Source organism: Nelusetta ayraudi, unplaced genomic scaffold (assembly GCF_046127955.1).
Source record: "Nelusetta ayraudi isolate G7.1 ecotype Tasmania unplaced genomic scaffold, CSIRO-AGI_Nayr_v1 ptg000181l, whole genome shotgun sequence".
Classification (NCBI taxonomy): Eukaryota; Metazoa; Chordata; class Actinopteri; order Tetraodontiformes; family Monacanthidae; genus Nelusetta; species Nelusetta ayraudi.
In genome coordinates, this window is record NW_027466230.1 from 396,891 (window position 1) to 466,667 (window position 69,777).

Consider the following 69,777-nt stretch of genomic DNA (forward strand, 5'->3'; position numbering starts at 1 on the left):
TTCTTGACTCAAAAACACAGCGGCAAATGCTCGCTAGAGAACTTTTAAACAAAAATCACACACACACGTACACACACACACACACACACACACACACACACACACACACACACACACACACACGCACAGACGAAACCATGCACCGCATGCATGTCACACAGAGTGGAAGGCAGCGAGTGGTGGGTGCCTGCGTGTTTGGCACTCATCCGCGCGCGTCATCCAGTCACCTAACCAGATTGTTCCGTCAGCCGGAAATATCCGCATCACTCAATGGAGTATAATTATTGATTACCTCCCCCCCTCTGCTCCCTCCACCACCGACTCCACCACCTCTCCACCCTCCTCCCCACTACACACGCACTCCCTTCCCCCTCCCGCCTCCTCCCACAGTGTCTCTCTCACGCGCTCTCCTCTTTCCTGAAGTACTGCAGCCGGGGGGAGGACCGCATTGGAAACACAAAAACACCGCTGTGCGCTCTGATGCAAGGGGGGGAAAAAAACACAGAAAAAAAAAAAAACAACCGCACCCCAGGTTAACAAAATTTCGCTCTTCCCATCACAGAAGAATTCCAACGACATGGGTTGCCGTCCACTCTTCTCGCCATAAATGACGGTAAGAAGCAGCGGTTACTTTTCCTCCCCCTCCCCGACAAACGTGCTGACTGTGCAACGAATCCGAGTTAGGAAACCCCAGTCTCGGCCAAGAAAGTGCTCAGTGACGAGTCGCGTTGAAAGTCTGGTATTGTGTCGACCTGTTCACACAAAAAGAGGATTCGGGCTAGAAAACGCGGGGACGCTGTTTATTGACAGGCTTGATTGTGGTTTTGGAATAGTTGCAGTGCTTTGTGCATATGTGAATTTTTCTTATGGTTGCACCGAGACCCCGTGCCCTCGAATGCAGAAGAGGGAATTAGTCGTGAATATTTACAAAATACAAAGTAAGTGCCTCATGTGATTAGGAATGTGGTGAAATACCCCATTTCTATTGCATTCTGGATTTAGTTTTTATTCAGTAACTACAGGTGACTTCTTTGGATATAGACATTTTATCCTCATCAGAAAAAAAAAAAAAAAAAAAAAAACTCAGCCAGCTCTTTCAGAAGATTATTAGAGTATTTCTGGGCTGTGTAGTTACTAAAGATAAGTGGCTAGCTTTTATAATTTCAAGAAAATCCACAATTCATCAAGTATTATTCTCAAACTAATATTCTCTGTACCGAAGCAGTCCTTTGAGTTGTATTCTGCGCATTGTGCATGCTGTAGTGCCACGGAGGCACCTGCCCCGGGGTAAAGCACTCTGCACTGCCGCCTAAAAGAGGAGAGGATGCGGGAGCAGGCTACTGACTCATCCATGAATTGCACCTCGAGAGGCAGTGAGCGATTGACAGGCGCACAGTCGCTGAACTGGAAATCCGTGGCAAAGCGCTTTGTTTGCACTTGGAGGGCTGCTGTACGAGTCCTGCTGGCTGAACACCAAAGGTGTGCAATGCTGGGAGAAAAAAAAAAAAAAAAAAAAGCATTTGATGGGGTTAAGTGATTGCAGCATTGATTTAATCATGATGTGGTTTGTTTTTTCCCTGTTGGGTTAACCTGGATTACTCTTGCAATGTACTCTTAAAGAACCCTTATTTTATTCAATAACAACTTTCTCTATGCTTGCATCGTACTACAGTTTTTTTTTTTGCAAATAGCTCCACAAAAGCTTTTTTTTTTAAAGTCCCATTCTCTGTTTCAAATGAAAGAGAGAAGAAACAAAGCCTTCATTTCTGTCATTATAAAGCAGATACGAGAGCATCACAAAGAATTCTCGACATATTTTGTCATCTCAGCACAGCTACGTGGGGAAGTAGTGAATTGGCAGAGCTGTCTCATTGCTGTGTCATCCTCACATTTAAATAAGAGCCCAACTTTGACTGGGACAGCCCGTTTTTCGGTGGCTAGTTGTCACAACTTTTTTTTTTTTTTTTTTTTTTTTAATTTCGAGTGTAACCAGCTCATGATCGTCGTGTGAAATAGAGCCGAGAAATCGAGAAATCGTAAAACAGAAAACACAAGCGTAAGTGACAGATCAGAGTCGCTGCATCATTGGCCTATAAAGAGTGGACTCTGCAGTGGGGGTGGGGACATGGCGTTTTTCGTATCCATTAGCACAGCGTTGTCATTAGTACGGACTCGTCAAATGAAGAGCTTTCCCCTCATGTGATTCCAATGAAAGGATTCATTTTAAATTTCAAACATTACACATTTAAAATAGTGCTAAATAGTGCTTCCTGTCTCAATATCCACATTATTTCCATCTTCTTAAAAGACGTATATGATATGGATATGACACTCCATCCAGCACGCATTCAGGTTTTCAGATTCTTAAATTAGTTAAATATTAACATCATCAGAGGGGAATCCCATTTTTGTTCACTCTGTCTCGACGCTCTTTCGCCCTGCCTCCGTTTCTTATGTAATTAATTTTTCTTGCCATACCCAGACCTCTCCACCTCTCGTCCTCTCTCTGTCCCTCCACGAAGTCAGTAATGGCATCAGTGTTGGATGAAATCTCCTAACTCAAGAGCGTCCTGGGCTGGCTGCTCTTCTGCCTTCCAGATGAGGTCACGGCTCACCGTTTTTGATGGGATTACATGCGGCTCTGTCCACTTAGAGATTGGACCTGCTCCCTCTGATGCTAATAGAAGAAACCCGCAGTCAAGACGCCGCGCGTGTCTTTGAAATGGCAGTGACAGTGACAAGTGGAACCTGACAGAGGAGGGAGACATTTGTGCTTCGTATAGGCCGTAAAGAGACGTTGATGGGGGATGTGCACTGGACATGAGTGCGAACACGAGCAGAAAACTTCCCCTTCTTTTTGGACTGCTTTAGGGAAATTACTGGGCCGTGTTTATTGTAATTTTTTTTTATTGCTTCATCAATAGTGAATTATTAATAATTTATCTGAAAAGCCTTTAGTATATTGTTAATGTTTTACTGCAAAGCACCATGCAGCCATAAAAGTCACTATTGACTTTCCTTCAAGTTCTGATGAAAAAAATGATGGAGTTTGTCCTCACCAGCTGTCATGAATTCTTTTACACTACTTATTTACCAACCAACATACTAATCCAACTCCTTTTGAACGGAAGGCAACAATAACTGGAAATAAGTTGCATTTGTGATCTATGTTGTTTGGTGTGTTCTGTCACATTTCACTTATTCTTAGTGTCTTTGAGGCACTGCCAAAGGGGAGTGGGTAAAATATTACCCTCTTCAAGTTATGGTGCCAAAATAGAATTTGATCAATTTTCCAAATTGCACCTTGAAATTGCATCAGTTGTTCAAAGGCTTGTGCAGGGCTGAAGGAAGGAAGAGGTATTATTTATTATAGAGACTGGAGCAACACACTGGTTACAGAAAGGTTTTGATTTCTAATTTTGGAAGATGGTTTAATTTTGGACAGTGCAGCTTCTTCTGAGAGGGTTGAGTGTATTTCCGCATTATCAGAAGAAATGCAGATAAAAATGCAGCTCATGTCATTTATAAAACACTACATACTTGAAGATGATAGAGTGCAATTATGTACTCCCACTAGAGAGTGCTTTATCTTTTTATAATAGAACATATCTATGTTTTAAATACACCCAAATTCTGAAAGGGCTGGTTTTGACTATTACGAACCAGATGCACGATGGGAAAAATGGGCTGAGGTACCACGCAACAAAACATAACAAACAGTCAGTAAAACACAGATGAGTTTGTCCAGGGCTGCATGGTGCTACCTACTTTACTGTCCATGAATGTTCCCTTTGCGGGAGCTGTCTGTGCTGTCGGGGTCTTGACAGCTGCGGTCAGGTGGGGTTGGTCGTTTGTTTGCTTGAGTGTCCTCGGAGCTTCATCACCACTGACAGGGGGCCTCACAATACACTCCATTGATTCCCTGACAGGCAGGATCATCTCTTCTTGACGTGATGGGCACGTGTGCACGCTTGCTTTTAAGCAAAAATGATAGGATGACAGCTGTGATTGACCTGATCTGGAAACAGTAAGGTCGTCGAAAACTGCTGGTGTCCGACATGTCAAGACTCCACTCATCCAGGGATTCATTTCGTATTCGACTAATGTTAAGTTTAAAAAATGACAAGAAGATATTATATAATCTGTGTTCAAAAACAAAGAATACAAATCCTGTAATCCTTTAAGGAGGAAAAATGCAAAAACCATCAAACTGGTCACACCATGACCTCGAGGGGTCAGCCAGTACAATTGGACAAGAGAAACAAAGGTCATCTTTAGGCACCATGGGTGTCAATGGAGGTGTTAAAAATGTATCACTCGTGTGCAAAACACATAAGAAGTCGCTGATAAGAAGTCGCTAGATGAACCAAAAGGGATTAGCAGAGTCACCTTGAATCAGCAGTGTCGTTTTGCCCAGTAAAATTGCATTATGGGAGCAGGAGCTGGCCCTGTGATTTGTGTCCTCCTGACAAGGCTTCAGCGTTCATTAAAGGCTGTCGTGAGCAGCTCAGACACACAGGAACCACACACACACACACACACACACACACACACACACACACACACACGCAGGCACACGCAGGCACACTCACACACACACACACACACACACACACACACACACACACACACACACACACACACACACACACACGCAGGCACACTCACACTCACACACACACTGGACAGCTCTGACCACACACACACACACACACACTCTCACACACAAACACACACCCTGGACAGTGCCAGGCCATCTCCACCCTTTACCAGAAATGAGCACGTACAACAAGATCCCTTTATTTGAATTCAAAAGAAAGCGCTCAGTTTTCTAAAAACTAGTGTTTGTACCAATTTGCAATGAAAAACCATTGATTAGATAAGCCAGAGAAGGCCTGTGGCGACAGTGTGATGATAAGGTGTGATTCACAGTTTGCACTCTGGTGTGAAATCGTGTTTTATAGTGTGCACTTCTCTGCCGAGGTATCCCCTCCCACGAACGGCACTGGACAGGATTGGAAAGGGCTTCCCCATCCATTTGGACACGCTTAGACACCCACACACAGACCCACGCACGCACGTGTGCAGACACACGTCTTTGTGAGGTCATGCTATGACCTCGGTTCTACCCATTCTTTTGCACAGCCTACGCCAAGCCCTTAAAATAATCCTAAACTTACCCACAACAGGATTTAACCAGCGTCAACCCAAGCCTCAATTTCATTGCAGGAGAAAGCAGGTATATAAGATAGATGAATAAATGCTCAAAACAGTCTGTGGTTTTCTCTCTGGTTTTTACGTAGAGTAATCACCAAAAGCGTCAGGTGACGCACCAAAAAGCTGTTGTGCACTGTGTTATTTTGCGCACTGCAACCACTTGTCCTTCTCGTCTCCTTCCCTTGCACCGATTAAATATGACAGTGCTGTTCTGGTTGAATCGTCACTTCCATTAAAACGAACCAGCTCTTTATTGGGGGCAAATTGATTTTTGGCGGAGTCTCGTTTTATTAGCTTCTGTTTCACTGAGTGGATCGTGAGTCAGCAGATTCGGCATCACTGTTAACAAAAAAAAAAACCTTGTCCCTTCCAAACTGAATTCCCATTCACAAAACACAGAGAAGGAAGAGCGTCTGTGAGCACCATGCATTGTTTTTTGTGCCAGAGCTTTTAAATGTACAACCCTCCAAACGGTTAAGGGCCGAGAGAGAAATGTCAGGAAATATGAAAGAGCTTGTTCGCTGTCAGTGTAGTGTCACCTGTTAGTCTGGAATGGCCTCAGTTCCAGGCGCTGTGTAATGAACATCTCCTCCTCTTTGTCTCTTTCCTCTGTGATCTCTCTCCCCTTTCTTTCCTTCCTCCTCTTTGTTTTGTCTGCCCTTTTATTTTTTTCAATTCCATCCCCTTCCTCCACCTCTCTCACAGCCCGGCCGATGATTACCACCGCCATTGCGGTCTCTCTCCTGCGGTGACTGTGAACTCAAGAGCTTTCTACCCACAAGACCCATTCCAAGGTCCATCCTCCGACCTCCCAACTGCCTCTCACTATCATCTGGACACCACCCTCCCCCCACTACCCTGCCTTGAAGACCTGCAGGTGGAGACAGAATGGAGGACACTTACAATAACAGGACTTCCCTGGTCAAGGGGGCCAAGGGCGTGGTCAAGGAAGCCAAGCGGCACGCTACCAAGAAAGTCAACAAGGTGGTGGACCGCGCCTCGGATGAATACTCATCCCATCGCAGCTACAGCCGCTTCCAGGACGAGGAGGAAGAAGATGAAGAGTTCTACCGCAACCCGCCGAGGCAGGGCGAAGACTACAATGACAACGAGGAGGGCTCCAGCGACGCCACCGAGGGCCACGACGACGAGGACGAGATCTACGAGGGCGAGTATCAGGGGATCCCTGGGGACGGGAAGCACAAGGAAGCCCAGGTGGGGCTGGGTCCCCTGGTGTCGGACGCCACCAAGCACCGCAAGGTGCTGGAGGAGGAGCGGCAGGCCGATGAGGAGGAGCTGGCCCAGCAGTACGAGCTGATCCTCCAGGAGTGTGGCCACGGGAGGTTCCAATGGCAGCTCTTCCTGGTGCTCGGTCTGGCGCTCATGTCAGACGGGGTGGAAGTGTTCGTGGTGGGCTTTGTGCTGCCCAGCGCGGAGACGGACATGTGCGTGCCCGACTCCAGCTCGGGATGGCTCGGTAAGAGATGCTGTGTGTGTGTGTGTGTGTGTGTGTGTGTGTGTGTGTTTGATTGGTGGAGCGCCTGTGCATGTGCTTCCAGGAACATTAATGAGGATTTTGATGGATGACAGCTCTCATTTATTTATTTGTTTTTGATCTAGTAGACTATAAACTGCCGTAGTTTTAAAACAGTCCGTATTGCATTCTTGCAAATGTAGAATCGATTTAGTAGAATTTGAATAATACACCACTTCTAAACACGACTCGTGAAATCCCAAACATCTGGTATCCTCTCGCAACGTTTTTTTGTTTATTTGAAATCAGTCCATAACAAATTATCAACTGTGCAGAGCATAAAGACTGAACGACTCTACAGTAGTTACCCCACTGTGCTTCTGAAACGTTTCATATATCCAGTCTACATCTTTCCTTACTCTGCATTTAGGGATGAAGCATTTTGAAAGTGTCATGGTTGATGTTGCCAGTTTTGCTTGGCAGATTTTTTTCACAAACAGATGATCTGCTGGCTCCCACTACTACTGGTCCAACAAAGAGAAACTATCCAGTGAGCAGCAGTTTTGTGGAGGAAAAAGCCTTGCTGATATCAGGGGGTCAGAGGTCCTTCATTTGAAATGATGGTGATGCTCCCGTTGTGGTTTGCCCACCTGGACTTTGACATTAATTTACAACGCACCTGCTTTCACATGAGCCACTTTGGCTGAGCTCGGTGGGTTCACGCAGGTGTTTTCAATGACTCCAATCAAGCTCCCAGTCCGTTCTACTTAAAGAGTTTGAATGCTGCTCTTGTGCCAAAGGTCTGACAAACAGTTCCACTCGATGAGCTTGTAGCAGCAGCACAAATGTGCATTTTGAATCCTCTATTACAACAATATATGCACACTTTTGTTGTGCACCTACAGAGTGCCTAAAGGTGCCTCTTTTTGTGCGTTCCACTCGCACATCCTGCTTGTGTTTCCTGTGGATGAGGTGTTTCCTCTTTTCTGGCCTCCGTGTCAAGATTATAGACAGGGGTTGAGTATTCCCTGTGTGCTCTGCGTGTCGAGAAAGAGTCCCTGCAGTTTCAGTGGCTGCAGGTGTGTAATCCATCACAGCAGAGTTGTGTACAGGGGGCTGACTCACTGTGTCAGTAAGAGTGGCAAGGACATTACTCAGGCACACAGACTGTAAATGGGGAGTGCAACAGTTAGAAATGATATCTGGCAAGCGACAATCTGGGTAAAATGGGCACAAGAGTGTGTGTTTATGGGTTCTTTTTGTTCAAGGGTAAAAAGTGATGATTTTGAGTTTCAATGGCCTCATTTAGTTATCTAGCACAGCAAGCATCACATTATTCTTGAATTGAAGAGGCCACAAGAAACATTTGGAATGTGGGGGCCCTTCTAAGAAATGAGAGAAGAGAGGAAATCTTCTGTGTTTCACATTTATTTACTATATTAGAACACCGGTTATTTTTCTGCCAGTTTAACCAGGGGGCCCAACAGTCCAAGACTTTCTGTTTACACAGGGCGTGACATCATCTGCGCATCACCACGCTGCGGCGAGTGGTGCTGCACTGCGGCATTTCACTAAACTCTTGCCAAAGCCACTCAGTAATAAAGTAGAAACACCTTTTCCAATGGCAAAAGCCCTCAGTGCCTTTCCTGCAACGTTCACTTCACTATAGTGTCTTCAGCTTCAACTTGGATGCTCAGTTGCGTCCTTGGGTTTCTTCTCATACTCGTTATGTACTGGGCAATTATCAAGTGATCCAATTTTAAACACATTGCCGACCACAGACACACAGACAAAAAAAAATAATATCAAATTCAGAGCGTAGAACATTATACTGCACCTGTTTGTCCATGCACACAAAAGCTCACTGACCAAACCTGACTTTCGCAGAGGATAGTCAACTTTTTCAGCTGGCCGGCTGTGTTGCACTATGTAAATTTAAATGTAAACGAAATGATTGAAAATATTAAGGCGAACAGATGCTGTCAAAAGCAAGACTGTAAAAGTACTTGACATCTGGTTGCTGCTCCGTCCCAGAATCCTTTTTCTCACTGGCTATTGTGGGACTTCTGTCAAAGCCTGAGTGGTGAAAATCAAATATGTTGCGCATTTGTAATTTGGAGGGTCAAACTTGTTGGTGGCTAGTAGAAAAACCTTGACTGTGGCTAAATTATTCCTAATTAATTTAGAACAAGTTAATGGTTTCTGTGTCTTTCTATGTGGCCCTGCGATGAACTGGCGACTTGTCCAGGGTGTAGCCCTGCCTTCGCCCAATGACAGCTGAGATAGGGTCCAGTGAAGCGTGCAGGAGAATTAACTGTTAACTAAACTATACTTAGCAGAAGGCGTCAGAATTTAAATTATTAAAGTCATTAAAATCCAGCTGCTGTAAAAGCAAAGAAAATATGTTTACAGAGTTGCACTGAATACTGTTGGAATGTTTTCGTACTGGGAGGACAAACACTAGAGTTTATGTGTTATTACAACAAGATAAAGAAAGATAAAGATAAAATAGCCGGTCGTTATTCCTGTCACATCCTCACATATGTTTTGCACGATGCACCTTCACTTTTCTGTCTCTTTTCACGCATCCATGTAAACTCTCTCCTGCCTCTGTAGTGGAAGTCCTGCGGGCGTTCATGCTCTACGCTCCGCTTCCTCTTGTTCGTGACTCCATCCCTCGCCGCTCTCCCTCCATTCTGTGTGTGCCTCTCATTTCTTTAGCCATCCTCTCCCATTCTCCTCTCCTTTCTTCTGCTGATTGCCCCGAGGTCCCTCCCTGTTAAGGTGAACATGATTGGTGCATATGTGAGCGCGTGCGTCGCCGTGCACGCACATCTGGGCACAGCCTTCATGATTGCTGTGACCTTGTTGATATCCATTTTGAGTTTTCCACAGTGATTGCACTTAATTACAGTAAACAAATAAGGTGAAGTGATGTTTTACAGGCGCTGTGGCAATAATTGAACCTTTAGCGCACCTGGTTAAAAATTACACAAGCCACTTTTATCTGGGATAAAATTTAATGTGCCTTCTTTTCTGTGTATTTCGTGGCAGTTTTGGACAATGGCACTTGACAATTGGTGACAGCTATTTGTGATTTGAAAAATCTGCTGGTGGACACAAGGGAGAGATTTCAATAAAAACCACAGTTTCTTAGTTTGCCCATGTTCAGAGGTGGCAACAGAATTCACATTCTCTACTGAAGTAAAAGTACAGATACGATTAGTTCCTTCGTCAAGTTTCACTGAGTAACCAGGCAGATGTCAAGCTTGTGCAGTGTACCAAAGTGGCAAATGAAGCAAAAAGTGTCGGCGATCTGATCGTCAAAGCAACCAGAAAGGATATATTACCATTGGATCACATGGAGAATAACTTGTAAACAATAACATTGAGATTAATGATGTTCTGAGTTGGAGATAAGATTAAAACCTTATGCAACATCTCTGGATGTAGTTAGGACACTGGCTATACTGACTGTTAATGGTCATTGCATCAGAGCGTATAAAGGAAACTAAAACCATTAAATTTAAATCAAGTGGTTCCAGATTCAAGAGTAATAGTAAGTGCTTTAAGAAAATTGGACTGTAGCGCATCTATGGACACTTTAACTGATTCTACTGGTTTTTTCCAGATGGGGTGTCTTTTTTGATACTTAACCAATTTTTTTTGAAATTGGAAATAGAATTTTGCGTTCTTCAAACATCCATGGTTTTCAATATAGCCATGGAGCTAGTTTCACCTGAGTTGCACTCCCATCACGGTTGCATTGCACAGCTCCGTTAACTGCATCAGTGTCAGAGACAGAGGCGAGCTGGGCCGACTGAGCCCGCTGCCTAATGGAACAATGCAGAGTGAAGCTCAGAGGACTCTGAAGAAGACGGATTACCGAAAAAGGCAGATCGCATTACTGAACTCTGTCATATTCCAATTTTACATGGGTTTAAGAATGAGGCGTCACTATTAAGGTTGGAGGTGAAATGCTGTCAAGCTATGTGGACAAACTGCCAGGCACAGTGTGTGTGTGTGTGTGTGTGTGTGAGGATGGCAGGTGGTGGAGTGAAGTTGGTTGTGGTGACAGAGCCGCTAGTTAAAGGCTAAGCCATCATCGGCAGACACAACAAACAATGGGAACGCATCACCCTATCATCACTTCATTTGCCCTTCCGACCGGATCAACTCAGCTCCTCTCATTTTCATCTAGCTTCCTCTTCCACGCTCGACCACCTCAGTGGCCTCTTTTTCACCCCATGACTCAATCTCTCGTCTCTTCCACCAGCCCTTTTACAATTTATTTTTTTTTTGTTACTCTGGATTCTGCCTGTCCCGGCTTCACTTCCTGTCTTGTCTCTCGCTCGATCTCTACAGTAGCCCGCTTCCTCCTCTCACCATTGTTTTCGCCATGTCTGAGGGAGCCAGCTGGCAGCCTGTGTGGGTCTGCGTGGAGCTTGGGCGGTTGAGCATGGCTGAACTGCGGTAACATCGCGGCGTCACTGCAGAAGAACACACAAGTCGAGTAGCAGGGCTCCACAACGCGTGAGGGAGACACACACAGACACGCCCGTTCTTTCATGTGTGTGTTAGAGAGAAAGCTGGACATGTGAGACTGAATGAGGGCTGAATGTGTGCATGCTTGCCCGCATATATAGAGCAAACCTGCTGCCACCAGCAATATCTGCGGCACCAATGAGCACACCGTGTCGAACGGACTCCCTTATCAGGGTTCATGGCCTCGCTATATTTCATGCTTACTTATGAACACACTATAATAAAGATTGTGTCATTACTGACGCCGAGTGAGTCATTTTTAAATCCTGCACTCGCAGCCCTTACTGGGGTTACTTTCACATGGGTTTTATTGAAACCCTGCCCACACTTTTTATGGCTTAAAGATGACAAAAGGCTTCAATCTCTCTTTTTTTTCCTGCGGAGGTGGCAGCAGAAGGAGGCATGAATCCGATCAAACTGACACGATGTAGTACAAATGTGATTACACGGCGCTCTGTGTGCAAGGAGCTGATGACGGAGGAGCAAAGAGGGAACTAAGGCAAACAAACGAGCGGCGAGTGTGGAGCAGAGGGGAGAGGAATGGGGTGAAGAAAGGAGGATGGGGAGGGAAGGAAAAAAAAAAACTAGGACTAGGACTGGAAAGGATGTTAGCAATGAGAAAGAGAAGGAAGGGAGCAAGAGACCAGGAAGAGTCCTGATCATATCGCATGAACGATGATGATGAATACAAAACAACGTGGAGGTGGCTGCTGCTCCATGATGAGCGTCATGACGGTCGTAATGAATAAAAGGGTGACAGGTGTTTTGTGCGGCGCCGAAAACAGTTTGTGCCACGAGGAGCGAGAAGCATCAAAGCATGAAATCAGAGAAGAGGCTGTGATGCAGCTCAGCGCTCCCACGGCTCTCGGGGGGAGAGGGGGGGGGGGGGGCTCCTCGCCATGTGACAGGGCAGAAAACACCGAAGCAGGGCCTCCCCCATCTCCCCACGCCGCCCTCTCATCCGTTCACACAATCCTGCAATTACACCACACTCCTGATGAACCCTATGTCTCCTATGTCACCTCCACCCTCACCGCTTCTACGGCTGCTCATCACACGTTTCGCACTGCTGCTGTTTTTACACACTTGTATTTTCTGTTTGGTGTTCAGGTTCATTACAACACTGTTACACCAAATCCGATAAAACATTTCTTCTGATGGATCTCCAAATTAACGTTTGTATTTCATACTTCTGTGGCATCTATTCCAATAATATTGTGAACACACATTCTGCAAAACAGTGTTTGTTTTTTGTGGTTTGTGGATTTAGTACTTCTATAATAAGGCAGATGCTGGTCCAATAATTAAATTAGTCCTGGTAAAAGATTCTACTGTTTAGCTCCACAGAATCAATGACCGGCATCGCCGGATCTGTGAGGTTTCATCAATTACACAGTTTGTTTGAAGCTCTTGCGGTCCAGCCATATGTTCTCCAATATGGTCGACTAACTGACTGCAGCACGAGTATCAGTCAAATGAAAAACTGAGAGATCTTACGGTTGAGTTACCTTTTTTAATTTGCAGTGGATGACCAAGTGGAGAAGGTGGTTATTGTCTCCTGAGATCACAGGGGCTAATGACCGATTCCTGCAAATAGGACGAAAAAGGACCTGTGGGTTTTTGACAAAATTAAGTAAGTAAGTAAACAACTACCTAATGAATCAATGGACAGCATTTGAATGTGCTGCTTTATGTTAGTGTACGCTATCTATAATGGCATGACCATCCTTAACATAAAACCTGCCCTTGCACAGAACAGGAGTGCTTCAACAACACAGCTTCAAGGTTGGACGTGTTGTGCATTCTGAGGTGTTATTTTTTAGACCTTGGTTGTAACTAGAGGTTTTTTCTTTTTTTTGGCACCATTCTTTATAAAACCCAGACATGGTTGTGACGTTGTGCAAATCCCAGTGGATCAGCAGTTTTGTGAAATAGTCAGACCAAGCCCGTCTGGCACCAACTACCGTGACTGGTTCAGAGTCACTTAAATCCTTTCTCCCTCATTCTGATGATCACTTTGAACTTCTGCAAGTTGTCTTTGTCACGTCTACGTGTGTAAATGCACACCAGTTGCTGGCATGTGATTGGCCTTGCTAATCATTTTCACGATGTTGCATTGCCTTTGTGCTCAGCATTATTCTACCAGGAGATCCCTTTGCTGCTGTTCACACCTAGATTCAAAGATTGGAAACAACTTCTCAGAAGAGTTGGTTTTGCCACTGGGATAGTTTTTCCTCCAAGGTTTTGCTGCAGTGCAGTCATGGCCCGGGTATAGTCCAAACATTACAGGAAGTGGGATTGTATAACACACTGATTAGTCAGTGGTGGGAGACTCATTATCAAAAAGGGAAGAAATCTCTCCAGAGGCCAGCGATTCATTTGAAATACACGCTATAATTTTCGAAAATGACAGGTTAATGCCGGCAAAATCTGGATTGGTCTGTTGGTGATGACACACACCTCATAAGGTCTGGTGACGCCTGGGCTATTTTTAAATTTTATTACCCCTTAGTACGCCGGTCCTCCTTCTTTTCTTGGAACAGCACTTAAAACATCATGCCTGAAATATCGAGAAATGACTTAAACGTCAATAGATTGATGATGTCATTGACGCCCCATTTATTTTCGTTCTGTGCCTTTTAGAGGGATATTAGAGATTGCGGCACCAAACGCCTTCACTTTGTCAGAAGTACTTTTGGGAATTTAAAAATGCCCTGCACCACCTAACAGTTGCTGTTTGTGTGTAAAGTTGAAACCTGCTACAGAATGTGTGGGCCTCTGGTTGTTTAGACGCACAGATGACAATTAAATGGGAGGCCAGTGGGTGTTTGCCCAGAATGCTCACTATCTAGCATTTCCTTAATGAAGCAAATATGAACAGTTCATAGACTGAAGACCCCTGTTAAATTTCGAAGTGGATCTGTTGAAGCTTCAGGCGAGTATCTAGACAGCTGCCAAACATGACTGATTGCCTGGTTCTGACCCTCGCAGCGAGAGCGAGACAGATATCTGCTCACAGTAGAGGAGAGCGGACCTGACTGCAGACATCACAGAAGGAAAAGGCATTTTGCAATTGGAGTGCACAAATGATCTTACTATGAGATACTCTTTGTTTTGGCTTACTTTTAAGAACACAAGTAACACATGGAAACCAGGTGTCTGTATCTTTAAATATTACCGTTTGGATGTCAAAACGGTAATATATTTTATTAATGAAAGCAATCTCAGTATCACCCAAGACTCCTCCTGGCAATCTGTGCGAGAAATCGATGCTATTTTGTTGGGAGCATTGATCACATTTGTGATGGAACATGAAACTACTTCACCGTTTCCATCATCTCCTTATTGATCCTAGAACCATTTTAGACTTTTACACACTACAGTTACCCATCAGCGTCGGTGTAGTAATAATCAGCATTTTACAACATGGTCCATTAGCACGTGTGCGCCATGACTTCTAGAATTGGCAGACCCAAATGCAGAGTCAGACACAGAGAGACAGCTGAAGACTGTTTAATATCATAAACAAGCTCAGGGAAGGCAAGGTGGCTGGGGGCTTAGCAGGGCTGAATGCAGGTCAGTGGGCAGTACGGTTGGCTTGCAAGTGAAATATGATGACGGAGGAGGAACCGATTAGCCCAAAAATGCACAAGGCAGAATAAAAAAAAACACCAAAAAACCCCAAACCCTAAATCCATAAGAAAGCTGACTCAGAGTGTCTACCAATATTAGGGAGACTAACAATGTGGCGCTGAAGAGCCAGCCAGGTTCAAAAACTGGGAGGCTTGATTAGTTAATGGCAGACAGGTGCGTTAGGCCAGTGATAACGAGGCAATGAGGAACAGGTGAGCTACTCTAATCAACTGGCGCCAGTTCTCTACACAAGAACTGACTGGACAAACACAAAACACAAAACAGACTGAACTAAACTCAACAAAAGATGGGACATGACATTGTTACGTTCTGGTCAAAAGCCATTTCAATTTTTGGCAGCATTTTCGAATTTTGAATGTTAGCGTCGCAGTGCTGTGAAAATGCTATAGCTGTGCCGTGCGTGACTTCAGGAATATGTGAATGCCTTTTTTTTTATTTTTATTTTTTTTATAATGTGACATTTAGATGAATGATGCATAATTTTACAGCACAACAATCACAGCAGTCTTCACAACATTATATATCTTTTTCAAAAAAAAGAAGAAAAAAAACTTTATCACTGATGACTGTTCACTGTTGGGAGAGGCAAACAAGCTATTCTACTCCACATTTTACCACCTCCACACATTTAAGGGATGTGAATTTTAAAACCCTCTGTAGGTGAGAGCAGTAATATTTTTTAAAACAAAGACAATGAAAGAATTAAAGTGTGCAGAAGATAGAAGCAAATAAACCTGAGATAAAGGAAGAAAAATAATATTCATTTTGTTAAAATTTGTCTTTTAAGGAAGGCTTAGTTCATGTGAACCAGCCAAAAAGTACTACCTTTAAGTGATGACCGAAAGCATAATTAGCATTGCAGCATCTGGTAGCTCACAAGTTTTCTTGACAGATCCTCAAAGTTTCCCTCCTTGCAGCATTTATCAAAAACAACTTTCTAAACATACTGCTACTGCATACAGCTGTCTCTCAAATGAACAATATGCCAATTACTAAGCTACTGGTAACCTCAGATGTACACATGCGCAAACTGTCTATAAACTCTGTGCTTGCAGGCAGTGTTGTTTACCTGGGGATGATGGTTGGAGCGTTCTTCTGGGGAGGGATGTCAGACAAGGTGGGCCGCAGACAGTGCCTCCTCATCTGCATGTCCACCAACGGCTTCTTCGCCTTCCTGTCGTCGTTTGTCCAGGGATATGGCCTCTTTCTCCTCTGCCGTCTCGTCGCAGGCTTCGGGTAAGTCTCATAAGGAGGAGGTCATCCTAGGGCTGATGGCCAGGCGTTATTGGGGAAGAACAGCCGCCGCATTATGAGACCGCAAGCCCTCTCTGCAGTATATCCCACATTGAATAGTGCAATAAAAGTTAAGAGTTGAATGTGAAAGCATGACTCTGTTTATTTCTGATACATGATTATTTCTGTAAGATGCTGCTTTAAACGAGAGCAGCTAAGGAAGGTATAACTTTTTGAAATTTGAAAGGGAGTCTGCCTGGGTGATCATTAGTCAGTTTGTTTGGTTGCGCGAATTATAACAGCATTCCTATTTAGCGGTCTCACCCTGGGGATCGATGCTCTCTTCGAAATTGTACAGTTTTTTTGTTATAGGGCTCTATAATGTATAAAGTAAGTTTCCTTTGCTTGTTCTGACACGAAACACTGACGCTCTTTGTGCTCCAAGAGGGCTTTAATGGTGGCTCCCTTAAACGAGTTGAAAAATGCCATGATGAAAAATTGTTCAGTGTTTAGTGTTTAGTTTTTCCTTCATGTGATGCATAAATTCACTTTGCGTCGGATGTAAACAGCTACAATTAAATCAATCTGTTTAAAACCAAGACATATAATAACGAGGCTAATTGATAATACTCATTTCCTTGCCTGTGTCGCTGTCCCTTTAAGAGCTAATTCAGTAATTGCATCTTCCTGCCTCTCCCCAGAGACCTCTAGAGTAATTGGAAGTGCTGTCCAAATTGTCAATGCAACCTGTGCTGCTGAATCATGAGGAAGTGGCACTGAGGACTTTGCTCTGTGTAACACTTGGTCGTGTGTGGCCTCTACCTTTGCGGTCCCTTTTCAGTAAAATCTGGCCATATATTTGGGGAAAAAAACGTAAAAAGAATAGGCTAGTAAGAATAAAGATGAATTTATTTGTTATCACCTTTTCTTTCAAAAGGGCTTGGGCAAAAGGAGTGAATGCGACGCAGTACGTCAAGCCAACATGAGAATGACAGTGTACAGTAAACGTGAATAAATCTCTGATCTGCTCTCTTATTTTCTGCTTTCTGCAGGATAGGAGGTGCTGTGCCCATTGTTTTCTCCTTCTTTGCCGAGGTGCTGTCCAGGGAGAAGAGAGGCGAGCACCTCAGCTGGTTGTGCATGTTCTGGATGATCGGAGAGATCTATGCATCGGCCATGGCCTGGGCCATTATACCGCACTACGGTGAGTCGGGAAAACACACACTGGATCCCTAAGACTTACCGTTGAACACAGTGAGGAGCTGCATTGATTGCATTAGGTTTGGGCAGCAATGGCAAAAACACTCGGTAGGTGATTGCACCCTAAGCTGATGGCAAGATGGCAAGAGAAGCACACGTCCCCGCCATGGCCGTGGGAGGTGCTTTCCTTGCCATGGGGATCAATCACTTAATAGACGTGAGTGGCTGCTGGCTGGGAGAGCCAGAGGTTAAGAGATTAACGCATGCAAAGAGGCCGCACAGCGGAGGGGGACCCGAGGGGAGCTGAGATTTATGTCGTGAGGAAAAACTGAGATGGAGGAGAATGAGCTGCCCCGATCTTCCACGAGCTGTGCTTTTTTGAACCTGCTCTCTCTCCCTTTTTACTGCCTTGTATCTCCTCCTCCTCCTCCTCCTCCTCCTTCTCTGTCCTTTCCCCATCCCGCCGTCTCACTCCGTCCTTCCTTTTATTGCATCTTCCCCCTCCCCGGTCTCTCTGTCTCTGCAGAGTGTTCTTCCTGATCAGGCATAATTAGGTTTTTCTCCTTGCTCTAACGGGACGAAGCTACAGTGAGAGGTGATTTATGGGCTGGCTGCGCTTTAGCCAACCTGTGACGTCAGTCGGAGCGTGTGTGTGCGTGTCTGTGTGTGTGTGTGGCGGCGGTAAGTAGCGTGGTGACGTCGACTGCGTACCGGTCGTCTTGTTGGCAAATTGAAGGCAATAACATCTGACATTGGAAGAGGTCACTCGGGTTATCACGTACACGCGCTCTGGTGCTCCAGCAGCGCGGCGGCACAGTTGGACACACTGCCGGAGACCGAGGCGCAGAGGCGCACTGGTGAAAGCCTCACTGAGCAGTCTGAAAGCAGAGTGGCTCTTCATGAGGGAACTCTGCTGTCAGATCCTCTGATATCGTATTGAGGGGATGGTCGTGGCCTGCCGTCACTCTCATTCTCTCTGACACCCACTACCACTGGGAAGGAGGACTGCACGTCTTCCATATATCCACAGGCAAGACTGCTTAGTTTTATTTCATTTTTTTTTTGATACCAGAAGTACTGCTGCAAGAGCCTTTAAATTAGAAAGTAAAGGTGTGACTTTGCCATAGAAAAGCCCAGACACTGAGGTCAATTCACTGTATACGTTTATTTTTTCCAGTCACCTACTCCAAATGTCTCCCAGGAACAACAAATCCCCTCTCAATCCCCCACCCCAAACACTGAAGGAGGCCTTCTTGACACAGAAGTAGGCTGACAAAGAAGTTTTACTATCTATCTATCTATCTATCTGTCTATCTATCTATCTATCTATCTATCTATCTATCTATCTATCTATCTATCTATCTGTCTGTCTATCTTCCTTCCAGTCTGTCTGGGGGAAGTGAAATGCACAGTAGGCAGGAGTGTGCCACTGCTGACTCAGTCATCCATGGACTACACAGAGTCAATTATGTACATAATCCCCGTAATGAGATTTTCAATGGCAGTGGTTAAACACTAACCCTGAGGGGCAGGAAGCCACACTACATCTTTGTAGAAAAAGGCAATCATCGCCGAACAACTATTTTCCCCTTTTCTCTTTGTCTCCTTACTTGGGCTCTCAGTCACACCACACACGCACACACACATGCGCAAAGACACGCTCACACAGGAACAGAAACAATACAGGCAGAAGAGGATGCCATTATTCCGACTGTCCAAAAGGCATCACTGTGAGAATGGGGAACCAAAGTTTATGTTGTGCAGTGCGAGATTCACTTTCAGCAAAATCTCAAAAGTCTGAAAACAAATGCATTTTAATTGTCGTTCTCTCTGTTTTGAAATGAATTTCTGCATGACGTGTGTTGTTTTTTTGTTTTTGTCTTTTTTTTTTTTTTTTAGCAGGTGACGTTCGCTGCTTTCAGAGCTGGGTTTTTTTTTTTAATGTGCTGTGAGACTGGATCTAAGCAGCTGTTTTTCTGGCATAACCATTAACGTGAACCCCCTCTCCGCCTCCCCCCGGCTCCTCTCCCACGCCTGTTGACAGATAATGGTGCTGTTCCCTTTGGAGCAGCATCTCAGTGAGGCACGATCTGTTGAGGAACGTAGGAGGTCACGACTGACACGACAACCCCTTTTGGTGCTCCCTCCTCCCCGCCAGAAAAAAAAACCCAAAAAATCCTGAAAAACATCAGCTACAAATTCTGCAGTTAATCCACTCAAAAAACCTTCCACAGAAACAAGGCCCTCTTACCCTTTAAAAATAATTCTGTTCACTTTGAATTTTCATCCAACGGTACGTTCCGTCTTGTTCTCGGTTTGCAGGCACAGAAGGGGAAAAGTAAAATTTACGATGTACTTCTCTCTCCAGCATCTCTCTCCCCCTTTCCTCACAGATTGCTTGGATATTTTATATATTATTTTTAAAGCTGACAGGAACAGGAAAATTGATCAAGTGCCATTTTTAACATGTTTTGTGTGTTTTTCCTTGCATTCATGTGTGGGTGGTTGCACACGATTATTGCATTATGTTCGCTGCCTCAGTGTCATCTGCATATGGTAATTTGTATGATTAATTTCAGCGTTTTTTTTTTTCTCTCAGTCGCAGTTTAGTTTTTGCAGGAATGTGTACGTACATGCAGTGCCCCCACCTTGCAGAATGTATAAGTCTCCGCATGCGTGTGTGCGTGTGCATTACGATGATTAATGAGCCCGGTGAAGTGCCTGTGGGCTGAGATCAGGTGCAGCAAGATTTAACTTAGCAGAAAACACTCAATTCCTTCACTACACATTCAATTAACCCGTCCCTTGTGCACTTCTCTCTGCTCCCCACGCGCAGCCATTCATCTCCGATACATCACTCTGCCTCGGCTGCAGAGTGTTACCATTTAAATGGCCCTCTTTCTGCTGCCCCTTTTTGTCCACAGGGTGAGATTCGCATCTAGTCGGTAGAATCAGGCTCAGTCCCTCCCACTCTCTCTCGCTCTGGTATCTGCTCTCCATTTGATTTGTTTAGGTTGCTGCTTCCCAGAAGCATCATTTGGGGACTTATTAAGTACTCACAATTGCTTTTATATACCCGTGTGAGCTGAAGATCAGCTAAATAGCTACCTCCTGGGTGTTTGCGTGTAATTCATCAGTTCACATTATCTACTGTGTTCTGGTTGGACAAGCAAGCTGGTATGACCGGAATACGAAAGTTCTTTGGCTTTGGTTGAGAAAATCAAATCTATTTAAGCATGATTTGAACGTTTTGTTATCGCAGTCAGGCGAGACTGTATGACTTTGAATGTAAAACAACTTGAAAATGCTGAAGCGTGATTTCAAATCGAAGCAAAGTACATGATGAGTGAGCAGAATAGCATTTATCTTTTTTAAGGATTGTAGTGCCGCATTAGATACATAATATATATATATATGTATATATATATATATATATATATATATATATATATATATATATATATATTTTTACCGCAGCAATTTTCTAATCTAATGTAACGTGATGTCAATCAAGGAGTGTTAATCAAAATATCTATTTTTGGTGGTTCATTGCATAATGGTACAAATGATCACATTGTTTTGCGTTCAAGAATTTTAGAAAAAGAGGTAGATCATTACAAATAAAGCGTAACGGGGTGACTTGTGTTTACATTGTTACATAATGTGGCGTCATCACATAATGCAGAACTAGAAAAGGTCTTTTTAGTTGCTGATGAAAGAGTTGTCACTGTTTTTCTATCACCACACTGTAAAAACTTTCACTTAAGAAGCTGACAAAAGCTTTAAGAAAGGTGAATCTTTGTTGTTTTTTTTATGGGAAGTTTTTTCACTGTATCAACTGCATCTCCAATTTGTCTGCCGACAGGTCCACCTCAATGTAGTGGAGTTGTATGGACGTCTGTTTCACTTCTCGCCTGTGCCTCAAAACATCAGTCAAAGCTCCAGTAAAAAAATGTATCTGTATGCTGTTTGTTTTATTGGCTCTCTGTGTTGTGTGCCACTGTGCCCAGGCTGGAGCTTCAGTATGGGTTCAGCATACCAGTTCCACAGCTGGAGGGTGTTTGTGGTCGTCTGTGCCCTGCCCTGTGTTTGTGCGGTTGTGGCGCTCACCTTCATGCCCGAAAGTCCCAGATTCTACCTCGAGGTAATGCTTTTTTTTCCCATCAGGTGGGCACTAAGTAACGCAAAAAGATGATCAACAGCAACGTGTCACTGTAATGACTGTGTTGCTGCAACCGGCTCTGTGAACAAAGGTTTTCTTTTCTATAAAAAGCAAACTATAGTACTATTTACTACAGTAAGCGCTACCAGTTTGTGGCACGGTTGGTCTTTGTGATGTCACAAAAGGTAATGGTACATCATGGATACCTCTCCTGGCTGGAGACAACACTCCCAGCAAGGTGTTTATCCCAGTTTATTCCAACCTCTGACTCCGCCTCACAGCCACATTGTTTTTGTCCACCCCTCAACCTTTGGACACTGATGTATTCATCTTAGCAGGAGACGTGTGTTTTTGCAGGAGGCTGTAAACAGAGTGCTAAATTTTATACTTTTCTGATTTGTTTTCTGTAATAAATCCTGCTTCACTAGAACCTGGGATGGAAAATCTGCAAATTGGTGCAATACAGAATCTTTAAGTACAGCTGCAGCAGTTGGTGGTTACTGTCGTGATACACAGGTCAGTTTAGTTCTACAAATAAAAAGTTCAAATAATAAGTGGACAATGAAAGAGCCGTTTGATCAAACAAAATTGAATGAGTCATCCACAACTTCTGTAGAAGGCAGGCGGACATGTATGCAAAATAGGAGCCTGGAGATTGGTGACTGCAGGTCCACTGCCTCAGGATAATTACCCTTTGAAGTAAAATGAGTCACCGCTGCGTCGCTCATCATTTTGACCCATTAAAAAAAAAATATATATATATATATAGTGATGTGGAGTATATGCTTTTTCAAAACTGTCGCTGTCCCAGAGTCAGAGATTGTTGCTGATCCTACAAATGTATCCCATCTCTCTCTCTTTCTCTCTCTCTCTCTCTCTCTCTCTCTCTCTTGCTCCTGCTCCCGCCGTCCCCCTCCTGTCAGGTGGGGAAGCACGACGAAGCCTGGATGATCCTCAAACAGATCCACGACACCAACATGAGAGCGCGTGGGCAGCCGGAGAAAGTCTTCACCGTGAGTGTTTGTGCCCGCTGTGCACCGTCTTGGCTGTGTTTCCCGGTGCTTAAGGAAGCAAAGAGGCTTACATTCTGCCACCGCCGGCACAGGTTTTAACACTTTCACCAGGCGGGATCATATCTGAATCATGGAGGTTCTGAAAGCTGTTTTGTGTCATTCAGGCTTATTTGCTGCGTTAGCCGCACTTGTGGAAAGCCTCTTAGTCAACATATTTTCTGAATTGATAGTAGACTATTAATAGGAGGGGGGACTCACATGCATTTTTTTAAAAAAAAGCTACCATGCACTTTTATGCAAACATTTAACATGAAAGTCATAGTTTAAGTAAAATTAATATACTTCCAATTGAAAATATTTTATGCTGTAATCCTAAAATTGATCTTTATTTCAAAGGTAAACAGGATCAAGATCCCTAAGCAGTTGGATGAACTGGTGGAAATGGAGTCAGAGTCTGGCAACCCTGTTTCCAAGTTTTTCTTTAGAATAAAGGCCGAAGTACATGGCGTAAGTACCGATTGACTGGGATGTTTTATTTGTGCCGCCTTCACACTGGTGGCATGAAAAAAAAAACACTTCTCCGTCTCTCCTTCAGATCTATGTGAACCTCATGAAGTGCTTCAACTACCCAATGAGGGAAAACATGACGCGCCTGGCGATAGTGTGGTTCACACTCTCATTCGGGTAAGCTTCTTGTGTGTGTCAAAGAGCGATCAGAGAACGCTCAGATAATGGTTCGAGGCACCGAGATCTGCAGCCACATTGTACTCCTCTCGTTCGGATCGCTTGGCTCTGCAGACATTGCATGCTCTCAAAATCAATCATACACTGTGGATCAATAGGACTCCACTGGTGTCACGGCAGGAGCAGAAATGGGAAAGAAATCAGCAGTGAGACCAAGGAAACTGAGACAGAAACTGCAAGTTTCTCTTTGGCTCCTGTCATGTCTTTCCCTTCTGAATGTGATGGACTGCACGTTTTGAAAAAGTGTTTTAAATACTGTTCATATCTAGGCGTCTCTCTCTGAACTCAGTCTGAAGTCAGTGTTTTTTCCTAGACTGTTGATTTTTAAAAACCCTGACTTTTTTTTCCGATGCAGGTATTATGGCCTGTCTGTTTGGTTCCCTGATGTCATCAAACACCTTCAGGCAGATGAGTATGCCACCAAAGTGAAGATCCACAACAATGAAGAGATTGAAAACTTCACCTTCAACTTCACCCTGGAGAACCAGATACACAGGAATGGACTTTTCATCAATGATCGGTAGGACATGTCAGTTTACACCAGGCTTAGTTGGCGGCATTTTAGTTCAGGATCACTAACATATCAGACCTGACTCATCCAGTGTTTTCTGTGGGCTTTAGGATCGCATTGAACCCCATTACCAATCAGCTTGACTTTAGTTTAGCGACTGCGGTGGGTTGCTTCTGAAGGAGACAAAGATGATAATAGGAAGCGACTGCAAGCCTAGCTGCCGCTAAAGGGATTAGCATCGACGCTGCAGTAGCTGTGGGTTTATCAGAGCAGGATGGTAAATTACGTTAAAAGAGGAACATAATGGTACTGAAGGCTTTCCTTGATGGGCAACATTGTTTTATTTCTGGGGTTCAAAAGCACGCATTATAGGTGGCTGCAAAGAAATGATGTGCATCTGATGTCCCCCTTCACACCAACAGGAAGCTATGAGCTGTAGCATGCTCGCTAAACAAGAACTAAAACAAACTGGTCTGCCTTAATTAAAGAGGGTTCAGTGTAAAGGTTTTGCCTCACTTTTTTAAAGACTTGATATTGGCAATTGACCAGATCATCACATGATATAAATCCAGAGGATTTAGTCAATATTTATGTAAAGAATTCCTTGCTGTTAAACATAAACATAGACAGGTTAATGGGCGTGAAAAATATCTGCCCTGCCATTGAATCAATAGACATGTGCTGACTGTTGTGTCCTTTGAAGGTTCATCAACATGAAGCTGAAGTCTGTCACCTTCATCAACTCCACCTTTCGAAACTGCTTCTTTGACGATGTGACATCAGTGGGCTCCTCCTTCCGTAACTGTACCTTCATTGATGCTTTCTTCTTCAACACAGGTGAGCTTCACAACACGTTTCACAAACTGTTAGACAAGACTGTGCCACTATGGTTAATCCTTACTACGGTTGTGGATCTTTTTTGTTAATTACACCAAAACTGTATTTTCTATTCTTTGGCCAGACATCGATGAAACCAAGTTGATAGATGGCACAGAAGTGGTGAACAGTACTTTCACCCACAACAAGATGGGATGCCAGATGACATTTGATGATGACTACAGTGCATACTGGGTTTACTTCATCAACTTCCTGGGGACGTTGGCTGTTCTGCCCGGCAACATTGTCTCTGCGCTGCTTATGGACAAAATTGGTCGTCTGTCCATGTTGGGTAAGAATAGAAGCCACAGATAAGGCTCACATGCACTCCAGTAATTGTTTTATTTTTTTTTTGTATTGACTGTGGGATGTGGAAGGGATTTATGTTATGGATCCATCATTGTTCATGTGTCTGTCATCCAGCACAGTGGAGTAGAGCAGCTATTGATTTTCGTCCCATGATTTATCTGAACATAATTCAGCCCACTATCACTTACTCTAACACTTGCTCTTACTGCTCGTGTGCACCCATCAGGTGGCTCTATGGTGCTTTCAGGCATCAGCTGCTTCTTCCTGTGGTTTGGCACCAGCGAGTCCATGATGATTTTCATGTTGTGCCTTTACAACGGCCTGAGCATCTCTGCCTGGAACTCCCTGGATGTGGTCACGACAGAATCGTTCCCCACTGTTAGGAGGTGAGGCATGAAGATACATTATGCCAGAGACAAACTTAGAAAGATTCAGTCTGTTTTGCCCTGTTAACATTTTTCTTGTTTTCCTTCCCCAGGGGAACAGGGTTTGGGTTCTGCAATGCTCTGTGTAAGCTGTCTGCAGTGTTGGGGAACCTGATTTTTGGGTCTCTTGTTGGCATCACCAAGGCCATTCCCATCCTGCTGGCCTCGTCTGTGCTTGTTGGCGGAGGCCTGGTTGCACTTCGGTTACCTGACACCATGGCAAATGTCCTCATGTAAAAATAACCTGCCATACATTGGTAAAATAAGTTTAAAAAAAAAACAAAAAAAAACATAATAGCAAACTGGGTGGGTCCAGAAGGAGGCCTGGGGAGAATTCAGGCCAGGTGTACAAGAGGCTTGGTGCGTACATTAGATACAGCTGGATAGCATGCAACCTTTTCACTCTCATTTCGTCTCAAACACACAAATTAAGAACCATGCCATTTCTTTTTAGCTGACAGTGAGCTCAGCCTTTCTGTGAATGTATTGTCAGAAGGTTCCGAGCTGATTTGGCTTTCGGCGACTGGCGGCAAACGTCGAGTCCTATGCTTGGTTAAAGCTCAAAAGCTCTTAATATTGATACAGTCTTATTAAGGCAAGCCAGATGGAGAGAAAAGTGAAAAACAAGCTGTAATGAGCGCAGGCAACCTGCTGTGTGACGAGGTGGGGAATAGATGATCAGACGGAGCGGTCACACGACACAGCTGTGTGACAGCTGGCTGGCCCACAGGACCTGTACGTAGGACATCTTGGAGACAGTGGGCAGGAAGTCAGTGTCATAAATACATTAACAGCACACACACACACACACACACACACACACACACACACACACGCACACAAGGTTCTACTTCATGTGTGACGTGTACCTGTCTTAAAATAGGCTGACATTCACCATGTGACCACCTTTTTCTCCCACTCTGCCGCTGAACTCCACTTCACACACAAATTTGTATTTTGCTCAGTGTGACATTTGTTCTGACATCTGCAACCTTTTCAGACTAGATAATTCACATGGTGCACCAAGCCCTTTGCACTACCTACGCAACCGAGAATCAAAAAAGGCCATATTAAGGAAACCGTATTTACTTGTACCAACAACACCGTGTTGGCATGAGGCTGCTTATTATGTTTGACATTGTGTTGTAATTTTTTTTCCCGTCGTTGGTTCTCCAGTTCCACGTGTCGCGTTTGTGTACTAAGAGCTTCTGATTTTTCTTTGTGTTGGATCTTGCTTGTGGCAGTGACGTCGGTGATGACATGTTGTGCTGCTTCCTTTTTGAAATACTGAATGGCCTTTTTTAAAAATGTGCCTCTTCAGAAACTGGAGCAGTCTGCCCAGAGTCATGTGGTGTCCAGAGGACCCCTGTTTGAAGAAAACAGCTAAACATAATCACGGTGGTGTTGTGTGTACGTATATGTGAGATATGTGGCCAATACTTTGCGTTCTTTTTTAGGGTGTGATTTATTTATATTTATTTATTTATTTTGTTTTCATGTATTCTTGTTTGTCTGACATCCCTGTATGGATAGTATTTATTTCACAGAGCGTCCACCTCTCCACAAGTGTTCCTGAAATCCCAAATTAAAACATGAGGTTTCCATGACAATTTATTAGTAACTGAACATCGAGCCACCTTTACATACTGTTGTATGATCAAAGTGACTTTTTGTTGTTGATCATCAGGACAGATTTAGTGTAAAGCAAACACATATATAAATATACATCACACAATTCAGTTCAATTTTGTTTTGACTTTCTTATTTTGACAAACTTTCTCTTTTCATTGTCTTGAATGAGAGCATGCTCCACTTTTACACCATTCAATTTGTCATTTTTATATATTTCTTATTTCTTATTTTGTTTTTTGTTTTTTCAAAGATTGGGTGCATCCTGTCAAGAATATTTGAAACTTGTCGCATTTTTCATTGTCAAAATAGACCCTACCTCTAAAAGATTTCTGATGTTATGGACACTTGCCATTTCTGATCTAACACTGGTCAACTTCAATTGCTTCAGCCTTTTTCAACTTGTGCCTGTGGATTGCAGTTTCTTTCACTAACAACAAGTGTCCCTCCGCTTTCCTCTGCACCTGTAGTATACGTGATTGCAGCAAGAGACTGCTTGTGCACCGTAGTTGGCTCTGTTTTAACAGGTTATTAAGGCTATAAAAGAAAGGAAAAAATTATTAGGAAACAAAAAATGGTATTCTACATGTACATCTCTGTCCATGGACCCAGCTTTTTCTCCGATTTTGTAAAATAGTTGAGTAAAACATAGTGAGGTGCGCTGCTATTGTGGAAGAAATATTTTGTGACAATTTTATTATTTTTGAAAAAAGAACTACTGCAAAATACTTCTAAATTATGCACTGATGAAGAATAGTCATATATATATATATATATAATTTATATATTTACCCAATGAAGGATGGATGGTTGGATGGGTTCAAACTCATTACTGACAAATCTACCTGTTGTGCTATACTGGAGAGAAATCATAAATGTTATGTCAGGTGTGTTTTGGGGTAGAACCTAAAGGAAATGTGTTTATGTATGTACGTGTGTTTGAGAGTGTGTGTGAATGAAGGAAAATACCGTGAGTCGTCGATGCATGACTGTAAATAATGTATATAAAAAGTTGATATTGGTGAATACTTGGGTTATTAAGCATAAGGTGTTTGATTGGCTTGTGTGTCTCCTGCTTTGTCAAAGCGATCATGCCATCTGCTTTAGTACTGTTCAACATCTGTGTGTGCCCTTGGCTTTAAGCCCCGTATTCACTTGTTCCATTGTGTGAGTGTGCGTGTGGGAGAGTTTGGGCCAAACTTGCATGTGTGTAAGAATATTAATTTCCTTTGTGCTCAACCTTGTGTTCGTAATTATTCTGGAAGAAAACAATGGCAATATTAAAATCTTTTGTTGAGGAAAAATGTGAATGTATCACTGTTGTAAGTTATGCTCACCCATTTTTATTGAAGTAATCAAATGTATGTAGAGATGTGTCGCGTGTATCATCATAAAGGCTCGCCAGCCATATGATGGCTGTGCTGTATGTTCAGAGGTCCATATATGTGTGATAATATGTGATGAAATATTTGCCAAATGATGCCCTGTGGAAAATGTAGGAAACTGGAGACGCAGGGGTTGCAGACTGTGCTGCTTTTGAACATATATACAATAAAAAGTTATGTTCTCTGGCAAATAACCGTGGGACACTTTTTTCCCCCCCACACCCTTTGATTGACCCTATAATGGAAATTATTGCTCACTTCCTTCATGATTTACACAGCTGCACTCTTATTGTATCAAGAGTAAAACATTTTCTAGTAGCAAAATGTCAGTAAAATGAACTCGAATTCATTAAAACTAAAAAAAAAAAAAAAAAAAATGCTAAAGGCAAAACACCTACTATGTTGTAAAAGAAATTAGGTATAAAAGTACCTAATGCATGGTTCTAAACGAACTTAAATATTTGTAACATAATAAAGAAAGATTTAACTCGATTACATATTAGCTACAGTTAAGAGTTACAGAGTTATAATACTTGTAGTATAGTAGTAGTAGTAGTATAGTAGATAAGAAACTCGTATTATATTTAAAATAAACTCCATCTACTTGAATTGTCATTTAATCTGATAGTCAGTTTAGTACTGCCATCCAGTGGTAAAAGTTTGGTACTGCTCATTTAAATGCTGAGTGTTTTTTTTTTTTTTAATATTGTGATTTCAAACTATCCATCTAATATATCTAATATAAAAAAGAATTTCATTTGTTCAAAAATTGTTGTAAGGTTTACAGAAACCTTGAACAAATGCAATGACAAATATCATAAATCAAACAAACATTTGAACATTTAAAACACATTTGACCGAGCATGAAAAGAGGTGAAACAAAAATTTGACTGTTGGAACAGCCCCAACAGTACACACCGTGTGAGTCAGAGTGAGAGTTGCGCTGCAGACGTGACGGTCCCATTTATCAATAAATGAAGCGGCGAAGTCCACTATTCGGCCAGCAGGTGGGGCCAATGTGCTTAATCCCTCTCGATTTGTGGCCGCGGCGGCGTCAATCATTTCGCCTCGTAGCGGTGCGAGAGAATACAAACGCCGCAGAGGAGCCAAGTCACCATGGGGGTGGTCTGCCGCAAGTGACAGTGGACTCTTTCGTCACACGTTTTCAGCGCACTGCTGCTCCGAGTTTGTTTGCCCGGACAACAGTCTTTCGGTTCGTAAGCAGGATCCTCTCCGAGGCGCAGCGGCGTGTCGCTGGCTGAAGTTATTTCCAGTTCAGACGAGTTCACCAGAGGAGGAAACGACGATGTACCATGAAGAAACCTCCACTTTGCCGAAGCCCCACTATGGAAGTGAGTAGAATATGTGCTCATAAAAACGTCTTGTTTAGTTGTGAGGGTCAGATATGTGAGTCGAAGGTGACGTCAAGTGTCGTTTGAGGGGTGTCTGATGAAGAACAGGTGGGTCAGCAGCAGCAGTACCTGGAGACCTTGTGCTCTTCGGTTAACACACTGCCAACGCAACTTTTGAGTCTCTCACGCTTGCTTGTAAAACTCACGTGAAAGTAGTTGGAGGGAGTTTGGCTAACGACTGTTTTCTTAAAATAACGAAAGGAAGAAGAAGAAGAAAATTAGTTCAATTTGATTAAGTGTGCAAAACTGCAGCCTGCCTGCCCCTGTGATTTCTATGTTTATTTAATATCACTTGGCCTATCAGCCTGTCTACACAGGAGGCATTTTCTCATGGTTAACCATTAACTTTGGATTTTTTTTTTTTGTTGCTGCTGCTGTTGAGAAATCTATCACTGACTCCGTAAGTATGTCAAGATTGCCAATAGGTTGAACAACATGAAAACATGCAGAAAGTCAGCGAAACACACCACGGTGTCACATGCCGCCTGAATAATCTTGTCACTGGCTCTTTTGGGAAGGGCAAAGTTCAACTCCAACAGATAAGAATCTATTGTGTCACCAGTGCAGACCTTTTCTTCGGGTATTTGCCCTATTTAAGGTCTGTAATAATAAACTGTTACCGCCTGCGGGCTGGCTGCAAATGAAAACAAGTAAGATGTTTGTTGCTGAGATGATGATCAAGGAAATGGCAAACTTTCCCTCATTTTTATTTTACGACCTTGTTGCATGACGGAAGCCACATTTACAAGCACACACCAATGACAAGTGAAGCCGTAAACAATAGCGGGATCTCATTTAACCTTAGCGTGTATAATGAGGGTCCAGTGATCCCGTTGCATGCTACAGCAACAAAGCCACCATCAAGATTAGATATATCATGTGCAAAGGGTGCAGCTGGACTCTATCAGGAAGTGTGCTGTGCTGTGCTGTGCTGCGCTGCGTGTGTCAGTGTATGCCAGTTTTGGTTTCTTGTGATGGCTGCACCGGGGTTGCATATCCCGTCACTCAAATTTGCATTCACTGTACATCTGTTTACCATGGCAGGATGTATTTACAAGCTTTTAGATGTTAACCCGTGTCTCTTCAGAGGCCCTATTTTTTTTTTTTTAATCCACTGCCTATGGTCTCCTCTATGAAAGCAGTGTATATAGGTGTCTGCTCTAGTGCCCCATATAAAACCATAAACCGTGTTTGTGAAGTTTGAAAGTTTGAAACTGTCGCCATTGAGTGTGGAGGCGTGCTGAATCACATCCCCGAATGACTTTGTGGTAAAAAAAAAAAAAAAAGACAGGTCTGGTCTGATCAAATTGCATGGATTTGGAATATCATATCTTATTCCTGTGGGTATTATTTTAAACTGGTCATGATAGACAGTAGTGCAAAAGGTGCATTTCCTTCCACTTTTCCATCATAATTATCAGCAGAACATACTAGTACCACATGTTTGCATTGTGAAAAGGTTCAATATTCATGCAGCCCAAGGTACCGATGGATGTTTTTTAAATGACCCTTTACACTCAAAATCACAAATGCTGATGTAAAATATGTCATTCCACTCAAAAGCAGTGTTTGGCCTGCACACATGGCACCAAGTCGAGTGTGAGAAAGGGCGCTTCCTCACTTGAGCCCTTTGGCCCTGCGATTGTACTTTCACTCAGCCAGAAATAAAGAGATTTGATTGGATTTGAAAGGGGAAGGGAGCATTGGGGGAGGAGATCTCATTAAGCTTCAGGTAAATGTCAACGCTCGACACAAGTCATTTGTCATTTGGCCACTTGGCTGGTTCAGTGGAGTAGAGAAATATTCCTCCTTGACTTTATTTTTGTAAGTTCTGGAATCAGAGCCTCACCGTTACCTCCTCCTGGTGTTTTGCTCCACCGCAGTCATGGACACAGGCGGCTGCAAACAGAGGGCTAACCACCCTGCATTATGCCCCTCTGTTCTCCACAAGACCAAACAGTCTGTGCTTGTAACATGGCGCCAACATTCTTGTGTCGCAACACATATTTCTTCATTATTCATTCTACCGCAGGGCACGTTAATGTCCTCATCGCAAGACCGGTCACACTATATATTTTTTGTCAAAGTCAGTTGTGTGATATTTGGCTCTGCTCTCCTTTCTCAGCCATCCAGGATGATGAACGGCTGTCAGCAGAGCAGATGGATGAGAGGAGACGACAGAACATCGCCTACGAGTACCTGTGTCACCTGGAAGAGGCCAAACGGTAAGATTAGAGGAAAGTAGAGAAAGTCAAGACCTTGACTCTTAAAGGAGCTTAATGGAACACGCGCTGATTAAACACAGCCTCTTTGCCCGACTGAATGTTTACTTTGTGTATTAGCTGTATTAGCGTTATCATGCACAGAGAGAAAAAGTTTTTTTTTTTTTTTTTTTTTAAACAGAGTGAAAATGTTTGATGATGAGGCAGAGTGATGTGGATCATATTTCTAGTAGCGCTGACCTTTAAATGACAGATAAAGGTACAATTGGTGTGCACGTGACACGGAGCTGCACGCACTTGTTAGAACCGTGCCCGGTCAAGCCTGGACAGATGCCAGCGCAGCAGAAGGCAATACTGTTTTGCCATGGTGTTGATGTCACTCAAGTCACTCCATTACACAAATAATAAAAAAAAGAATACCAAAACTGCATTTCCGATGATTATTTCCTGTTTTCACACCAAAGTGCATTGTTTTAGCCCAAACCCTAACAGTCATTTCCCACAAGACTGTTTTAATTCATAAACACAAGATGAAGAGTGTGGAGTTGCAGAGCAGGGCTTAAAACAAAAACAAAAATCTGCTCACTTCCTGCCTTCTTCTCGAAGGCATCTCAACTGTCAGGAACAGGAAGCGCTATCGTCCCTCTGTTAACAGATTTGTGGCAACCACACCCATTCAGAGTGGGACTGACTCACAGGATTGATCTTCCTATTTTGACACGCGCTCTTAATCTGGAGTGTGGTGACTCCGAGGTCATGCCCCTCTTGCAACATTGTTTTTACGGATTTATTTACATTATTATTCCCCTTTTTTTGTTTTTTGCATTATTTGCACCCATGCAGAGTAGATTTTGACATCTTAGCATGCACTTTGGCTTAGTTTGTATGTTACATACCTTATCTCCTTACGTCACAGGATGACGAGGGTCCACAAGGGAAGCCAGGCCTCCGTAAGCAGTGATTTAGCTCTAACCTTTGTTTGGCCCAAGCCTAGAATGACATATTTTTTTCGTCTTTATTTGATTATAAAGTAAAATAAGAAAAAAAAGGCCTCACCAAACTTGGACAGCTGATACAACAGATGCATTTCCTGGACTCCCAGACTGAAAACTGACCTCCCAATGACCACATTTGAATCGCTCCCAAAGACTGACCTCAGAATGCTGCTATGTAACTTGTACACACGCTCGTATTTTTTGTCATTCCATTATTCCATCCCAGTGACCCTTGACTTTCCAACACTTCTGCATATTGCAGAATAGATCCACTATTCTGGGAAATGCGTCAAGTCGGATTAGGATTAAGTGTGACACCTAACGAAGCCGTCTCCCACAGGGAGTGCGGGATTAGTCGGTGCTGTTCGAGGCCAGGAGTCACTGAAGCAGGGCAACCATGTAGAAGCAAGTTCTGCACTTGAAATCTTAACAATAAAAATCCCTCCAAATGCCGAGCCATATTAGCTGTCTTGACTTAGCACAGCACCCTACGAGGCCCATTTGTCGATATGAATGTGAACTATTGTTTATAATTCAGATAAGGTTTCAAACTGTTTGAAGCTTTTGGGTTGATGAAAGTAGGCTTGAGTGGTGAAATCCATTGGCTGCACACTTTTACAAACCAGGAAAAAAATATTATGATACTAGACAAAATAAACCCGGCTAGTTGTTGCACGGTTACTGTTAAATAAAAATCAACCCCTGAAATGACCTCGATATCCAAAAAAGAGGGCAAAAGGATTTGAACCATTTGGAGCCAATGGATGCTGTCAAAGCGCATACTCGCGCATACTCGCATAAAAAGTGGCACTTGTGTGAGGTGAGACTTTGTACTCTTGAATTATCAGTTTATTGTTTCCGTTTACAGTTTGGTGGTGGTGATGGTTTTTTTCTGGCGCATAACTAAAATTCTTGGAGAACCTAGTATCCAGTTCAACTTTTACTGGTCAAAAATGAAAAGATTTTTATTTTTTATTTTTTTATCTTGACTGGTTAAAACTGGCAGCAAGTCCACACACATGATGAACTAATGTTTTTCTAAATAGACGCTCATGTACATATTGTGGGCCTGTTTGTGTTTAACAAAGACTAGCATCCTTATTTTCAAAGCGTCCAGATCACATTCTGCATGTGATGAATTCAGCCACAGTCACACAAACACACCCAATAACAAACTCATGACCGGCATGACTGAACTATGTGACGCAACGTTAGGAAGTCACCCGCAGTGTGGACAGAAATATTAAGGCTGCATGCGAGGGTGCGGAGATCGCTAATTATTAATGTGCTCAGCCGACTCGGCTCCCAGATTCCACAAAGCTGTGTGTTGTTTTGCCTCGCTGAGTCCCAGCTTAGACAATTACAGGAAGGTCTACTTTTGGAGGCTGTAAACAGAGCTGCTGGCCCGTCTTTCTTCAGAGGACCAGTTCTCCCCACATTGTTTTAAGGACGGGAAGTGGAGTTTCTTAGGAGAGCCGTGTTACCCCCGCAGGATGTCGCTCTGCCTGCATGTGTTGTTCCCGCCAAACCTTTGCTCCCTGCAATTTTTTTACTTTCGTTTGTATTTGACACTTATGATCAATGTGTGTGGGGCACGCAGGCGGCACCTTTGGTTTTCCGTGTGCTGCCAAAGTTAAGTTTTCGGTTTGTGTGCCTGTGTGTGGCCTTGGTACTGAAAGCTCAAAAAATGCCCATCACGTTTTCCAAGAGCCGAGTATGATATTCAAATATTTACAGTAAATATTATCTCAATGTAAGACTTTTAAAATCTAAAATTCTATTTTGGATATTTTTATCAGTGCACACCTGAACCTAGACTTTGCATGCACCTCCCGCTCTCTGACCTCGCCTCCTGTTTTCCTTGGAATAGTTACTTAATCATTTTCCGTTGCCCAGCAGCAACTGCTAGTTTCTTAATGTCACGTCCTCAACTCTAAAAGGAAGTGAATGAAATAAAATTGTCAGGCAAGAGCAATTTTCTTTTCTCTGGAATCGTCAGCGTTCCATTTATTGCACTGCTAACAGCTTTTATTTTCCAGGAGGAATCTTTCCTCTGTCAGACGTGACATAAGCAGTCCCTCAAGTCTTCATTAGCCAGCGCACATGCCTCACTTGCTTTGTGTTGACGTGGGGCTGCCTCGCGTGTTGCGTTTGCCCTTAATGTGCTGACACATATTTTTTTTGGTAGACTGGATCCTGTGAGCGCCCACGCAACCTTAATTAACCTAAACTTGGAGGCCATGCGCGTGCATGAGGGAGTAAACAATTTGAAAAGTAAACATTTCGGCGCTTGCGGCGTGTGGGAGCGAGCGGCCACTGCACCGGGAAGAAAAGTCAAGGGGCGTCAAGAAATGCCTTGTTAAATAAATGCATGAAGTAAGTTGCTGAAGCTCTGTTTGAAACCATTAGAAATAGGACACTGGCTGATCATAGTAAAATATAGTGACACTTCCAGGCAGTGAGATAATGTGTAACAGATTCAGGGACCCTGATGAGTCACGGCGTGCTCACAAATCATTCACCAGCTCCGAGGAATGGATTATCACCGGGAGTCGTCTGGCAGGCAACGCTCCATGAAACAACTGTTTAAACCTCTCAGAGGAAAATTTCATCAGTTTTTCCTGCATGTCTTTTTTCATAAAGTACCCCCACAAAGAGGTTTGTACCTCTCAAGGAAAACGCCTCCACTGCCAGAATCCTCTCCCATAGTTTTAGAATAAAGACAATATTTCATGCATAATGCACGTCATAAATTCTCTAAAGAAAAAACTCTGTTTTCCTTAATGGTGTTTTTATCTGTTCTTTGTGGGCCAGCATTAAATATGAGTTTGCCAAAAAAAATGCATCGCCCCCCCTTCCTCAAGGCCAGGAAAAACTGAAAATGCGTTTATGTTTGCTGCTCTGGTAAAGTTCTCTCTGATAACTTGGAGAGAGAAAGTCATTTTCACTTGCTGCATTGCTGCATTACAGCAATAACCTCAATGGCATTGTTTCACTTATAGTGCCTGTCTAACCCTGTGCCCCAGCTAAAACTGGATGTCCAACCACAGCCCCCTTGCTGAAGTATGCTGCTCTCAGAGTGGGTGCTGTCTGCAACAAAGCCCAGTTCTCACCGCTGAACTGTAGCAGCCCTTTTAAAATGATCTCAGTGCTCAGTTGCTGCAAGGTAAAAAAGAAAATAGTCATGCATGTACTGATACATTTTTACAAATACAAATACAGTTGTAGTACTTTCAACACATTTCTTTTTCCTGTTTCTATTCCACCCAAAATTGTCGCGGCAGGCAGATAGACAGTAGTTATTGTCGATACACACTTGACTGATCATTTTGTACGTAGAGGAAGTTTGTACAGACTTTTTCATTTTCTCACTGGATTGCACTCCTTAGCTTGTGGTTGCCAATCAAAGTATTTCTTTTGCATTCCTAATGTTTCCCATGATGCAGTGTGATGGTTTACGCCACTCACGTGTATTTTGAAATTGTTGCGCTTCCTCGTATCTTCACTCAAAATGTTGCTATTTTAATATTCTCATCTATTGTGATTTTTTTTTTTTTTTGTGTAGGTGGATGGAGGCCTGCCTGGATGAGGACTTGCCCCCCACCACCGAACTGGAGGAGGGTCTGAGGAATGGGGTCTACCTGGGAAAACTTGCCACCTTTTTCGCACCAAAGATGGTGTCTGCGAAAAGAATCTACGACAGAGATCAGTCACGCTATAAGGTTAAAAAAACAAAAGAAACAACAACCCTTGGACCTGCTTATTTCATCAGCTACATAATAGGAAATGAGTAGGAAATGAAGGGGAGGAGGCAGCCGCTCTGTTTTTGCAATCAACTGTGAGAACGTTTAGGTGTTAGGATTAGTGTCATTTTAGGCAGAATATTGGTTTCCTCAAACAAAATGTATATTTAGCTGGTAGTGCTATAAGCTCAGGTTGCGTTTTAAAGCTGCTGATCTGCAGTATTGGTTGGTCTTTTCCTGACATAAGCCATCGCTATGATCTTCCTTTCACTAAACTCTGGTATTTCTTTTCTTCTTTTTTACTCATTTTGTCTTCAGAGCGGTGGACTGCACTTCAGGCACACTGACAACACAGTGCAGTGGCTGAGAGCCATGGAGTCGGTGGGACTCCCCAAGGTGAGGTCGCTGCACAGACACAGACACGCCGTCTGTTCAACAGACTCAAACACCCCTTAGGATTTAGCGCAACACAGCTTCATGCTGTCAATCGTGTTTGTTGTCATGAAAACTGTTGCTTGTTTGTTTTTTTTAAAAGCCTTGTAAAGTATTTTTCTTCCTGCACAGTTTGGTGAAATCAGCTGGAACTTTTAAATAAGTAAAAAAAAAAAAAAAGTATGGAATTAAAAAGGCCTTTTCTTTCCCAGTATTATGACGCAATTTTAATAGATTTTTTTCTTTGATCCTATTTGGTCAACTGACATATAAATCTAAGAAAATAGAATGTCTCAGTTGTATTAACAGAGTAGCAGTTGTCTAAGCATGGCGGCAGACATTGTTCTGTAGGATGTAAAATCGCACGTTCGCTCTTTCAGCCATGATTTTAATATCAAGTCCACACATTTACCTTGGCTTTTAGACAGAGGCCTTGCAGCAGACGCTTGTTCTGAAAACATTGCTACTCTGTGTAATTTATCTTAATATTCAAATGTCTTTTTACATGTTTCATCAAAACTATCCTGACCCTTCTGAATGGCGTCTGCTTGCAGATATTCTATCCTGAAACAACGGATGTGTACGATCGCAAAAACATGCCCAAGGTCACTTACTGCATACATGCACTGAGGTAAGTATGAATTGAGTCTGGAAACATTGCCGTAACCGCCAAACAACACATTTGCTGACAAAAACATCTGTGAATAATTCACACCCCACCCCCTTCCCACAAAGTCAGGGTTGCCAGTTGCTTCAGGTCACACATCTGAATGCTGAGTAGACTGCTGACCATAAGTCAACAACAAATGTCTTGTAAAATTAATTAAATTGACAGATGGCAGGTAGATAATGTTGTAAACGCATATCTAATAATTATGTATACACACAATAAAGTTCTACACACATTACATTATGTGTGTGGGACTATTCCCTCCATCACCATTGTCTGATTCACATCCATTTCCTGCCCTTTAATGGGTTTGGAAGACAATGACAATCACTTTGACCCACAGTAGTTGCTCTCCCATCCAACCAGAAATGAGTGAAACGCTTAATCAAAAATCTAAGAAACGAAACTCTGAAACTGGCCATGAGTTTCAATCTTTGTGTGCTTCGTGTCAGACGACCTTCTGGTCAATGTCTCACATTAATAACACACTGGTCAAACAAAATGAGTTCTCCTGTTTTTTGTAGTTTGAGCACAGAATCCAGGAGCGGTTGTGTGAGCCACTTGGATTGTTTTCACTGTTGTAGTGTTATTGTCGGGTCCCCGGAGAATTGGTTTCCTTCCCTCCTTATGCACACACGTGCTCTTCCTTCCTGGCAGTGCAGCACAAGTCCCACAAGGACACGGTGAAAACTTTGCTTCCCTTGTTCCAACACACATGGAGCTGCTGAGGCACTGCACCCACCGGGTGCTCCAGCACGCCGGCGTGGAAAAATTATATGGGCTCCTCAGAAGTAGTGAAAGGATAAAGAAACCTAATATGATCATTACAAGAGAGGTTGATGGGGGTATAATTAGTTGTTGAAACACATGGAGCCAAACAAAGAGGATTGTAGTCTGGAGATTTTGTAGCCCCAAGCTGGTCAGCTGATTGTCTGGAAGCCGTGCTGCTCGTCATAAGCAACCTTCACCGCCCCCCACAGTCATCTGTGACTGCAGTTTTTATCTCATTTACCGAACCTGCTGCCGTGTTAAAATGTTTGTAGTTGTGAGTAGCTGGAAAAAAAAAAAAATTGTAGACGGTTGTCCAGAGTCCACTGCAATTCAAGGACGGGGAGCATGTTTAAACACAAACACTTTGACCAAATGCCAGAACAATCAGCTGCTGCAGCTGCCACATTTAAAACAGTGCCCTGCTCCGAGTTGCCTTAAAGATCTATAATTCATCACGACTTATCAGGTACCCGTGTGAAGATGAAAGTTTAATGAAGTTTCCAGCCACCTGCTCGCTGAATCCAAGGCTCTGGGTGCGGGATGGGCTGCCGTGGTTTTCCACTAGAGTAATCCAACACTACCCTCCAGTGGAGTCGCCACGGCACACACGCACACACGCACGCACGCACGCACACACACGCACACACACATGCGGTTTAATAGAAAAGGGGGCAAACCTGTAAAACTGGAGTTTCCAGTTTTTTGCCATCTATTTTAACACCCTGTTTGGTTTGTTTTAGCCTTTATTTGTACAAACTTGGCATCGCACCACAGATCCAGGACCTGCTGGGAAAAGTGGCCTTCACAGGTAACTCCAGTTCCTCCTGAAGAGCAGAAAGATATGCCGTTTTTTTATGTTCTTAAAGGGAATTCTTGTTTTGTTTTGTCCAGTCGCTGTTAAAGAGAAAATGAGGATGAGAGAAAAATAAATGTCTTTATCCATTTCTTTATCGTTTTGAAAACAAAATGGCTTTTAGTAACTACGAAATAAAAGTCACACAATCATTTCTTCAGGGAGTTGTACGATATACACATATCTAGTGCACATGCAACTCTTAATCTCGTTCATAAAAAAAAAAATGTTGTCCAGTGCTGTTTAAAATAATCCCTGTGGGCATTTCATGTCGACTAGGTCACTGATTGGAAATATACGTGTGTGTTTCAGTATGGTCACATTTACGATGCCACAGCAAGTCACACAACCGTTGATCCTGTGATTGTTCCGTGTTTTCCAGAGGAAGAGATCAGCAACATGAGAAGCGAACTGGACAAATACGGCATTCAGATGCCGACATTCAGTAAGATCGGAGGAATCCTTGCCAACGAGCTCTCGGTGGATGAAGCTGCCCGTAAGTCTTTTATCTTTTGGCTAACTGTCTACTAGCGCGGCAGCTCATCCCCCGCAGTGCTCTGAACTGACCGTGTTTCCTTTAGTGCACGCTGCTGTGATCGCAATCAACGAGGCAGTTGACAGAGGTCAAGCGACGCTAACAATGGGGGCCATGAATAACCCAAACGCCATGCTGAAGAACTTACAGGAAGCTTTGGCCCAAGACTACCAGGACACACTGAGCCAGGCAAAGGCTCGGAAAATGAGTCAGTCCTCTGGAAGGGTGAGGAGTTCAGATAATTCTTCAGGGAACACTTTCTTTTTTTTTTTCCCCCTGCTGCTATCATTTATTTTTTGTATAATTGTGTTAAAAAGTTTGACCTGTTGGAAAGGCTATGATTTTAGTTTTACAAAGGGCTGTCAAACGATTAATTTTTTTGATCGCGATTAATCGCAGAATCTTCATAGTTAACTGTGATTAATCGCGGTTTGAATTTCATGTGTGAAATTATGTTTTTCTGCATTTCAAGGCAGTTTTAAGACCATAATGTAAAGTATTTCTTACCAGAAATTTGTCCCTTTTGTCCCCACAAAAGGGACAAAGAGGGACAAACGTTTGAAATGCGATTAAAACGTGTTATGGATTGTATTTAACTAATCGCGATTAATGCTGACAGTGTTAGTTTTACATACTCGTTTGGTAATTTTAAAAAATATTTTGTTTTGTTGGGTAAATGCTTCTTAAAAAACAAAGAACTTGATGGACACAGACACCAATATCCGTCAAAAACATCGACAAACAGAATCGGACAAAGTGTCCGCTTTTAGTCTTTGGCGCCGACGCTTATTTTAAGTCTATCGTGGGTTTGCCTGTGTTGAGTTACTCCACTGGCCCGGCCAGCACATTCCAGTGGCTGCAGCGTCAGCTGTACTTCACCACACACAGACCCTCCACACCGTCCTCCGTCTTTCCTCCCGTTCATTTAGAAATACCGTACAAATAGGAGCCGTCGCGGCTGAGGTGTGATGGGTGTTGTTTTATTTTTTAAAGGTGCCGCCTAAAACAAATATTGAATATGTTCATTTGCTTTATCTACTTTTAATTAGCGCTCCTCGGTTGCTTCTGAAGAAAGGGATGTTTATGAGGAGCTGCTGACTCAGCAGGAGATCCAGAACTGTCTCAACATGGTCAACGGTACGGATTTCACCTTCCACGTATTACTGACGTCCTTATTTTTTCTTTTTTTTCCAGCTATTATTGTTGCGATGAAAATGTCTCCTCTTTGCAATAAAGTATTGCACTTTCTCAGCAAATGATCACATTTAACGTTCAAGCATGTTTCATTGTGAAGAATGTGAACATTCTATTCTGTGCAACCTTCAACTGAGTTGTTATCCTAATAAAAAGAGAGCATGTAATCCATTGTTGTGTTTGAACTGCTGCTGTCTCCAGTCCAGGCAGCAGTGGTGCAGGTGAATCAGGCCGTGGCGGCTCAGGACCAGGCTGCTCTGCTGGCTGCGCTCAGGCTTGAAGCTCTGGCCTTGCTGGGCGTTCACGAGTCAAACGCTCACTGGTACCTGGAACATTTTACCACCTACTGCCAGCACAAGTCCAAGGTATAGCCAACAGGTGTGTGTGTGTGTGTGTGTGTGTGTGTGTGTGTGTGTGTGTGTGTGTGTGTGTGTGTGTGTGTGTGTGTGTGTGTGTGTGTGTGTGTGTGTGTGTGTGTGTGTGTGTGTGTGTGTGTTTTTCCGTGATCTGTCACACTCTAGCGCTCTTGGCTTTTCTGCTTGTTTGTTAAAACATATTAATTTGCCAAATGTAGAATTTATACTGTTGGCGTCTGTAAGATTTTTTTTTAAATCTGAACTGAGGAGGGAGGAAATTGTCAGTAAAGTTTAAAGAGACGTATATATTAACACTTGCACCGCTTGTGGAGCGCATCGTGTATCTTTTTTATTCCCTCTGGCTGCTTCTGTCATTTGTAACCTGGAAATAAAATGCTTGATTTTGGTGTGTTTCTCCCACTTGGCGATGACTGTGTCGTGTGAGTGCTCTGCAAATGAACTAACTAACGGCTTCCAACCCTCGTAGTTATGTGACCTCAGCGTCCTATCTCTGCTCTGCTCTGATCTCTCTGTTGTAGGACGGCGGCAGGGCTGTGATGGTGGACAAAGAGGAGATTCAGAGAGTTGTCAGCTCGTGCAATGACTTTGCTGAGGCGGAGAAAAGAAGTAAGCCCCCTTTCGATGTACCTGCAGTAGCACCAGTGGCTTGTATGTTGACATTAGTCTAAATAATACGTCTTCAGTGTGTCTTTTTTCAGAGGTGGTTTCTTAGGCAATCAAAACATGTATTTTACTTTTTATTTTTGGGAAAAACCAGTGGCACTTGTCATTTTATGAGCAGAGCTGGAGGCCGTGGCGTCAATCAACACAGCCGTCCGTCTTGCCAATGCGTCGGAGACGGCCGAGGAGCTGATGAACCCCGAGGCGCAGCTGCCCATCGTCTACCAAACCGCCGCCAACCTCTACCAGAACGAGCTCTTCAGTTTGCAGCTGCAGGGGGGACGGGTAAGGAAGGCTGTGGTCACCCGCTCTCCAACCGTGTCGGCGACCACCTTGGCCGCCATTGAGGATTTTTTGCGATTAAATATTTGATTTATTTTAAATTTGTTCAGGCCGGCTTGAGCCACGAGGAGCTGAGCGTAGCCGTGGAGATGCTGTCGGCCGTGGCCGTGCTGAACGAGGTGCTTGATACCAAAGACCCTCAGGCAGTGATTGAGCAACTGACTGACTCCCCCTTGGGCTTCAGCAACATGGACCAAGACAACCTCAACAGGTACACTGGCTGGGTGCTGCGTAGTCGCTGGTGGATTTATTTTTTAAACCTGTGGACTATAGCTACTGCTCATATGTTGAAACTTCTATTTACACATCTGTTTATTCATTTGAGGCAACAAAATTACATTTCACATGGCGCTGGACTGTCGTTTTTTTACTTTTTCCCCTTTTAAACTACATGTTATTGTACTGATGTTCAGTGATGTTCATTCTACTTCTCCAGGGGCCAGAAATTAAACTTGGCCGCTTTGTTGAATTTCCCTTTTTCTTCAGATACGCCGACACTCTTATCCAGCAGCGAGGAGAGACATTTGCAACGGGCCAGGAGTTCCTGACCTGGAATGATGTTCAAAAATGCATCGACACAGTGAACGTTCAAGTCCACGAGGAGCACGAACGTAAGATGACATTTCTAGCTCTTGCAGAATAACACAAAAAATTTTTTATTTTTGCTCTGATCTCCATTTTATGAAGTTTATCACACTGATTTTTAATAACAATTGTCTTGTGCCTTCTGCTCCAGGAGTCATCGCCATAGCTGAAATCAATGAAGCTCTCAATTCAAGCGATTACCGACAGACCCTGGCCGCCCTCCTCCTCCCGACAGCCAAGCTGACAGGGGTGAACCCAGCCACAGCCAAACACTATTATGATGTCTTACAATACACCAAGCAACTCCTCTGCCAGGTAACAAGGATTTCATTCAGACTTCCTTTATTCAAGTCAAAGTGCTCAAAGTTGTGCATACAAATAAGAAGTTGCTGCCTGCTGTGACAGTTTTAATCTTGGTTTTCACAGAACATACTTGTGTGGTAAAATATATTCTAAATAATTTTTTAACAGTTCTGTTGCTTTTTCCACTACAAGTTAATTACAGAAGTGATTATATTCTGTGAAGTTAAGGCTTAAATTTCAACTGCTGTCTGCTTTTTTTCATGCTATTTTTCAAAACATCATGGCAGTATATTGCTGGCTTAAGCTTTACTGTTAGCAGAATGCATAGTTGAACTGAGCAAACCCCATATCTCTGATTTTCCCTGCCTGAAGCAAAGATTTCACAGTTTTCAAGTTCCTTTTTCCGATTCTGATTATAACGCGCTCCAGTTTTAGGTTTCACATCTTTTTTTTTTTCTTTTGCTTTACTGCCGCCCCCCACCCCAACAGTGATGTTGCCAAGAGTCACTTTTCCTGTGTTGGACACACACACACTCGGCAGTGCACACATTAAACACAAAAAAGGTCCACAGCATAGCCGCAGCGCTCTGAGAGTTCCACCTCAGGGAGATGAATTTTAGCTCTGAGGCTGCCGTCTTTGACACGAGCGCACACAGGAAGGGGTCGAGGCAGCTGTGGAAGCAGCAGAGGCACACCGTCAGCCTGTAGTACCCGTACAGCCCGTCGCCCCCGTCGGAAAACAGGCGGACGTACTGGGCGATGTGCAGGACGCCGCTGGGCGAGAAAGACACGGCGAAGATGAGGGAAACCACGGTGCTGACCCGGACGAAGGGCCGCGCTGCGCCAGCGAGAGCAGGAGCAGCAGGTCAGACAGGGCCAGGTTGAGGTAGAGGGCCGCCGCGGGGGAGTACTTGGCCCTGAGCTGCAGGAAGGCCAGGATGTAGGCGTTGGAGGGGATTCCGATCAGCATGGCCAGGACGTAGGAGAAAGGTATGACCTGGGTGCTGAGGACCCCCGTGGTGTAGGCCGCCACCGCGTTGTCCGAGTCAACGTGCAGCCAAGGTGCCGAGCTGGCGGCGGGCAGCTCCGTGAGATTCAGTTTGTACATCCGACCCCTGAAAGTCTTTGGCTGTAGGGCGGACGAGCCGTTTCGTGCGGCTATGCTTTTATTTCCTGCAAACGAGTAGAAAACAATGTCCTAATGAGTTTGATTCCACTGTAGTTTACTGTGAAAACCTTTTAAGTCTCTCAGGGATGGGTCTCTTTCTTTAGACATTGAACGGAACAATGTAAAATAACCTACAAACCTACAAAGACAAAAACAGCTGACTTACCATTAAGCTGCACAGTCTGTGCTGTCAACAGAGAAATGAGAAGCCCTGTCAGGAGGTCGGCCATTCCAGCAGCCATTCCAGTCAGTAGCATATACATCCAAGCTCCTTGTAACTTCACTCCTCCTCTTCTTTCTTGTTGTCAAAAAACGCTGGTGGAAACGTCCGTGAATCACACTTGTCGTTGAGCATTTCTGCTGCGAAACGGCGGAGTCGACAACTGCCTGGCATCCCGGAGCTGTGCTTCACAGCCGTGGGTGTGGGTGTGGGTGTGGGTGTGGGTGTGTTTGCACGGAGCTCAGAGTGTGTTTCCTGTCCAGGCTTAAAAACTGTCTGTTCCCGTCCGCCTGCGTCAGTAGCTGCCCACTGACTCACTGGGCTGGAAGCACCGTGCCCCACGACTCGCTCACACAGAACCATGACAACAGAATATCTTGCTGATTGCATGAACTTGAGGGCGTCTGCTGGCATTGGGAGCCACACCAGTTTTTTATCTTCTTCCCATTAGATTTTTCCACTCGCTGAGAAACCCATTAGTCAGTTGCTAATATAAACAAGGAAGCTATTTTAAGTCACCTCTGTGGTTTTAATGGCCACTCTCTTCCTGTTCACTGTGTTGTTACAGATTCACCACACCCCTCCAAAATTAGGCCGACTGCAAAAACAAATATCCGGCTGAATAAACCTTCTGTTGTTTTGTCGATAAGTGGTCCAGCTGTGTTTCCCGACGCTGCTTCAAATGTTGCGTTTGTAATATAAAAACAAGAATGGTTAGCGTTTGTTTACAGTGTGGTAAAATATTCGGAAGTCTTCTCAAGCACTTATTATTGACTTTTACTGACCCCGCTTTAAGCAAGTTGCTGTTCAAAGTCTCAAAAGAGCATCTCGTGCCTTTTGCCGTCTGATTGTAGAGTTCTGGAGACGAGTCTGCTGTACTGTGGCTGGACCAAATTCAAAATGCCATCCAAACAGCCAACCAGGATGAAGAGGATGCTCTCATATGTATGAACCCACAGTTTGCTTGACTGTACTTTTTGTTCAGAAACTACAAAAATCTGAAGCCAGTTTGAATGAGCATCTGTTTCAGATCTCTAAAAAAATGGGAACAAAATAGGAAAATAGGAACCTCTTTACTTCTTGAAATAGAAACTTTATGACTGTATATTTTGGCTTTCGCTGAATTATTGGCAGAAATGCTGAAATCATGTTTAAAAAAATTAAGTACAAAATCTTGTTTTCATTATCAGAAGAGACCAAAAATCGATTCTGAATGTTTCAGGCCATGTTATTATTAACAATTCAAGCTGTCTACATTACTGTTCTGCTTAACTTTTTTTCTTTTGGTATTTTTTCAAACTCTTCACTCGTTAGTGGCTGGAGCCGTCGCTGACATAAACAGTAAAGTGGCTGAAGGTGACTCTAAGAACACCCTGCAAGCTCTGCAAGCTCCTGGTGCCAGCCTCAAAATGGTGCTCCCAGAATGTGCTGACACATACCAGAACGAACTGGCTGAGAGACAAACAAACACAGCTAATGAAGGTAACCTGACTTGCTGTGGACTGTAACTATCATCAGAATTTGAGCCTGGTGTTGGAAAAGATGGCTAGCTAAACCTTGAGAGGATTGTTGGTTGGGAGCTTTCGCTTTACGTGTGACACGGCACTTTATCTACTTTTTCTTCAGGCAGCACAGACAGTGTGTGGGTGAAGCATTGCTTTAAGGACAGATATGACTACTACTATAACCTGGAGACAGGACAGGGCACCTGGGAGGAGCCAGAAGGATTCCAAAACAGCTCTCATCATCTCGGCAAAGAAGAAATCCAGGTACTCCCCCCCCCCCCCCCCCCTTCCAAATATCTATTATCTTTGTCCTTTTGTTTTAAAAATAAATCCTCCTAATAGTAATGGAATGAGTCATATTTTTGTTACTGTACACTGCTAATCTGATCAGTGTTTTTTCTCTCTATAAGGGTGTAGTCAGCTCTGTTACTGCAGAATATAACAGAGAACAGATGTGGCTGGCCAATGAATCGTTGGTGACCCAGCTACAGGCCAGGGTCAGAGGTTACCTGTTCCGGAAAAAGCATGCGGAGAGGTTGGCCTACCTGCACCAGCAAGAGGCGCATGTCATCACGCTGCAGGTAGCCCACAACACTGTCAGAAAGTCCGCCTTCCCTCGGGACGACCGACCGACCGAGCTGTTGAGACCTTAAATATACAACTGTGAAACCAGAGCGCATTTAAGAGTTATAGTCATGCTTTGCAATATACTAATACAAACAAAGACGAAAAATGTTCACACTTTTCACTGTTATTCATTTTGATTTGATTCTAACATTTTTAACTATGATTTCTCCTGTTCTCAGGCTTCCTGGAAAGGCTATAAACAAAGGAAAATGTACAAAGACCGGCTGGACATGCTTCAGAAAAATGTTGTTTCAATTGTGAAGGTAAAAAAGTTATTATCCATTTCAAAGTAAAAAAAAAAAAAAATGTATGTGCACGCTATATGCAACACGCACTGTATCACGGTCACTTCCTTGCCACTTGACTTTCACATGACCGTTACTACATGCAAAGCCCTGACTTGAGTCTGTTGCTTCAGATCCAGTCTTGGGCCAAAATGTGGAAAGCCAAACGTAAATACAGTCGCAGGCTGCAGTACTTCAAAGATCATGTGAGTTGCACAACTCGTGAGGCTCCGGCGTGGCAACCTACATGGGTAGGTGCTGATATGCATTGCTGTCTGTGTGTATGTTTTGTGCAGGAGAAAGAAATTGTGAAAATCCAGGCTTTCCTGAAAGCCAATAAAGCCCGAGATGACTACAGAACACTGAGTAAGTCAAGAGATTCCATGTTCCTGCTGTTTGACCTGGTAGTTATACAAGTTGAACATTGAATTTTATCATTTTAATCATTTAATAATGCAACAGAGTCTTGAAGTGGCAGTTCTATAGCAAACCAGTTTAACAATTTAATTTAAAATTTCAAAATTGTTTCTGAAGTATTTCATCTGATGTCTGACCTGGTGTTACCAGGAAAAGAATAACATGGACTCCCTCTCTCTGATGTCAACCTGTAGCAGGGGCCAATGACCCTCCTCTGTCAGTGGTGCGCAAGTTTGTCCACCTCTTGGAGCAGAGCGCTCTGGACCTTCAAGAAGAGCAGCAGGTGACCCAGCTGAGGGAGGAAGTGGTCACCAGCATTCGCTCCAATCAGCAGATGGAGAAAGACTTGAATCTGATGGACATCAAGATCGGTCTCCTGGTGAAGAACAGGATCTCGCTGCAGGTTTGTCGTTCCCATTTTTCCACCCACTGAAATGTATATAAATCTGCAAACTTACTCACAGATCTCACAACTTCTCCAGTTTGCTTGTTTAATTGCCTTTTTTTTTTGTGAAGGATGTTGTGTCACATAACAAGAAGATGAAGGACATGAAAAAGGAGGGTAAACTGGATTTGACTGGGGGCGACACAATGGGAATTAAAGGCCTTAACATGGTCAAAAGAAAGAAACTGGAGGCCTACCAGCACCTCTTCTACCTGCTGCAGGTGATTACAGAAACAGTCCAGCTTGTTGGACAGTGGAGGACGCAACAGAAAAGTCATATTGGGAGGATCATTAACAGTTAAACGCTGACCCTGAATTCCCTCTCCCTGCTCCGTCTCGCCCTCAGACCAACCCGCACTACCTGGCCAAGCTCATCTTCCAGATGCCGCAAAACAAGTCCACTAAGTTCATGGCCGATGTGGTCTTCACCTTGTACAACTACGCCTCCAACCAGAGAGAAGAATGCCTGCTACTCAAACTTTTCAAGACGGCTCTGGAGGAGGAAATTGAGTGCGTCCCGAGCCACTATTTCCCTGCAACAACTAGACAACTATGCGCACTACTGCTTTAGAGTTTACTGGCTTATTACTGGCTGTAATAGCTAGAAATGGGTTGCGTAAATGCATCTCAACCAGTGGTCTTTAAGTGCAGAGTTGTCAGTGACTGGACAACTTAGAACTGGCACCAACATTTCAGTCGCTGTTTTTGCCTTGTGCGGCATTTCGAAGGCGTAAACTTCGACTGTAACAAACTTGTCTGTGTGTTTCAGCTCCAAGGTGGACCAGATCCAGGACATCGTGACAGGAAACCCAACAGTCTTCAAGATGGTGGTGAACTTCAACAGGGAGGCGCGCGGCCACAACGCACTCAGGCAGCTGCTGGCACCCGTGGTCAAAGACATCATCGAGGACAAGACGTTGGGCATCAACACCAACCCAGTGGACGTGTACATGACCTGGGTCAACCAGCTGGAAACGTCCACCGGAGAAGCCAGGTACGATGGAAAATGGGACGAAGCTGTCGGCCAGTTGATACGGCACATACTGTACATGACAGATCTGTGTCCTAATACAAACTGATGTGTTTTTCCCCCGTCAGCAAGCTGCCATATACAGTGACCCCTGAACAGGCAATGTCACACGAGGAAGTCCGCAACAGGTTGGAGGCCTCCAGTGCAGCGCTGCGCTCCGCCACTGATAAGGTCTTGAACTCGATTTTGTCCTCGCTGGAAAACATTCCGTAAGTGTGGGTTCTACCCAGTGCTCCCCCTGATGGTGCAACTGAGAATCATGGCCAGCGCGCATTTCTGGAGTCTAAAATATGCTCTCTTTAAAAAGAAATTAAATGCAACAGTGCCATTGAACTCTTTCTCTCTCTCAAGCCCCAAAACTTGTAATTGAGCCTGTTGTCCTGATGTAATCCAGGGATGCAGAAAATAATACTCAAACGTCACGGTGCTTCTGTGTTGCTGGACCTGGAAACACCTTATTAACGGCCATAATTTCAGTTGGCCATTGTAAATGATGGTCCGCTTTCAGCTGCATCTTATCTCATAATTCCACTGACCTAACAAATCATGACCTCTGCTGGACATATTCAGACTTGTTTTTTTTTTTTATGCAAGAGTTCCCTTAAATTTCAAATTTGATGTATTCACACCCCCTCGTGGTTTTTGCCAACAATTTGTGGAATTATGCCTTTTATTTTTCCTTAAAAAAAAGTGTTTATTATTGTTGACAATGGTCAGGATGAGAAAGATATGCTTAAAATAAATCGGGCCAGTGTCTGATCATATGTTTCAGCGTGTCATTAACTGACTATGCTGCTTGTGAAGGTTTCAGCTGCATGTTGAGACACAGTCATTATGAGACAGTCATTACTTTTGAAGCATGCCGTCATCCGGCGAAGCAGCAAAGGACGAGCACAGTACTTCACTGTGTGCGACATTAGTCATGCTAAAATATTTCTGCAATTTCATTTAAAAACTATTCGTTCACTGGACTTATTTGTTTAAATTGAATATTTACACCACTAGGTGGTGCTCTTTTTTTGTTCAGCCCACAAGTACTCCCAAAAAATCTTTTTTCCTCTTCTTGATAATAGCTTGCCTTCATCCTGTTATATGTGTGTGTGTGTGTGTGTGTGTGTGTGTGTGTGTGTGTGTGTGTGTGTGTGTGTGTGTGTGTGTGTGTGTGTGTGTGTGTGTGTGTGTGTGTGTGAATGAACGCATGTTTTGAGTTTGACGTCCCATCACTGCTTTTTGTTTTGCATGTAGTTATGGCATGAGATACATTGCAAAAGTTCTGAAGAGCAGCCTCCATAAAAAGTTCCCAGATGCTTCGGAGGATGAACTGTTGAAGGTAGAAACCCTGCAACGTCTTCATCTGTTTGTACTTCCAACGCGCAGTCCTGCACTTTACAGTTCCGCACATGCGGCCCTGCGCGTTGCTACAATCACGAGTCAGAGTAGCGACGGAGACATCAGTGGCGTGACCGCTTTTCTTTCTGGCAGATTGTAGGAAACCTGCTGTACTACCGCTACATGAACCCAGCCATCGTGGCCCCCGATGGCTTTGGCATCATCGACATGTCGGCCGGAGGGCAGCTCCACTTAGATCACAGGCGTAACTTGGGCTCCGTGGCCAAGATGCTGCAGCACGCCGCCGCCAATAAGCTGTTTGAGGGCGAGAACTCGCACATGACGCCGCTTAACAGTTACATCTCCCAGACGTACGAGAAGTTCAGGTGAGAATAGATGTGATTATGGCTCTTGTTGGGCTTATATGAGCTTATATGAGTCGTTTGGTACTCTTTCCGCATTCAAATGGAATCAGTGCAGTCACAATATGCAACCCTGGAAAAATATTTCTCAACTCTTATTTTTACCTCTGTCCAGGGTATTTTTCCAGTCAGCGTGCGATGTTGCCGAGCCTGAGGAGAAGTTCAACATCGACGAATACTCAGACATGGTGACATTAAGCAAACCTGTCATTTACATGTCAACTGAGGAGATCATCAATACCCACTCGGTAAAGCCAAGCAACTCACCTCTGGCTTTGTGTTGTCTAGTCTGTCTGAGCGTACTGATGTGTTTACAACCTCAAGTTGCTTTAATGTCACATCAGGGAGTTGCCTGATCTTCAGTTTGTTAACTGTTCCATTTAACGCCTCCCGTTAGGACGGATCGTCACCTCTTGCTCGCTCTTTGCTTTATGAAATTACTTCCTTTATTTTTTCCCAGACCGCTTCCTCTTTTTTTTTTGTCTAAGAAAAAAGGGGGTAAAGAGGCCTGGGGAGTTGCTCTGTGATAAAGTTCAGTATTTCAGGCCATCTGTATCCGTTAGTCATGGGTTTCTCTCCACACTCATTCACACAGGAACAAAGGCGATGACGCGCGTGTTGCTTACAGCAGATGTTTTCCCAACTGTCATGCTGTAGCCAAAGCCAATTTTAGGCTTTTCGCTCAGTTTCTCTTCACAAGGGAATCAAGTGTAAAAGGAAAAAATTGTAACGCAGACAAATTATACCTACTGTCTTATTTCCCAGATTTGTTTTTTCTGTACAATTTTTTTTTCCACCCTTTTCGTGACAGAAATGATGTTAGACTGATGTTTTTTTTTTTGCTTTTGCGCAGCTGCTTCTGGAGCACCTGGAGGCCATTTCTCCCGACAAAAAGGACACGCTGCACGAGCTGCTGGAGGACCTGGGAGACGTCCCCGACGTGGAGTCCATGCTCGGTACCGCCACGCCTGCTCATGCAAACAATGACGTGTGTTCACTTGTCGTTGCCAGCGGCTTCACGGAACGTCGTTGCCTCTGTTTTCAGGCGAAGGAGCCGTGGGCCCGAACGACCCCAACAAGGAGAGCGCCCTCAGCCAGCTGGCCAAGACCCCCATCTCCCTCGCTCTCACCAGCAAGTTTGAGCTGCTGGACGGAGACGACAAAGACTTGAAGACTCTGATGACAAAGTCAGTTCAATGGACTGTGGGGGCGTGTCTAATGCGCCGTCACATATCCAGTCGACATATCCGGAGTTTGACGTGAACAGTGTTCAAAACGTTACAGTGAGGACGGAAGCAAAAGTGTCACGCCGCCGCTTAATCTTTCCAGACACACCATGCCGTCTCTGCGCTTATCTCTCGCCGCCTTTCCTGCCCCTCTATCGTTTCCTGTGCTTAAAGGAAAGGGCTTTGGTGGTCAGCACTATCTCCTCGATAAACACGTCCCTCGACTCCACTTTCTCGCCCAAAGCTGCAGTTTGTTCTGAGTGGAACCTACTTTTTCTTCGGCTGTCAAGTTGTCAAATAATTGTGCAGACGTTCTTTCCCACCTAAATTGACCTTTAAACTTGCTCGTGTAAAAATGTCTAAAGACCTGTATCTTCAGGTTCATAGCATTTATAGCAAGTCCCATATCTGCTTCTGTAACTCTGAAGCTAAAGTGCAATTTGTCTGTGCGTTACATTAACCCAACGACTGGCAGCTGTTGTGTGTATGTACTAATTCTGCACTAAAAAAAACAACTCGGACTGCACCAGCTGCAGCTCTGGCAGACTTTTGGTGAAAGTTATTTAACCTCTGAGGTCTCACAAGGAGCAGCTGGTAGAATTACTTTGTAGAGTTGATAATCTTACAAAGAGGGTTGAAGCTAAGTTTTTGTCATTTGAAACTACAGTTTACCAGCTGTATGTGTGTCAACTGAAGCTTGTGAAACACTCAAACAAATGTCTACTCGTGTGCTTTAGGACCAAGAAGCTTATTGTGGATGTGATTCGAATTCAGCCTGGAGAGAGTTTGTCTGCAATACTTAACACGCCAGCTACTGCCCCACAGGTGAAGTCCTACCTTTCCTGTAATACCTATTCATGCCGTACCCATTTTTGATAACAAGTTGAATAGAATTTGTGTTCCTTAAATGATTGCTGCGTGCATTGCAGGAGTCCGAGCACGTAAAGGTGGCGGAGCGGCGGGCCGTTCAGGACGCTCAGACTCCGGAGGGATTGAAGAGCAGCCCGGCAGTCCTGGAGGACAGCCAGCTGCCTCTGGAGCAGAAGAAGAGGAAAATCCAGAGGAACCTCCGTAGCCTGGAGCAGGCTAGCCTCGTCAGCGCCGATGACAAATACCAGGACATCATCAACGACATCTCAAAGGTAAGCGAGCACCTCCCCGTCCACAAACTTGATCATTAGCTGCGCTGTTCTGTCCGCTTTTCGCCGTTTGATCGTACCAAAAATAAACCCGTGATCCGCAGGACATTCGCTACCAAAGACGCTACAGACAGAGGAGGAAGGCCGAGCTTGTGAAGCTTCAGCAGACACTGACGGCACTCAAGTCCAAAACGGCCTTCTACCAGGACCAGATGGACGATTACGACACCTACATCAAGGCCTGCCTGGATAACCTGAATCGGAAGCAAGTTCTTTTCACGCTGTCTGAATAATCATGTTGCACACATATATCTTTTGCTTGCTGAGTATTGTATTTTACGCGTGTGTCTCGCAGGAATACTCGCAGGTCTTTGAAGGTGGATGCCAAAGGAGATGAAAAGGGCAGCAAGAAGTCAAAGTCAAAGTCTCTGAAGTACACTGCAGCCAGGCTGCATGAGAAGGGGGTCATCCTGGAGATAAAGGGACTCCAGATTAACCAGTGAGTGCACCTGTTCCACACCAGCCTTTCTTAAAGTCTTTACTTCAAGATCACAGTGCACAGCCGTTGCCTCTCTAAGCAGTCATGGCTGTGGATCAAAACTTCTCGCTAATTAGTTTAGCATTTGTGGGACTAGAAAATCTGTTTTACCGGCAGTGCCTCCAACTGTCCCCTCAAAGCGAGCGTTCAGTGAACACACCTACATTCTAGTTATTATAAGCTATTTATTTCCTGCGCTGCTCAGCTGCAACTTTTCAGTTACTGTAAATATGTCGCTTCAGTGTGCGTTTGTTTTATTAATCAGAACATAACATTTCTAGTTGATACCATTGCTATTTTGTGAACGAGATCAGCGTGTTTAACACAGGTGCCTCCAGTGATATCAGTCATTGGAAGCACCTGTAGCATTTGCATTGCAAAACATGAGATCCATAGAATTCTGTGCCAAACGTAGTTTTTTTCTCTGCTGTTAAAATGTTTTTTTTTTTTTTTTTTAATAAACCCCTTTTTCCTGCATTGTCTCTTCTAGGTTAAAAAATGTCATGTTTGACATTTCACCCGCTGAAAAGGTTGGAGTGTTTACTGTGAAAGCCAAGGTCATGGGAGTTGACATGGAGAAAGTGCAGGTTCACATCCAGGTAAAGCATATCAAGTTTTGCAAATCTAGGCAGATGATCCGGTGAACTAGAATTTAAAAGACAGACTGTTAAATTTCCTCATTCTCTCCTTGGAACACACACACACATACATACACATATTTTCAAAAAAAAAATGTTATGAAAGGTCTGTTTGTACTTCAGGAATTGGGTTACAAGATAACTGTGTCATTTTTCATTGCACTTCACATTTTCTGAATCTTGTTTTCTCTCTCTCTCTCTCTCTCTCCCTCTCTCTCTCTTTTATTTGCCTGTGAAGGACCTCCTTCAGCTGCAGTACGAAGGCGTTGCCGTCATGGAGATGTTTGACCAGGCTAAAGTTAACGTTAACTTGCTCATTTTCCTCCTGAACAAAAAGTTCTACGGAAAATGAGCCGGTGGGAGAGGCAGAGGAGAGAAGACGGGGAAACGGCAGTGCCTTCACACAGAGCGGTTTATTGAAAATGTTCACTTAGAAATCATGAAATGGTGCGTGAGATTTATGAAACGGTAAATGGATGGAGCACACCAAAGTGACACGCTATCGTCCCACTTTCAGTTCTGTATTGTTGATTTCAAATGTAATTTATTTCAAAGAAAAATCCTAAATGTATTCTTGTTTTGTTTGTAAAGGATGTGGGGAAACACAGTTGTTACTTTCCGTGTTAGAATCTGAAACCAGCTGCTAGCAGAGAAATAGAGCAGCTGACAGCCTGCTTGACCAGTGCCTTTTAACTACAGCAATCATTTTAATCGTGAAAACATTAAAACAGTGTAAGCTATGACGAATGCAGTTTTTATTTTGTTGTCAGTAAATAAGTGATTTATAGCCTCATGTTTGAATTATGTGCTGAATAAATGACTCGCCTACAATTTCCATTGTCTCTGTAATTATTATCTCTATGCTCTCACTCTCGCACGTTTTTCACCGTGATGTCTAAATTATTGCACACGACTGTTCAGAGCTTTCGAGATAATGTTTGTGTCTCCCGTTCAAGGTCACATATTTGTGAGCAATGGTTGGGAGGCGGAGGAGGAAGAGAAGGCGGTCTTCTCTGGACTGTAATAACATGTTTGATGCCAGCAGAAAAGCACTCTTGTCACTCTGCTGGCAAACAGATCTTCTCAGGACTGTTGCAGGTGGGAAGGGAGAAATATCAGGGAACGCCATGATTCGCCTGCTGGTATCGCTGTTGGTGCTGTTTTCCTTTCACGTCTCGGCCCTCAAAGTAGAAAATGGTGAGAATTGTTCGCTATCTACTCTGTGAAATACCACATGACTTGTGGTTGGAATGGGGTTGTATTGTCATGCTGTACTTAGCCAAATAAACATTTGTTGTTGTTTTTTTTTTTATTTAAAAGTATTTTCCTGGTAGTGGGTACTGAACTATTTATATATGTAGTAAAGATTGTGCTTTTCTAATATGTTAAATACTTTCCAGGGCTTCTGTATTCTCTAATGCTCACACTTTAATTCATGAAATGGCTATTTATTAAATTTTTTTGTAGGAAGATTCTAAAATATGTCAGAATAATATCTGCACTAATCACAATTTAAAATTAGCACATTCATAGTAAATTTATCTAAACAAATGTTTTTTGTTTCGTATTATGTTAAAGGAATGAATGCAATGTAATTTGCATGTATGCCTTCATTACTGAAATTTTAGTACTTTTAAAATCATTCTGAAAAATTTTGCAATTTTTTTTTCAAAAGCATTAGTTTGTAAAATGAGTTTGATATAACCTCTTTAAAAGTGTTGGAATGATGTTTTTTTGCTTTTTATTTTGCTATTTCAGCCGAACATTAGCCCAAGCTGTTCATAATGTCCTTCTCTTATCTCCCGGGTCTTTTCAAAGGTTCCCTGCTGCTCCCAAGGACCTTCTTAGGTCGTTACGTGACGGACACCTATGAGCCCTTCGACTACGACCCATCTGCCTTGGACAGCGAGAAGGACGAGGCGAGCTCCGACTCCAGCTCAGGGTCCGAGCCGGAGCCGGTGAGGAGCCGTGACCTCCGACCCCGGAAGCAGCTCGTGGTCTCTGAGGAAACAAGAGACTTCCTCCAGGGTCCCCTGTCCACCATCCTGGTCCCCACCGTGTACACCCTGGTCTTCCTGGTCAGCGTGCCCCTCAACCTGGTCGCCGTGCTGATGTTCTCGTGTCACGTCCGACCGTTGAAGCCGGCCGTCATCTACATGCTCAACCTGGCCTGTTGCGACCTGCTCTTTGGCCTCCTCCTCCCTTTCAAGATCGCCTACCACTACGGCGGCAACGATTGGACCTTCGGCCCCGGCCTGTGCGCGGCGGTGACAGCCGCCTTCTACTGCAACATGTACTGCTCCGTCCTGCTCGTCACGTGCATCAGCGCCGACCGCTTCCTGGCTGTGGTTTTCCCCATGAACTCGCTGACGTGGCGCAGCCCCGGCACCGCCTGGGCCGCGTGCGTCACCATGTGGCTGCTGGCCCTCGGGGGAGCGTTGCCCCTCCTCGTCTCCGGCCAGACCAACCGCCTGGCCGACCTCGGCATCACCACCTGTCACGACGTGCAGGACGAGGAGAGCCTGCAAGACTACTACCTCTACTTCTTCCCCGTCTACTCTGTGGCCTTCTTCTTCGTGCCACTCGTCGGCACCGTGGTGTGCTACGCCGGCATCATTCACGCCCTGGCCGGCGCCAATGTGGGGAGCCGCTCCAGGAAGGAGAGTTGGCAAAAGTATGTATATTTTTTGGGACTTAAACCTTCATTGTGTAATATTTTGAGATTTTGAGAAGAAACAGCGACATCAGGTGGTCACATTTTAGATCGCAGCTCTCTTAAACTCCTCCCTCTCTGGAGTCTACCAGCGAACTATGGTAGCCTTCTTCTTCTTGGGTTTATTTAAGAATACGGGCAATTTTTTTAAGAAGAAACGGTGACCTCAAGTGGTCAGATTTTAGATCGCTTTGCTTTTTGGTTCACTGAACTTGCCAGTGAACTATGGTGGGACAAGCTGGCCAAAACCAAATTGTCCTGCAAGTATAGACTTTTATCTATATCTGCAGCCAGTGTATTAAGCTTTTACGAATATAAAAATCACAAATCACACCACATTTTACACACCGGACCCAAGTAAAATTTCTTAAAAGTAAGAAATTATAGGAAAGAACGTTTTTGCAATTTATGAAACATGAAAATACATTTGTTGATAAGCTGAAGTTCTCTAAGATATGATTATATCATAGTTCAAATAGCTCCTCTTCATGCAACAACAACTATAGCAGTAACTGAATTGCTTTTAACAAAATTTGAACCTTTTAAACATAAAAGTAAGTGGTGTGGTTTTCCAATGTAAGGAGTACAAATTACATATATTTGTGTTGTACAAATGAAGGCAGTGAAAAGTAAAGAGTTGTCAGGAAAAGAAATGCTCAAGTAAAGTACAGATACCTGAGAAATCTACTAAAGTACAGTAATAATGTATTTGTTGTGTGCTACTCCCCACCTCTGCCAGGAAGACGCGGGCCGTGGTGATGGCGGCCGTGGTGCTGGTGGTGTTCGTGGTCTGCTTCACCCCCACCAACGTCATCCTCATGGTTCACTACGCCGGGCTGTCCGGTCACGCCGCCGACGCGTCCTACCAGGCCTACCTGCTCTCCATGTGTGTGGGCAGCGTCAGCTGCTGCCTGGATCCAGTACTCTATTACTTTGGCTCCTCGCAGTGCCAGAAGAAGGTGGCGTCGCTGCTCAGGTGTAGGCGGCCGGCGCAAGCCAGCAAGAGCTGCGGAATGGAGGGCACGAAGACGAGCAGGTGGACGGACAGCAGCAGCAGCAGCAGCAGGTCGCGTATGATGGAGAGCATACAGAGTGACCCGAGGAGCCAGTACAGTAAGCTGACGGCTACGTGGAAGCAGGCCTCCTGAATCTGAAAGACTTGTCGCACATGGGAGAAAAAAAAAAAAAGAAATCCATTGGGTCGCATTAATCAGGAGTAGCCCTGAGAACTGGAAGCACTGAGACTGTGTGTGCGTGCGTGTTTAAACATATCTGTTTTTGCTGCATGCTATCCATAACTGCCAAAATGATTCAAATAATTACACTTGTCATTCACTAAATGATTAAAACGGTATAGCAATAAATGGAACAAAGTAAATAACAATATTAGTGACAGTAGATGAGGCCTCGTGAAGCCTTGAGGCTCATCACAAGAAACGGTACTGATGCTGCGTCAGTTTTGTGTTGCTCAATACGGACACCTGCTGGATCATAGACATTATTGCAGGCAACAGAATTGAGCGACTCCACTCACGTACCGATTCATTTTTGGTTTTACTGTATTATTTTATATCTTAGTCTAACTGAAGATATCTTTGATACCTTTAAAATGTACAGTCAATAACTTATTTGAAAGTGTGTCATAACGTAAATATCAAAGTGAAAGTGTGAATGTAATTGTCTTTGAGGGTTTTTCTTTAGTTATTTTTTTTTTTTAAACATTTAAAAAAACAAACGAAAAAAAAAGTTTTTCCCCTGTCTTGGTTATTAACTGATTCCTTTTCTTGAAAGAACGTTCCCCAGCTTTGTTGAACACCCGCTCACAAGGCACTGAGGATGCCGGAGTACATAAAAACTGTAGCGACAGCTGAAAGAGGCTTAGGAAAAGCTAACATCAGAGCAAAATGGTCCCACGTGGCGGACACCGTTTTCTTTTTTCAGGTTCCATTTCATGGCTTGAAGTGCAAGCATTTCTTTTTTTCTTTAGCATGAGAAGGAGTCATAGAATGCAACATTTCAACGTGTCTGAAAATGGAAAAATCCACATCCAGTAGTGTTTTGTTGTTTTGGGGGGGTGGGAAGAAGTAAAGGAAAATGCTGTAAACAGCCTGAAACTCACCAAAATGACCATCCTCCATGAGATGGACTGTCAGAATGCAAAGTCTCAGCGTGTCATAAAACTGGAAAACTGATCTACTATGGTATGTTGATTCTCAATCAATGATCAATGCAGTCACTGGGAGGGTTGCAACAAGTTTGTAAAAAAACAAACAAACCAAAACAATAAAAATTAAACAATTTATTGATTGATCATGTTCAACTTTGAAAACCTCAGTACAAAGGATGTATTGAATGATTCAAGTGATGTATGTGCACACATAAGTCGAAACATGGCAGAATTGTTGAAGATATAACTGGTAAAATAAAGAGCCATTTGGAAGTGAAAGCCGGCTGACCGGGCTCACACCTAAGAAACAGAATTTCCATCACTATTTCTTATTGTGTAAATTGTTATTACCATTTTTAAATATTATTTTAAATAAAGTAAGCATTTTTATATTTTATCACAAAGCAATGGCCTGTGAACATTATAGTTTTAAAAATCTATTTGGAGCCATTGATTGGAGATTATTTGCATTTATTTGTTCTTCAGTCATTTTCCAATTGCAATAGTAGTTTTGTCTATATTATTTAACAAAAATCTAATTTAGTAACATCAGTTATCTATATGAAATCATGTAATATTTTGCACAAGCAACTGACTAAAACTGTGAGGCTTTTAGAGTGAATCAGTCACCAAAAACCAGCCAGCGATGCTGCTGAATGAAACCTGATCCAGTGGTTCATCTTGTCTGTGTTATGATGCTCAGCCGGTGCTCTGCTTGTCATCAGGGCACAGCTCTGAAATGGGGGGGGGGGAAACACAGAGAGGGAAAACTGTGTCAAAGGTACAAGGAAGGGCCATGAGGTGCAGCTGCACTAACATTATTGTACTGTCGCAACTTGAAGTCCTATTTACTGTGCAATACCTCCCCCCTGTGGATGTTTGTGTAATGTGTCCAGGATCATCGTCCAGTCCAAAAACTCACTGACCTGTTTTGCCGTCGTAGCTGTGGAAGTTCTCAGGAAAGTTCAGGCATCCAACCTGCTTCTTAAAAAGCTCAACACTTGTGGGATCTATTTCTCCTGTTCTTGCTGAAATACAAGAAACGCTTTATTTTTCCTCCACGTTTTTGAGAAGTTTTTGAGTTATTTCAACTTTTCGGACCTTTCTGGAGATGAAGAGGTTAAAAACAAGAGAGAGACAGAACTTACTGAACTGCAGTATGTAGCGACCAGTGACGTCCCCATTTCGAAAGGTGTCTGTCCACAGCAGGCAGTCGGTGCAGGTCTGCAGGATGTGTCCTTTGTGGTCCGACAGGTTTTCTTAAAATCACAAATGAAAGGCATCTTTAATCTGCTCCATTGAACCTGGTTCACATTTATTCGGCCTCACGGCTCACTTACTGCGAAATGTGGTGGCGAGTCCAGAAATGGTTGCGTTCACCTCCCCGAAGACGCACCGATCGCTGGACCGACGGGACAAAGTATGTGACTCACAAAACAGTTCCACAAACAACCTTTTTTTTTTCTCTCAAAGTTTCTCACCGTGAACTTCACTCACAAGCAGCGATCGCCCCAACGCAGCGTCACCACCCGAGGGTCATCAGTAGGGGACAGTTCAATCCAGGAGCTTTTCATGGACTCCAGCGCCTTGTGGTACGGCTGGGGGTCACCGGCTCCCATGGCGTACACCCACCTCCCAAAGACCTTGATGCGGAGTCTTACTTTTAACTTTTGACGCACGGTGCGCACTGAGATGAAAGAACAAAAAAAAAAACAAAACAAGATATTGTACCTGACTGGGATCCTCCGGCATGATGGGCTTCACCAGGTCCTCACAGTCGGGGGCAGTTGCGTGACTGAGGCAAGGAAGAGCCACAAGAATGGCACACAGGGCCAGCGCCATGGCTCCTACAGCTGGGTGAGGTTGAGATGGACGGAGAAAGCGGAGAAAGCAGCTGCAGAGGACAGAGAGCGAATGAGGGGCGAAAAAAAAAAAAACTCCTCCAAATGCCGGTTCATGTTCCCTCCAGGGTGTCGGACGAGAAAAAAAAAGAAAAAGGTGTCGCTCAAGTGCTAATGGGAGGAGTGGATTTCTACATGCTCTGATGCACCAGTGAAGCTTGTTTAATGGCTGACTATCTTCAGCTTTAGCACTGAAAAACCGGCTCAAATTTAGTGTGTTGTCAGTCTCCTGAATGAACCTGGGGGGGGAACAAATACCACGACTCGAGCCAAGGAATGTGTTGGTAATAAAAATCAAATAAAACGAAAAAAATAAAAAAAACATGCTTTTCTTCAGCAGCACCAGGGTTGTTTCCCCTGTTGCTTTGAGTGGACTCCTTGTTTTAAAAGTTCCACATCGCCAGCAGCGGCGCTGCCCGGTAACGAGCCTTTTGTCGGGACTCTCTGGGAACGGCATCCCCTCGTCCCCCCCACCCTCCTTCCCTTTGAACAAAGCAGAGTGACACCTTCCTTTTATTCAACTCAAAGACATTTTATTTACAGCGTTAAGACAGTTTAAAGGAAGCGTTGATGTGGACCTCCCCTCCCCCCGCCTTGCGGTAAGGTGAACCACCAGAGGTCGAGGAGACAAGCGTTGATAAAACTAGAAACTCAATACGGATCTATCCCCCCCGCCCCCCCTCAAATCTAACAGCAGGGAAGAGCCACAGCACAATACAAATATCCTATGATATGCGGCACTATGAGACGTCTGGCCGGTCATGTTTTGGGCTTCACTCCTCGGTATTTGCAGCGGCCTCTGTGTTCTCTGCCTCAGCTTCAGCGCCTCGCCTGTCGTCTGGGCACAGATCTGAAAGGAGAGGGCCAAGAAGAGGGTGAACAAAACAGCACAGCGTCGCCTCCGACTGGGGCGCACGAGAAGACCGAGAGGGGGTCCGACCTGTGCCTGAGAAGTGGTATTGCGGAGGGAACTGCAGACACTCGGCCTGCTTCTTGAAGGTCTCCAACTCGGACGGTTCCAGTGCGCCGGTTCGTGCTTGGAGAGAGAGAGAGAGAGAGAGAGAGAGAGAGAAATAAAATACAGATAAGGAAAAGTTTGTTTGTTTGTTTGTTTTCAGCCGAGCAGGTTGCTTACTGAAGAGGAAGAGGTATCGGCCCTTGGAGGAGCGGTCGGGGAGCAGGGTGGTGTCCTCGGACAGCAGGCAGTCAGGGCAGGTCTCGTAGTATTTGCCATCGTGGTATGACGTGTGACCGTTGATGTTAACTGTGAACCAGGGCGAGGATGGGCACATACGGAGAAACCAGCAGGAGGAAGCGATTGAGTTTTGCATTAGTTTGAAGGGGAGCAGAATTGCTATTTGGATTCCTTTGTGTTGCGATAGCTTCATGCTGTGGATTTGCACAGCAATACTAATACTACTATTCTCACTACTATTACTGATAATAATGATAATAATATTTATTATTATTATTAACAATAATAATAATAATGATAATAATAATAACACAAAAAATGAGTCATTAATAAGTAACTAACTAGTAATTACTTTACTACTACCACTACTACCACTACTACTACTACTACTACTACTAATAATAATAATATGATCAAACACTTTGCCAGAACACGTACAGGTGGTGTGGCTGGTCATTCCTGAGATGGTGGCGTTGGCCATTCCTTGAAGGCATTTCTCTTTCCCCCTGAAACCAAAGGAAGCAGAATTGCAGGTGAATGGGAGAAAAACATACGGAGTTCGACAATAAGTGACGGTCGTCCGTGATGCGTCCTTACAGGCGGTCGGCCCAGTACATGCTGATGACTCCGCTGTCGGAGGAGGCAGACAGGTCAATCCAGGAGCTGCTCACCGTCACCAGGTCGCTCTTCAGGCCCGGCTGGTCCCACGAGCTCACGTGGAGCACCCACTTCCCGTAGATCTGTCGCAGACACACAGGAGCTGTTTGTCATTGAAGATTCAGGAGCCAGAAAGCACTGGTGGAATTTACGCTTTCTAAGCGTGAACACATTGCGACAATAATAAAGTTAGGCTGAAAATGTAACGGCAGTACATGCTCAGGATAAAGGAAACGGCAGAAAGCACTCAAGACCGAGTGGAGAAACCACACTGCTGTTCAGGAGGTTGGAATCGCTTTGTTTTCTAGACACAATCCTCATTTTATTTCCCACTTAAATGCATGAATAATCACAGCAGATGACCAGGTGCAATGATCACATTGTGGGTTCTAATTACCCGGGTGAAAGGAATTCAGGCAGAAAATTTGCTGCTTGTTGCTTTGAGTGACGGGATTGAAAATGTTTTATTCCAACTGCAAGAGACTTTTTTTTTTTTTTTGCTTATTATAAATATGTTATAAAATAATATCAAAAATAGTTTCCAAACTCTTCCTTTGCTTTTTAATCCAACTTTGAATTCAATGGACAATTGATGCATGACATTTAACAACACGTTTTGCATAGAAATGAAAATGATAATTGGTGATAATATAGTTTGCTTATTCTCCACGTCCAGAAAAAAATACACATTATTTCTCATTATTTATGTTTTAGGATTTACAAAGGTACAAAAATGCCCTAATGCAAAACTGCTCTGAAGAGGTTCAACAATGTATAGGAGGTTTAATCTACTGTGTATTCATTAATGAGGATCCACTAAAATTTGACTGGGGGTGACATCACAAACCCGGACGTGTTAGTTGCTGGTTTAGCATCAAAACACTGCGGCTCAGGCTCAAAACAAATACTGATACGCCGATACTCACAGGACTGTGGCTGTCCAGGACCAGAGGCTTGATCAGCTCTGTGCAGTCGGGCTCAGAAGGGGCTGCGGCACACAGGGAGGCGAGAGCCAGCAGAGCAACAACCAGCTGTGCGGCCATGGCTGGAGAGCAGCAGGCAGTCTGGGAACAACACAAGTGTCAGGGGACCCCGCCAGGCAGCAAATCCTCAAACTCGAGGTTGGTGGGTCCTGGTTGTGTAACCATGTGTGGGCGGGGCCTCGCCAACACACAAAAAGTGTTGCGTTGTGGATTGGGGGTCCAGTATAAAGGAAGGCCCTCCTTTACGTAATGTTTGAGCCCCGGTCCATCCTGCACGCTGGTGCTCCCAGACACTGAGCTGTGAACAAAATGAACAGAAAAGAATACACAATGAACTTCCCAAATGCCAAAGTACAAGACCTTTAATCACCACTAATATGATGCTGCTGCTGCTGCAGGGTGTTATGGTTCATTTAAAGACACCCCTCAATAGCTGCTGCCTTGTTTTAAGGATCGAATGGCATGAAATCAATTTTGCACAATAAAAACAGCATACATTAAAAGTCGACCAAGATTATTTTCAACTAAATCCCCACATTGATTTTGCAGATCCTAATTTTTAAGGCCTTGCAGAAAGTTGGGTGTTCATGTTAATGTCATTCATACATGAGTTGGTCTTGTACTTTCCCATCCCTCCCATTTCTCAGATACCAAACGTTTGTCTTAAACATCCATCAATCTATTTTCAATACACACTTCTTCCTGAACTCAGGGTCACGGGGGTCTGCTGGAGCCTATCCCAGCTGTCATAGGGCGAAGGCAGGGTGATGCCCTGGACAAGTGGCCGGTTCATCGCAGGGCCACATAAAAACAAACAACCATTCGCACTCACATACACATGCACGGAAGGTTTCCAATTGACCTCACATGCATGTTTTTGGACTGTGGGAGGAAGTCGGAGAACCCCACGCAAAACAGAGAGGTCCCAGGCCCGGAATAGAACCGGCGATCTTCTCTGCGAGGCGGCAACGCTGACCACCGCGCCACTGTGTCTCGTCATTAACAGCTTGACATTAAACCGCTGAAGAACAACGCGTTTGAATCCATTTTTGGGAGATGCATTTCGTTGTCGTCACTCACCGAGGTCGCAACCTTTGTCTTCTTTACAAAAGAAGAAGGGGTCGACCTTTCAACGAGGCCTTCTTTCCAGCGTGACTGTGAGAACCTCAGTCCATTCTTCTCTCGGCCAGCCAGCGAGGGACAAGGTCCCATTTATCGTCTTACGTAACAGCCAGCTGGCGGCGGCTGAATAGACCCCCCACATCCAGTCACACAGTCGCTGTCCCCGGGCTCCGTCGCGGAGGCTCACACTTCACGCACTGTTTTCCTCTCGACGCAAAAGGTTATTTGCCCTGTCGCTCATAAATCATGTGTGAAGTGTACTTGGCGCAGCAACATGTTGGTGTGCAAGTGCCGCGGCGTTTTTCCCCGACATCCCATGGACGCCCTTTCGTCTGGTAAATAATGCCGAACTGAAGTCCACAAAACACGAAGCAACTGCTGTGGAGACAGCGGTTGTTTACAAAGTGGCATCAGTCGGTGGTGGATATCAGTCATCAAGCTTAGGGCACCAATCCAAAAAAGTCCCCGCTTCAGTGCTTGTACGCAAATGCTCAGTTAAAATGGATGCGAAGCACCACGTGAAGCTGCTGATGATACAGACTAACAAACAAGAGAAACTATTGTGATTCTCACTGTGCCAGGTGAGCACTTGTCCCACTTACACGACAGTACGGAAATGCTCATTTATTTGTAGGGTTTTGCTGTGTCAGAATTGAGCCGTGTCAAATCAGAAAAGATGGCACCTTTCAGGAGTCGGAATCAGGCTACTTGGTTCATCCTTTTAGGGGAATTTGGAAGTGGGACTGGCTGTAAAAGGGAAATGAGGTGAGAGGAAGTTGCAAAATCAAACAAAGCCCACCTTCTGCAGGCTTTGGGGATAATCGCTTCTCATTCAAGTCAGCTTGCCTTTGCAAAGCTGCCGTCCTGCATCCTTCCAGACAGTTTGACAGCAGGAGGAGAAACTAACGTGGAGGCAGGATGAGAGAACAGACCTGGAGTCAGCCAGCCGGGGCCTCGTCTGTGTTAGTCACAGTATGCGCTGACTTTATTGTGTTGTGGTAACTTTGTGTTGTTTTCGTTTTATTTTTTTGCTTTTCGGTTTGTGCGATCGCTACGATCTTGCTATAAAGATAAAGAATTAGAAAGCAAAGCAAAATAAAACCAGGAGAACATTGTGTTGCCTTTTGTTAGCTTTTACTAGCAATTGCACAGAGGCATTAAAAAAAAAGACATCCGTCATGAAATTAGTAAACTTGAGAGGATTCTATTTGGTTTTCCAATACAAAGACATCTACTGGAATCTGCAAATAGTGCACATATCCAAAATCTTTCTTGTTCTACATAAAAACCAAAACAAAAAAAAATAACAAAAGCTGTTCTTGGGTCTGCAAAGGCAACTGGAATTCACATAATTGTAATCTCTGGAAAAGAATGCAACAACTCAGCAGTGGTTTTTCCTCATTGCTCTTCGTCCTTTGTGCCGTCGGCTTCGGGGCACAGGTCTGCAAGACAGTGGGGAAAGTTCGGTCAGACAGATTGTGCTCATGGTTGGTCATCTGCAGGCGGAGGAGATTCTCACCTGTGGCCTCTCCAAAGTGGTAATCAGGCGGGAAGTCAAGACAGGCAGCCTGGTGCTTAAACTTTTTCAGGTCGGAGTCTTGCAGCGTCCCGGACTTTGCTGCAGGCCGAGCATGATGATGATGATGATGCTCATTTCAAATGTCTATATTTGACTGATTTGTGGGGGAACATGACTCATCAACTTACTGAAGAGGTACAAGTTTCTGCCCTCCTTGGTGGAACCGTCTTGGCTCTTGGTTATGCAGGTGTCCGTCCACAGGATACAGTAGGGGCAGGTCACCAGGTGGTTCCCCACATGCTGGTACACGGTGGAGTTGTAGTGAACTAGGACCCAGAAGATGAAAGGGTTGCGATGCACCTGCAGAATTAACTGCACTTGCATGCGATTCCAGCTCAGAATATATACAAGTACTTACATGACACGCTGGTGCGGTTTCCTGCCAGGCTGTAATTAGTTGAGCCGTAGATGCACTTCCCGTCTCTGAAGAGGAGATGCAGGCAAATGAGACTTGGAAAAAAAAGTGACCGAAGGCGTCAGCGGCCAAAGGTCAAAGGCCACACTTACATTTTATCCGCCCAGTGAAGGGACATCTCGTTGCTTTCAGGAGCCGAACTGATTTCAATCCAGGAGTTGTTGACTTTCTTCAGCTCTTCGAAGCGCTCCTCACTGTCTGATATTCCGACAGCGAAGATCCATTTCCCTGTCACCTGCGCACGGACACGTGCACGTCAGTCGTCGTACTCAACAGAAAGATCTTTTAAAGCCAAACAATGCTGCTTCTTAGGTGTCTTTAAAACCAGTGAAACACACTCTTTAAAACTATTTCATAGTAGTTAAAGATGAGGTACAGGTAAGATATATATTTTTTGTAATTATAATTTATGCCTGATAGTGTGTTCCCGTCTTTTCTGCAGAATCTCTTTCTGCTGCTTTAATATAATTACACCAATTCTATGCTACAGAATTGGTTGTTTGCTTATTGCATAGCTTGCCTATGTGCAGCCGAGGACAACCTACCTGGCTTTGGTCCTCCAGGGGTTTCGTCAACTCCTCACACTCTGTCGGGGAAGCAGCAGGCAGACAGGAGAGAGCCAGCAAGACCAGACAGACGCCGACGGACATGATGCAAAGTCAAGACGACCGACCGTGGCAGCGAAAAATCAAATGGAATTTGTTGGGTTTTTTTTTTTTTTTTTTTTTTTAGAAGGGAGGTGAAACAATGCGACGGCTCCACTTCTGCAGGAAAGCTGCAGTGTGAGCCATCAGACTGGACGTCGTATTAATATAGGGGAGGGAGGGCGGGAGGGGGGATGTGGGCCGGGAGTTGGTGGGGAGGTAACAGGTGGGTGGACGACAACATGTCTGTGTTGTGAAACCGGGTTCAAAAGGCAGCAAAAGGTTGCGTGTGGGAGGGAGTTTGTGTCATTAGACAGACGTGCGTGAACGGCTCTCTTGTCTCCATCAGGTTTCAGTGCAAAGTAAGCCGCAGCTGAACTGAAAGATATTGTCATTCTGAGCTCTAGCTGAAAGTTTGTGCCTGCTGTTTTTTTTTTTTTTTCCTTTGTGTTGGATGAATGATTCCCCCTGTGTGTCTCTATGTTGCTGTGGTGAGCTGAGTCTGAGGATGAGCTCTCATGCATAATGCAGCGCTCTGGGAGCCAGAGGTGGATGTATATAGACCATATATATTACAGACATAAACAGGGACGCAGATGGGCTGGTTTTTTTTCTTGTTTACTGTTTTTGACCATGCTACTCGTCACTGGGGGAAAGAAACATCACACCCTAATTTCCTCTTCCAACTTTTTTGAATGTGCAGCCTCATTATAACGGCGGATTCTCACACGACCACGAGGACCTCGGAGGATGGCTGACGTTTGATCCTTCTCTCTCTCTCTCTCTCTCTCCCTCTCCCTCTCTCTCTCTCTCTCTCTCTCGCTCTTTTCCACGGGAACGCTTTAAATCAACTTGTGAAAAGATTGTTACCGCTCCCGTTGGCGATTTGAATTCGCCCGTAAAACTCCAGGCAACAAACACAGGGCTCCTGGGAGGAGACGTCTTCCTGAAAAGTATTTGACTCTGAAAAGAAGAGAGAGAGAGAGAGAGAGAGAGAGAGAGAGGGAGGGAGAGAGAGGACTGATGTTGTACACGAGTCCATGCATTAGGTGCCATTGCTTGCCTGCTTTTTTCATCTTTGTGTCAACATACACAGACTGCAATGTTGTGTTTTGAGTTCAATCTCTCCAAATTTGGTCTGAGGTCATTTTACATTCTACACATTTGGACTTCAGAAGGTGTAATTTTTTGTGTGGGCCCCTGTAAACAGATGGCTAAATAGTGCGGTCCACTGATTTGCAGGAGTCCAGGACGAAAGGTAAAGATCTAAACAAAGTATGAGTGAAAAATTGGTCCTTGAGCATCAAAGTAAAATGGCCACAGACACTTGAGACGGCAGAAGACTATCAATAGCAGTTTCTCACTTTCGCCCCTCAGATTTCTGCAGAGCTCTTGAGATCATCCTGGCAACCCTCTGGTCTCGAGCCCAACTCTCGAAACTGCTGTTCCAAAAGCCGTCGGAGCCAACGGCAACGCCGGTAATCCTGGAATCCAGCTCAGATGGAGGACCTGGCTTTGGCGTGATCACAGGGAGCCTTTTGTTCTGAAAATATGGTCTAATTCGACAAATTTGAAAAAACTGCGGCGCTCATTCGAAAAACTCCAACAACAGGCAGCAACAACGGGCAGCAACAACAGGCGACGAGGCTGCGTTCAAGCGAAGCCGTCGGAGAAACAAATGGAGGCGACACCGTGGATCAGGGAAGAGAAGCTTTATACTAGCATATTCAAAACCCATGAAGTTCTTCTCTGTGTATTTACAAAAACATAATATAAGAATAAAAAAAGAGAAAATGCGCACGTCACAAATGGAGTCCCCACGTAAGTAAGACATGATCTCATTTACAGTTGTCTTCTACTCCCACTTATGGCTTCAGTCTGACAGAAAGAAAGAAAGAAAAAAAGGGACAACCCAAATTAAAAAGATCTTCTGTTGCGTTGT

The 69,777-nt window shown here is 44.1% G+C and overlaps 6 protein-coding genes across 6 annotated transcripts in view; 3 read left to right on the forward strand and 3 right to left on the reverse strand.

Moving 5' to 3' along the window:
• The first annotated feature begins 271 nt into the window (after nt 1-271).
• Nucleotides 272-28,578, forward strand: sv2ca (synaptic vesicle glycoprotein 2Ca). The gene is made up of 13 exons (XM_076015148.1): nt 272-613; nt 5,923-6,694; nt 15,946-16,126; nt 17,176-17,327; nt 21,334-21,467; nt 22,409-22,498; nt 22,895-23,005; nt 23,094-23,182; nt 23,598-23,762; nt 24,457-24,590; nt 24,715-24,921; nt 25,165-25,324; nt 25,417-28,578. Exons 2-13 carry the CDS (start codon nt 6,106-6,108, stop codon nt 25,598-25,600), a joined length of 2,196 nt encoding a protein of 731 aa, XP_075871263.1. The 5' UTR covers nt 272-613; nt 5,923-6,105; the 3' UTR covers nt 25,601-28,578.
• An 877-nt stretch (nt 28,579-29,455) lies between these two features.
• iqgap2 (IQ motif containing GTPase activating protein 2) lies at nt 29,456-55,290 on the forward strand. Its single transcript, XM_076015155.1, has 38 exons — nt 29,456-29,729; nt 31,915-32,014; nt 36,572-36,728; nt 37,068-37,145; nt 37,736-37,812; nt 39,363-39,430; nt 39,858-39,971; nt 40,057-40,235; nt 41,060-41,147; nt 41,406-41,569; nt 42,100-42,187; nt 42,363-42,526; nt 42,634-42,794; nt 43,070-43,194; nt 43,320-43,483; nt 45,714-45,804; nt 46,174-46,341; nt 46,486-46,628; nt 46,775-46,945; nt 47,171-47,254; nt 47,410-47,481; nt 47,572-47,641; nt 47,887-48,095; nt 48,209-48,358; nt 48,484-48,647; nt 48,907-49,131; nt 49,236-49,376; nt 50,413-50,497; nt 50,650-50,882; nt 51,034-51,166; nt 51,772-51,874; nt 51,964-52,105; nt 52,882-52,969; nt 53,074-53,286; nt 53,388-53,548; nt 53,639-53,782; nt 54,312-54,420; nt 54,698-55,290. The coding sequence occupies exons 1-38, from the start codon at nt 29,684-29,686 to the stop codon at nt 54,809-54,811; spliced, it is 4,986 nt and encodes a 1,661-aa protein (XP_075871270.1). The 5' UTR covers nt 29,456-29,683; the 3' UTR covers nt 54,812-55,290.
• Nucleotides 43,529-45,718, reverse strand: f2rl2 (coagulation factor II (thrombin) receptor-like 2). Its single transcript, XM_076015158.1, is given in 3 exon segments — nt 43,529-44,303; nt 44,306-44,644; nt 44,806-45,718. Coding segments are annotated over 3 exon segments (783 nt in total). The 5' UTR covers nt 44,882-45,718; the 3' UTR covers nt 43,529-43,935.
• Nucleotides 55,291-55,372: 82 nt separating the features above from the next.
• On the forward strand, nt 55,373-59,364 carry f2r (coagulation factor II (thrombin) receptor). The gene is made up of 3 exons (XM_076015156.1): nt 55,373-55,656; nt 56,278-57,133; nt 57,912-59,364. Exons 1-3 carry the CDS (start codon nt 55,434-55,436, stop codon nt 58,318-58,320), a joined length of 1,488 nt encoding a protein of 495 aa, XP_075871271.1. The 5' UTR covers nt 55,373-55,433; the 3' UTR covers nt 58,321-59,364.
• A 2,555-nt stretch (nt 59,365-61,919) lies between these two features.
• On the reverse strand, nt 61,920-64,200 carry LOC142881053 (uncharacterized). The gene is made up of 6 exons (XM_076015089.1): nt 64,019-64,200; nt 63,033-63,175; nt 62,874-62,941; nt 62,376-62,504; nt 62,181-62,276; nt 61,920-62,090 (listed from the first exon to the last, which is right to left on the reverse strand). Exons 1-6 carry the CDS (start codon nt 64,133-64,135, stop codon nt 62,014-62,016), a joined length of 630 nt encoding a protein of 209 aa, XP_075871204.1. The 5' UTR covers nt 64,136-64,200; the 3' UTR covers nt 61,920-62,013.
• Nucleotides 64,201-69,532: 5,332 nt separating this feature from the next.
• The window catches only part of LOC142881052 (single-stranded DNA-binding protein 2), a 51,959-nt gene continuing 51,714 nt past the window's right edge, over nt 69,533-69,777 (reverse strand). Inside the window, exon 17 of the mRNA XM_076015088.1 lies at nt 69,533-69,777. This exon is cut by the window's right edge and continues 2,191 nt beyond it. The gene's annotated coding sequence lies outside the window, so the exon portion shown is untranslated.

What these genes read in the sequence shown, in the direction of transcription:
- sv2ca (XM_076015148.1), top strand. Translation starts at nt 6,106, where the DNA reads ATGGAGGACACTTACAATAACAGGACTTCCCTGGTCAAGGGGGCCAAG. An exon ending in CTCCAGCTCGGGATGGCTCG is followed by an intron (nt 6,695 to 15,945) that starts GTAAGAGATGCT and finishes CTGTGCTTGCAG; the next exon opens with GCAGTGTTGTTTACCTGGGG. An exon ending in AGCCGGAGAAAGTCTTCACC is followed by an intron (nt 22,499 to 22,894) that starts GTGAGTGTTTGT and finishes TTTATTTCAAAG; the next exon opens with GTAAACAGGATCAAGATCCC.
- iqgap2 (XM_076015155.1), top strand. Translation starts at nt 29,684, where the DNA reads ATGTACCATGAAGAAACCTCCACTTTGCCGAAGCCCCACTATGGAA. An exon ending in GGGAAAAGTGGCCTTCACAG is followed by an intron (nt 39,431 to 39,857) that starts GTAACTCCAGTT and finishes CGTGTTTTCCAG; the next exon opens with AGGAAGAGATCAGCAACATG. An exon ending in CGCATGTCATCACGCTGCAG is followed by an intron (nt 46,946 to 47,170) that starts GTAGCCCACAAC and finishes TCCTGTTCTCAG; the next exon opens with GCTTCCTGGAAAGGCTATAA.
- f2r (XM_076015156.1), top strand. Translation starts at nt 55,434, where the DNA reads ATGGTTGGGAGGCGGAGGAGGAAGAGAAGGCGGTCTTCTCTGGACTGT. An exon ending in GGCCCTCAAAGTAGAAAATG is followed by an intron (nt 55,657 to 56,277) that starts GTGAGAATTGTT and finishes GTCTTTTCAAAG; the next exon opens with GTTCCCTGCTGCTCCCAAGG. An exon ending in AGGAAGGAGAGTTGGCAAAA is followed by an intron (nt 57,134 to 57,911) that starts GTATGTATATTT and finishes CACCTCTGCCAG; the next exon opens with GAAGACGCGGGCCGTGGTGA.
- LOC142881053 (XM_076015089.1), bottom strand. Translation starts at nt 64,135, where the DNA reads ATGGCCGCACAGCTGGTTGTTGCTCTGCTGGCTCTCGCCTCCCTGTGT. An exon ending in TCCTGGACAGCCACAGTCCT is followed by an intron (nt 63,176 to 64,018) that starts GTGAGTATCGGC and finishes TGTCTGCGACAG; the next exon opens with ATCTACGGGAAGTGGGTGCT. An exon ending in AATGACCAGCCACACCACCT is followed by an intron (nt 62,505 to 62,873) that starts GTACGTGTTCTG and finishes CCTGGTTCACAG; the next exon opens with TTAACATCAACGGTCACACG.